The sequence below is a fragment of the Gossypium hirsutum genome, chromosome A09 (assembly GCF_007990345.1).
Source record: "Gossypium hirsutum isolate 1008001.06 chromosome A09, Gossypium_hirsutum_v2.1, whole genome shotgun sequence".
Classification (NCBI taxonomy): Eukaryota; Viridiplantae; Streptophyta; class Magnoliopsida; order Malvales; family Malvaceae; genus Gossypium; species Gossypium hirsutum.
This window is the reverse complement of record NC_053432.1, coordinates 60,097,874-60,153,177: the sequence shown is the minus strand read 5'-3', so window position 1 is coordinate 60,153,177 and position 55,304 is coordinate 60,097,874. Positions and strand designations below refer to the sequence as shown.

Genomic DNA, 55,304 nt, shown 5'->3' with positions numbered 1-55,304 from the left:
ATGTTCAAGTCGAGTCCATTAATAAGTATACCTAAAACTCATAAAATCACACAACCACCTAGGTTTTAATGGAGACTATAATTAGGTCTATCCGAGCTCAAGCAGTGGTAAGAAATTCAAGGTTGAACTTGGATTCGAAATTCGCAAGTTACATAACCATGGGTTTAAGGTAATTTCTCCCATGTTGCTCTATACAAAGTATCTTGAAACTTGAACATTATAATTTAATTTCAACACATAACCATGAAACTTTAAAGACTTTGGGGTCTATTAAAACCCGAAGTTATAATGATCATTAGGGATTAAGCATAAGGGCATATTAATCCATCTCTACAACTTTATTTCCTTAGTTTTTTCATTTTAAAGTTCTCTCATTAACTTAAGCATTGAAGAGTGTTTTAAAGCACAAATTCCAACGTCCTCACAAATTACTTTACACTGAAAAAACTAAAAAAAAATCCAAATCTATTTTCAAGTCGACTTATTACCGTCGTAAAAAAAATCATACAACCGTTTAGGTTTTAGTGGACCCCAAAGTCTTTAATGTGCAGCACTTTTGGTTCAAGGTTGTACCAAAAACAATTTCAAATGTGAAAACAAAGCAAAAATTCAAAACCCTACAGTGATGAATCAAAATCAAGAGTAAAACTTTATTTAGTTATTTGTAGAGGATTGAGGCAATGTGAGTGTTATTGGATGATCTCCTTCTGTTTTATTGTCTTTATCTTCAAAGTCATTTTGCATTCCTAGATTCTTAATAAAATTCCCTTTTGTCTCATTAACAACTCCACTCTTTAATTCAATGTGTTTTTTTCCTACACTTGGGAATTGCTGGTCCCCTGTCTCAGAACCCATCATTCTAAGCCGACACAGCAATCTTTGTCCCTAGTTTTGGCTCCTATCCGAGTTGATTGTATATGTTCCTATATGGATATGGAAATATAATATTTCGAGACTAAATTATACCTAACCTGAATCATTATTAAGATTATGTTTTGGTTATTAAATTTTAAAAAAAAAATATAAAATGGTCATTAAATTATTCGAAAAAAATTATTTAAATTATTAGGCTGTTAAGTTTTATTTTAAATAAAAATAAAAGCCTGATTAACAAGCTTCAAGTGATGATTCAACGATTTGTATAGTGGATCAATACCTATCATTGAGTAGAAAATATATCTTAGATCCAACTTGATCTAACAGTTAGTGCTAGTGATCAGAGAAGAAAACTATTTGAATTTTGATTCACAAATTCGTAAAGTTTAAAATTGTTTTATTAAAAAAAACTGAACAATAGAAGAGAAGGGGAAATGAGCTTTCGATTAGTGCAGATAGTTCGAATAAAGAAGGCCATATAATAACTATTTTAAAAATCTAGTGACTTAAATTATAACTTTCGAATAGTTCATTGACTATTTTGTAATTTTTTTAGGTTAAATGACCAAAACTTAAACTTACTAATAGTTTAGTAACATTGGGTGTAATTTATTCTTTTTTTAAAAAGAATTTACTCATATTTTAAATAATCTCTAAATTAATTCTGACCAATTAGTTCAAATTCTTAATTTGACTCTAAAAAGTCAATCACTCGAATATAAAATTAAGGAATCATCAAAAATTTAAAATAATTTAAACTCTTAATATCTCAAATAAACAAGAATATTGAAATAATCATAAACTCAAATTTTAAATTCAAATGAAAAACTTTAAATCACTTAACCTAATAAATATTATTGATAAATTTGAATCCAAAATAATCAAATTTGCTTAAGACTAAGGGCATGTTTAGTAGTGCTTAAAACAAGCACTTCTTGCTCCAAAATAAATTTGTTCATAGGTCCGGCCACCTGGTCCGCCTGAAATGTGTGAGGATTTGGGCAAAAATATATGCCCAAAAAATGGACTTGGATAAAAAAATAAGGCCCGTTTAAAAAAGGGCCGGGCCTCAGGTAAGGCATTGTTGGCTCGGGCCTGGCCAGGCCCGAATTCACTAAAGGATAAAAAAAATATGAGTTTTTTAATATTATTTTCTTATTGTTTTCTCCCTCCATTTTACTATTATGTTGCTACTATTTTGTTGTTGTTGTTTGGATATTGTATAAAACTTATTTTATTGTTAGTTTTGTTATTATTTTAAAGACATTTGTTAATTTTTTATTATTTTAGAGGCATTTGCTTGTTAAGTTGCATCTATCTTAGTTTTATTTAAGTATACATATTTTTTCAAAATTTATTTTCAATTTGTTGGAAAATATTTATTTTGATATTTTTAGTATTTTTTATGTATTATATAAATTAAAATTATATAAAAATTAAAATGGGTGGGCAAGATCAAACCCGGGTTTTAATATTTTTATCCGAGACAGGCTTGGACAAAAATTTAGGCCCATTTTTTGGGCTGGGCCAGGTCTGAGCCTAGAAAAAGGGCCTAAATTTTTAGTTAAGTTCGACCTGGCCCATGCACACATTTCAAAAGAACTTTTGGAAGAAAAGCTGTGTTAACAAGCTGCTTTTGGGTGAGATTTTTGGCTTTTCAAAAGTGCTTTTGAAAAAGAGAAGTTAAAATTTGTAGCTTTTCCTCTCTCCTCTCCCAAAAGCACTTTTGGTGCTTAATTACTTTTTCACCTTTATAATAACATAGTATTTTCCCCTATTTTTTTCTTGGTGCTTAATTACAAATGTGTTAAAATCATTAATTAAAAATAAAAAAATATTTTTTAAAATATTAATTACAAATATTTAATGGTGTATATTTAAATATTTAAAATATAGTTAATATATTCTAATTAAATTTTATAAATAATTAATATTTATTGCTTAAAAATATTTAAAATTTATATTTCATATATTAAAATATTAACCACAAGTTATAATATTTTTTTATATTCTTACTAAAATATAATAATATTAACTAATTTAAATATTATTTAAATACATATTTGTTCTTTGATAATAACATATCTAAAATGAATTTATCAAAAGTATTTTTTGACAACAATACTAAATACTTAAATTTTAAACTAAACTTTTCAAAAACAATTCTCTACAGTACTTTTAAAAATCACTTTTTAAAAACATAGTTAAACTAACCCTAAAATAAGTTCAAAAATTTAAAATCTGATTCAAATAAATCACAATCCAAATAACCTAAATCTCTCCCAATATAAATTGAATCTAACACATATCAATGATGAAAATAACAGCTATTCATTTCATTTCCTATTATGGGCTCAGGCTAGTTGTTGTGAAAGTTCTGAACGTGTCAGGTTCTGCTCTGCAACAAACTTTTGTACTAATTTTTAAGGCCTGTGGCTATTGCTACATATGAGCATCTCGACAGGTCGTTGAGCTCAATAATTAACGTTGAAAGCTACCATTTTCAAGTTGTTGGCAGCTTAGACAATTAGGAACCCCCTCATTGCATTGGCGTCATGGTGATGGAACACATACGTGATAGAAGCTTGGGAGAAATGGGATTTTCCTTTTTAGGATTCGGAGTCTTCTGTGTGTCTCCTTTCAAACCCTAAAACTTAAATAACCGATGAAATGATTTTAATGATAAGTAGTTATATAACATTGATTTTTTTTAAATATTTGTTGAGTAATTTTTTTCGTATTTTATTAATAAAAATATTTGGGTATTTATACGTATTGTTATTGTTCATGATTTGACCTCACTATTCCTAGAACTAATATTCTGAGCTGACTTCAGGTATGCTGAACACATATTTTACTCTGTGTTGCCTGCTAGACTACGCGGTCTCCCTTCTACGAGCTCTTTGAGTATATGCGAACTAAGACCACAACCTTCCCTTTGTTCGTGCGAACTTTCCTTGCGAGTTGGGTTTGCGAGTTCCCCTCGCTGTTCTCTCATGGTTTGCCTCATACTCAATCGTCCGGTGGGACCTATTTGGGTTATAGGTAGGCGACTCAGATTTTATTTGAGATTTGGGTTGATGATCACTGATGTATGGCAGTATTCATATTTGATGTATTTTTAAATAAAGATGTCAGGAAATATGTGTTAAACACTAATTTAGGTCCTTAGACATAGGTTTTAACGTGCATACATTGACGTCAAGTACAATAAGAACCAAGTTTATCTCATATATTCATGCAATCACGGTCAAGAGAAGATATCAAATAAATTTAGAGTTCAAATCCAAATTTTACAAGCTTAAAATACAAAATGATGCTTTTTGTAAATTTAAAATTTAGTCTTTGTATTTTTATTTTTAGGAATTTAGTCTTTCTATTTTTTAAAATTCATGTTCAAATATTAACATTATTAAAGCTTCTTCTTCTTTTTTTTGTTAAATTTATTGGTGTGACATTTTGAAATTATAAAAATACTCACTTGATAATTATGTAATTAAAAAAATAATGTTGTAATGAACATAGATTTAATAAAAGAATTTTAACTGTGTTATTAATTAGATTTAGATTTTTATATGAGAAAAGCATAAGGACTAAACCTTGAAATAAAAATATAAGGATTAAATTCCAAATATATATTAAGATTATAGGAGCTTAGAGCATATTTTAACCTTTTTACAATTAGTTCTCATTAGAGATTTTAGTGGTAGGGTTTGGGACTAACTTCTGTATTTCATGTTTGTTTAAGCCTGGCATAATTTAAAATATAAATCTTAACTTTTGACCAATCTCATTTATATTTATAAATGATTAATTCAAACTTTATTTAAGTTTACACCTATTTTATTAAAATCTTAATTAGGGTTGAGTAAGAAAAACCAAAGTATTGAAAACCAACCCGAACCAAGTTGTTTGGACGATTTATGAAATGTAAGTTTAAAAATTACGGTTACCCAAAATTGAATCAAATTTTATTTTTTATTTTTATATAAAAATTAATTATATATTAAAATAAAAAATACTAAAAATAATTTAGAAGTTCTTTAAAAAAAATATTGTTTTTAAGAAATATTTATGAAAAAAGACTTTGAAATTTTATCAAATAATATTTAAAAGCCAACAAAGCTCATTTTGTAAAAATAGGTCTAAAATTCCAAAACAAAAAAAAAAAGAAAAATCGAGAACCTAATCAAGCTGAACTAAATTAAATAATAACGATTCAAAAAACTCGACCAAACCAAACCGATATCACCCCTAGTCTTAATAACTTAACATATTTTTAATATTTACATTATAATATTATATATTTAATATAATATGTAAAATATAACATATTATAAAATTAAAACCAACTTGTCCAAATGACTCTTGACAAAACTAAAATTACTTATTTTGATTTGTGGCTAAGGATAGCAGAGCAGATGTTGCTACAGTCTATCACTGCTCCATAATTAGCACGCTCTGCTCTATCATCTGTCGCGTTTCATTATGGATGTATAATTTTGAAAAATTATTATTATCTCCATAGATGTTAGATGCATCCGTTCTCACTTGACTATGTTCTTTTTTTTTTTAAAGTCTAGTAAATATTTCAATATAATTGTTTAAAAAATTTAAACAAAAAATATATACTTTTTTTCTATAATGCATTTTACATTTTTACCCTCTTAATAATTATGTAAATAATAATAAAATAGTAATTTCATATAGTGGAATAAAGCTAGATACGATAACAAATATTAAAACTCCATTGTTGAAAAGAAAAAATCATCTGGCAGTTATATTCACTTTCAAAATAATCTACTTCATTCAAAATGAAGCGATTCAATGAATATTGAATGATTCGAATTTTTTGATTCCTATTTATCACAAGTGATGATGAATGCTAAGATGTGTTCCCATGAACAACAAAAAAAGGTAAGGACAAAGCCCAATCTTCTCACTACTCAAGTCCATATACAGATACAAAGTAGATGAGTTTACTCCTATAGTGTAATGTAAGATATACACTGGGAATAGAGGTGTTAATGGGTCTAGCTCAGCCCATATAAAGTATTTCAATTAATTTTTTAAATTTAATTTCGATTTAATTTAAAAAAGGATTTTTTTTGTTTAATCCTGATCCAATTTAGGAAAAGTAATCTTGAAGTCAACTCAGCCAGCTCATATTTTGATTTTTTAAGATTAATTTTTATTTAAAAATAAATTTCTTAAAAATATATAATGCACTAAAAAAAGCGAAAATAATTTTTTAACATATTAAACATTAAAAAATATTACCATAAATATAATAATAAATTATATTATATTATATTAAAAACACAAAAAAATATTTTATTGTATTAAATATAATTTTTGAAATTTTATATTTTGGGTTGGGTTATTTAATTAGGTAAGTTTTTTTTTTTTTTTTTAGATTTTGAATAATGAATTTAATTGTTATTGGGTTAGCGATTTAATATAAATATATATAATTAATTAATATTTTTATAAGATAATATATTTAGACTAGGTCAGGCCAAGCGCTCAAGCAAAAAAAATTTATCCAAGACTCAGCTTATATAGAAAATAAATTTTAAATTTTATTAAAACCCATTTTTTAGGCATCATATTTTGTTTAAATTTTTTCATTTTTTAGACAAGTCTTGAACCTTAAACAGAAGACCCGACTCATGAATAAGTTTACTGAGATCATGCAGCGGTGTAACAGGCATGAACCTATATATAAACAATTACAATCGTCAGTTACCCACATGAATAACAAGTAGGCAACCGCTAAGATTCCAAAATCTATGCACCAAATAAATAAAACTTTCTTTAAATGAGATTATTTGATAGGGTATAATTATACCATAAAATTTATTTGATTGTATAAATTAAATTACATAAATATATAATTTTAAATTCTAAAATATTATTAATTATTATAAAAATGATTGATAATACTTGAGAAAAAAATTATATAATCAAGCAATAAAATTCATATAATTTGTTAATCGAAGAAAGTATAAGATATTATGATTACTTATAAAATTAAAAAGAAAAATATTAATTATATACAATTTTATCTAATTATTCTAACATTTTATATTTGTTAGTTTATTCTTTCTCTAAAATTAAACATATACTCATTGTTATCTGTTGATCATTAGTCAAATATAAATAATCAAAAGGAATACTATGTAATCTAGTATAAATAATTTATAATAAGCACCATGTAATTTAACTAACCATTTAGTTTTAGTAGGAAAGCATCTTTCATCAATAAAATTTTGGGATTATTTTAAATGAGATTAATAAAATAATATATAAATATATTTTTAAAAAATAAAATAAAAATATTCATACTCAAATGAAAATAATATTATTATTGTACAAAAACAACACTTTGTACTTAAATCATATACGAGCATGTTTGTAAAACTACAGATTAATTGATTTGAATGTTTTTTTTTTTGTAACTTCTCTAATTTCCTCCTTCCTTTAAAAATTGAAAAGTGTAATTAGCATCTTCCAATTACATGTAATTTTGTTTGATCCAGTAATTATAGTACTTAATCAATCATGCCACATATGTGTAATTATAAAATAATTCCTACGTGGCTTTTTAAATACACCTAAAATTTTATAAAACCTTGATTCTTGGTATATAATTGCTGCTAACCATAGTCGTAAAATTTGGATTTGATTTTCTTTTTTCGATTGAACTAACATTTGATGATTCAACTTATTCGGTAATAGTGTCCAATAATTTCTTTTAATTGATAAAAGAAATCGAGGAAATGAATTGATCTAATTAGTTGAACTAATTGAACCGGATTTACGAAGTGAGTTTTGAAATTATATATATATATAAATAATTTTTAATTTTTTAGAATTAAATAAAAAAGTGAAATGAGTATATACAACCCGGTTCTGTTCCTAAAAGCATTTGAAGACAAGACTTTATTAAACACATAACAGAGGTAAATATTGCAATGTGTTTGAGAGAAAATTATGAGAAGCATGAATTTCAAAATGTAATAATTATTAATAATTACAAAAATGGAGTGTTATAAAAGTATCTACCAAATCTCTTTATAAATAACAATATCTATGCATTGGATTCCCTTCCATTATTTATAAAGCCTTCCAATGTTAGTATATGAAAATTTATTTTCTTACTCCTATGCCTATTTTATCAATTAAATTAATATATATATATATAATTTTTACTTTATATTTACACTTGAAACATTTTTCTTCTAAATCATCAATTTATTTTTGGTAAATTCTGTACTATGCATACGTTGTAGATATAATTTTTAGATTCTAATTCCGATCATATTTAATACGTGTAATTTGCTATTTAAGGATGTTAGGAATGTATAGAAAACTCTTTGATTTCATTTATTTATTATTTTTGAAAATGCTCTATTCAAACACAATGTCAATTTTTGTGTAACGAATTTACCTGTTGTAATAGCTATGTATAAAGTTTTGGTTACTTATCTTACATACTAAACATTCAGAAATCAAAATAATATTATAAATTAAATATTACAAAATACAATAAGTAAGAAAATTTTAAGCCATATTATAATGAAATGTTCAAAATTCAGACATTATTATAATGTAAATTTACTATTCAAACATAACATCATAAATTTAAAAAGCAACAACATTATAAACAAAGAGTGCAATAATTACTTACAAATTGATATAAAATAAATACTAATACTTTATAAATAAAAACTAACATATAAGACTTACTTAAATAATAGATATTAAAAAAAACCATTATAAAACTTAATTTGTAAATAAAAAAGTAACATGATAATAAATTATAAATAAAAGTATTACAAAAAAAACTAACATTCACGAAAATTTAAAAAAAAAACCAAAAAGATTTTACAAAAAATTCTAAAATCAAATTAAAAATTATAAAACTAATGTAAATGAAAAAAAAATCTTTAATTTGCACTTGAAGAATAATTTCGTTCTAACTGTTATTAGAACAAAATCAAACAAAAAGGTTAAATGCAAAGTAAAGAGAGAATTAACACACGATTGATAAGTGCTAAAAGCAACATGTTTTTAGCCTCATTCTTAATGAGTTTTTAGGTGATTATTCGATGTTAATGGTGAATTTTATATACTTAAAAGAGCATTTGAGAGCAAAAAGAGCAAAAATTGGAAAATCAGAGTGAGTTACAGAAGTCACACGGGCTGGACCCTTCTACACAGCCATATGGTAGGTCGTGTTGATTTTGTGATTTACACTCCAAACATAATAATAATAAACACACACAATTTTTAGGGTTTTTTCGGCATTCTAAGACCTATATATGACAAAAATAAGAAAATAGGAGTGAGCCGTCATAGAATACTCAAGAAAATAACTCGAAAAATACTATTGAAGTGGATTCTGAAGCAGATTTCCAACAAGATTGAAGACTCCCTTTTGATTTCTTTGGAGATTATTATGAGTTTCTTCGTTTCTTGTGATTATATTGTATTTTGGATGTTTTTATTTGCAATTATGAACTAATTTTCTAAATACCTAGGGAGATGAACCCTATGGATTCTGCTGTTTAATTTTTATTTTATGCAATAAATACTTAGATCTTATTCTCAATTACGTATGCTTAATTCTTGGTTTAACATTTCTAGACTATTAATCCATATTTGATGTGCTTAAATCAAAGGAGGAATAGACTCTGTTTAAGAGTATATCTAGCATAGTTGAGTGGAGTTGCATGCAATCCTCGAAATAGAACAGCATAAATCTATCAGATTAAAGTCAAATCTAATAGGGGAATCCATAGATCGAGTTAACGAGATAATAAGGGTTTTAATTAGAAAAAAATTCAATTAATCAACCTAGAGTCAATTGCTCTTATTCTTGAAGAGAGATATTAGCATAATTTAGGGATTTCTACAGATCAATATACTAAGTGAAGAAATTGCGTAATTTAGATTGATAGTAACAGATGAAATCTATGTGAATTCTTTCCTTGAGTATTGTTTTAGTTCTTGGTTGTTAATCATTTATTTTCCTAAATTGTTCTTTGTTGCTTTTGTAGTTAATTATAGTTTTAATCAATCACTCGAATTTATCGGTTAAATAATAGAAAGATAGTAATTACTAGTACTTTTAGTCTTCGTAGGAATGATATCTTTGCTCACCGTAGCTATACTATTAATTGGTAGGTGCACTTGCCTTGTCAGATTTTTAGCTGGTTTACGACTGTATCAATGATATTTGTTAATATAATTCGGATTCAGCAATCCTGCTTTGTGGAGTCTTGCTCAATAGATGATTTTATTTAACAATCATCTGGATCACTTATTGACTTAAGTCCAATCTACCTTACACAAAAAAGTAATTGCAACCCCAACACCAACCCCAATTATTACAAATCACTCACAAAGTACCTCACAATACAATCAATAAATCTCTCCAAATGATACTTGAAAGAATGTCGCAACTTTACCTAATAAAATAGCAAAATGAAAATGCTAAAGACACTCAAAAACTGCACACATAGTGATGCCACATTGTTGCCTATTTATAGGCCTCTACAAGTGATCATCCAATAGTGTTTTGATTAGTTTTAATGTAATGACCCGGTTCGAAAAGTCAATATTGGGATCGAATTTATTAAATCAAGCTGTTACGAAGCGAGTGTGAGGTTGAAAAATAAAAATATTAGTAATTAAATTAGAAATAAAATTATTTAGTAATTAATTATATAAAGTATTAATAATTGTACAAAAATTAAATTATTTAGTGATCAAACTAGTAGAATTTAATTTAGAAATTGAACAGAGCTTAAAGTAGCAATTTATGGCAAGGATTTATGTGAAAATAAACCACCCACCATTCATGTTAGTGGACTAACACGAATCTCACTATCAAAATCTACAAAGTCATTCAATATAAAATCTTACCCATTGATTTATAATGAAATAAATTAACTAAAATTTATTTGTGCTATAAGTATGAAAGAAAGAGAAATATAAGTGGCATTTGATCTTATTCTTCCACGGCAAACAAAAGAAAAAGAAAACGAAAGAAATGCATGGAATCTTCCTCCTTTAGCCATGAGCTTTGGATCTTGGTGAGAGACTTTTTTCCTTTCAATTTTTGTTGAAATATTAAATTAAGTTAGTAGTTAAAATTAGCCCATTTGTTAGAATTAGCAATTGGTAAGTTTTACCTAAGTTGCCATGGATATGCTCATAAAAGTATTGAAGCATGAAACCATGAAATTGATGAGAACTAGGGTTAATTTATGTTAAAATCATGCTGGAAATGAAGTAGACAAAGTTGAGTTAAATGGTTATTAAGGAATTTATTGTTGAGTCATTTGGGATTAGAGTGAAAAAAATGAAAGTTGGTGAAACTTAATGCTATGAATTGATAGTTTGAGGCCCCTAGAGAATAAATATGAAATCAAATTTTTGTCCAATAGAATAATTAACTGAGTTTCGAGCATTTTAAACATTAAGGTTACAAAAGGATTTAATTGTAAAAGACAATGTACATAAAATTGAATGAAGCGGAAAGAATAAAATTACAGTGTTAAGTTGTAATTGAGAATTGATATCTTGTTGAATTTATGTGTATATCCAAATTTGTGCTATTATAATTTGCTTGTGATATAGATTTTGAACATGAATTAAATCGAAAATGAAGACTAGTTTGAGTATTTGTGTTAAATATGATATTTGAGTTATATAAATATATTTGATTACTTGATATGATTGGGATATGTTTAAAAAATGAGTATATGTGATTATATAGTGATATTGCGATGTTTTATGTATTAATACATGTTTTATGTATACATACGTGCATATGTTGATATCACAATGTCATTTATGTTTTAATGTGATTGAATAGTGATTAAAAAGAACAAATCTCTATTAATAGTGTCGGATAAAGTTATGGGTACAGTTAACATAGAGTTATGGGTATAGTTAACATATCACAGGGTCCATTTCGATAGGTGGGAGATCTAGCACTAGGTGCATATCATATTGTGATAGTTCTCTAATACCATAATATCGCCTGCTCAAATATCTTGGGATTATGAACGTATTGTAGTGTTATAGTAGGATCGGTGCAGTTATGTCCAATCAACAGTTCAATGTGTATTTTAGTGTGTTGGTAGATTGATCTATGTATCAGTTCTCAAATCCAAGTTAGTTAATAAGGGTTGTACTAATAAACGAATGTGAATTATAATTGTTAATTGATTGTGTTAAAAAGTATTGAAATAAAGATCAATTCATGTTATATGAAACAAGATGCTAATACCTTGAAGGTGTGTCGATATTCTTGATATATGATTGTGTAAAACGAGTACCCTGAGAGTGATTTAATAGATGAATAATATGAAATGTTATGTGAATTACAATATTAAAATGGAACTTTTTAATATGTGATATAATGATTTCCAATTTTACTATTTAATTTATTTTCATATTATTTATATACTAGTTTCTAATTATGTTAGCATCACTGAGTATTCAATATTGTAACACCTCTAACCCGTAACCATCATCGGATTAGGGTTACGAGTATTACCAGATAGACAAAACATTTCAGACCAATTCAAAATCACAGATATCATAATATTAATACAAAGGCAATCATCAACAATTCATCTCTTATGAAGGTCTACGAGACCTAAAACATACTTTTAAGGACAGTCGAGACTAAATCGAACACATTCATAAATTTCAGAACTCAAAAAATTTTTCAATTCTGTTGAGGTCACACGTCCGTGTAACCAGGTCGTGTGCCTCACACAGGCACCAGACATGCCCATGTGAACCAGTCGTGCCAAAACAAGGCATTCATACTGACTTTCACCCACGGCCAACAAACACGCCCGTGTGCTATGGCCGTGTGATACATAGCTAGCTACTGATTTAAGCCCACGGTCATATGACATGCCCATGTGTCTTAACCGTGTGGTCTTAGGAGGTTACCGCTTTGCATACACGGTCACAAGGCCGTGTGGCACAATGCAGGCTTGGTTTAAGCCAATTTGTCACCCCTTTTTGGGTCATTCCTACAAGCAATATTAAACAACATTCATGCCACAATTTTTAGCCAATTCATGCTTAAAATGACCAAACCATATTAGATCATAAAACATTACAAGCATACACCATTTGGCATCACCAACCAAATACCACAACTATGCTCAAACATAACATTTGCTGGCCAACTCTCATGGCATAACATATATACATATCAAAGCTTAAATACATAAACATTCTTGGTTATACATGCCATACTTAAAAATTTATTCTTTCAAAAGTACCAAAATGAGTTCGATAGTGTGGTGACAATCCTCAACTATACCTGAGCCTTCAGTAGCTACGATAACTGTAAAACAGACAAAATTCACACAGAGTAAGCCACATAGAGCTTAGTAAGCCAAATACAGTTGGTTTAACTATAAAAGCATATAAAGTGAAAGTCAAAAGCATGAATTTATAGGCATTTCACAGAGTAATTCATGAGCCTAACCATGCTCATTTGCTTGTCTACATGTTATGCCTCATTTCCAAATTCCATACATACTTCACATTCATTATTTCACAGAAACAGAGTCTTTCATATTCAAAAATTTAGTACGATACACACGTACTTGTATAGATTATACATTTCATATATTCATTCCCATATCTCATACTTTATCATTAGATAGTTTGGAAATGATACAGATGCTCATAAAATGCCGACGTCCCGGACGTGGTCTTACATGTAATTCAATATCGATGCCTTTGTCCCAGACAGGGTCTTACACGAAATCAGATATGATGCCGATGTCCCAGACATGATCTTACATGTAAATCTCAAATCGAGGCCTGTGTCCTAGACACGGTCTTACACGATATCTCAGATCGATATTCACATTCCTTTAGATACATACAAAGCTTTTTAGATACTAGCTTATTATCAGAATTTAATCGAAATTCATTCATCAGGCTCTCAAGGCCTTCCAATACAGATTACAGTTTGTATGCGCAGAATTGAGTCAATTTAACACGTAATTGTAATTTGACTTACCTCGTACGGATTTTGGAGGGAACGAGTCGACTATTCAACTATTTTAGACTCCTCTCGATCTAAGTCCGATTTTCTTTGTTGTTGATCTATTACAATTCAAATTCAACCATTAAACCATTTATTTCATTCAAAATAATCCATGAACACATATTTAGGGCACTTTGCATTTTAGCCCTTACATTTTCACACTTTGACAATTTAGTCCATTTTTCACAAAATCACAAATATGCAACATTCACCAAGACTATAGCTTGGCCAAATATACATAGCTTGCATACAAGTCCAAATAACATATTTATTTCACAATTTAGTCCCTCAAAATCTCATTTTTACAAATTAGCCCAAATAGCTCAATTCTATCAAAAATTCAAGAACAAAACATGATAACCTCACGTATAATTTTTCATAATCCATATAAAAACATCAAAAAAATCATATAATCATCAATGGAACATTTCATAATCTTCAACAAAAATAGAAATTCAAACATGAGTTTTGAAAAACACGAAGTAACGATCACAGAAACATAGAAATTATCAAAAACGGACCAAAGTACATACCTTAATCAACCAAATCAATGACTGAACCCTAGGATGGTCTTCTTCTTTCTATTTTCTTGATATATTCGGCTATATGAAGCATAATGGTTTTATTTTATGCTTTGTTTTTATTAATATAACTTTAATAAACATTTTTCCATTTTGCCCTTGACTAATAAACATTAAAACTTACCAACTACATGTCCATATTTGTCCACCTTTAAAACAAATGGTAAATTTGACATGCAAGGACCCTCACTTAAATAAGACAAATCAAATAGGTACTTTTAACATCTAGCACACAGCTTTTACATTTTACGCGATTAAGTCCTTTTTTCATAATTAAGCACAGAAACAAACAAATTAAATCACAGAAACTTCGCAGATATAAATTCACATCACATACACAGAAAATAATATTAAAATACTTTTTAGAATCGATTACGTGGTCTCAAAACTACTATTCTGACTAGGGTCACAACCAGACTGTTACAAATATTCAGCGTACGATTGTGTTTGCTTCCATGCGTAGGTTTCAAACAAGTTTTTTTATAGATCGAAGTTGGAAATCATCCAAGGTCAATAATTCAACTTAGCTCGAGTCAAGTATATATTCTTTCAACTAAAAATAGTCAACCACATGTACCTAAGTTGTTTTCAGTGGTTATATATTGTTTTGATCAATTTGGTATGTCTTGGTTAGTTATGGAAACTATAATTTTATGAGACGAATTTTAACTCTAGATATCCACGCATGATTATATGTGTTTAATTATGCCATATAGGTTGTGGAGTAGTGATGAAATGAAAGCTATGTTGGGATGGTTTTTGATTGTGTTTTATATGTTAAATGGATGTGTTTGAGTTTGGAGAAAAGTTTAGATAAGTTTAGGCACTTTTTGATTTAGTATTGAAGGTATTGAAATGTGTATTTTAGATTATTTTACCGTAGAGTCTCGAGGCAATAAGAATATGTCTAAAATTTCAAGAATAAATTTTATCATTTGGCGCAACTTGTATATTGTATTTTTTTTTTAACTCTAGTTTAGTAAATGACATATGTCTAATTTAAATTTTTTTAATTTTTTAATATTCTACCAAAATGCATAGTAACATTTCACCTTGACTTGTAGAGTTTTTTAACTCAACCGACAATAAACATTATTATTATTATTATTATTATTATTATTATTATTATTATTGGGGATAGAAGTTTGTTCCCAATATACAGATATGCTAAAACATCATATTTCCAGAATTGCTTGTGATCATAAGATCAAATCAAGAGCAGATAATATATTTCCACAAAAACAGGCTAAGATCACAACAAGAACTTAAGATTTGGGGATCCACAAAAAATTACTTCTCATATGATCAACAAGCAGAAGCATAAATATTCAAAGAAGGAAAAGGGTGACCGAGATGATCAACAACCAGAAACATTATCATTACATAAACTATTAAAGCTAATTAGTAGATAAACCCCAAAGTTAAAGATGATCAATTTAACAGCTTTTAAGACATTGTTACAGCAGGCAAGGCTAAAACTTGACATGATCAATTTAACTGAAGCATTTTAGAATAATTACATAAAGATCCTTAAGCTTTAGTAAAAAGTAAAAAAAATATCATATTAATAATATGTTAGTAGATTAACATAATTTTTAACAGTAATGACCAATTTGAACAATTATTTTAATTAGAATACCTAAATTGATAAAAAAAATTAGAGTGAAAAAAAAACTGTTAATATTTAGAATGATCTTGGGTGTCATTTACCCTAAAAATAATAAAAGATAACCGAATTGATTTTGATATATTAACAATAGAATTTTTTAAATTATATTTAGAGGACCTAATTTTTTAAAAGAAAATTGAATTAAGTTTGTCCCTAATCATTTATAAGGTTAAATTTCAATATTTGTGTTTTGGAAAGGTGTAGACTAAGACAAAAGAAAGCATAATTAAAGTAGTTAATGAACCAACTGACAAGCTAAGCTAACAGCTTAATAAAGACAACCAACTTATCCATTCATGTTTTTGTCAATTATAAAATTAAAATGGATATATTACTGAGTAGCCCTTAAAACTTTCCACTTTTTTCTTGACAAACTCTTCTATTTTTATTACACTCAAATAATTAAGCAATTAGATTTTAATTTTTTACTTAAATAAATCCTTAATATACCTAAATAAACTTTTGACAAATCAAATTTCGTTCAAAAGAATGGTTAAATTAAGAGTAATAGCCAAAAAAGTTCCGGTTGACATTGGAGTTTAGGTTAATTTCACTAGACGTCTCCTTATAGAAAAGAGATAGGAGTTTATTTGAATATAATAAAATTATAAAAAGCTTATTTAACAAAAGTAAACTAATTTAAGGATTATTTTGAAATTTAGCCAATATAAATTAACATCTTTTTAAGGAATCCCCCGCGTTATTAATTGTTATTGCCGCTAACTTCTCTTCCTTTCTTAATCTTACTATTTTCTAATTCTTTAACACGTCATTTTCCAAATCTAAGAAATTTTATCAAATTAGAAAATTATTTTATTTTTATTGGGATTTTTTTTTCATTCAATTTGAAGTTAAAAAATGATAAACTTCATCTCCAACTTTAAAAATTTATAAAATGCTCACTCAATTATTCGAGAAATTTCATTTAAGTCACTGGTCTTTAAAATCGTTGTTGTATAACCTTTTCTATTTGCACTGCTTATACCAATTGAAAGCTCTACTTACCATTCTCTTCCACAGTTTAGTTCCTTTTTCCTAAATCAAATTTGAACGTTGTGAATTTGCGAACCAAAATCTAAATAATTTTCTTTTTCAATCTCTGACACTAACAGGCAAATCAACTTAGATCTAATGTATGTTCTTCTACACATAAATGAGTATTGATTTACCATATCGATTGTCAAATAGTCACTTCGTGCTTGCTAATTGGACTTAAAAAAAAAAACTTGACAGCTTAGTGACTTAAACAAAAACTTTTATATTCTTGGGTCTATTATCCAAAGACAACAAATAGCAAAATATTGAATATTCGATGTTAGTCGGTTCGCCTTTTTAAAAAAAAAATCCATTCGGATAATTTTAATTTGATATGGATTTTTGAATATTTATTATTGTATTTTATTTTTATGAAATTAAAACTATATTAATAATATTAATAAAATCAACTATTACAAACATTAAATTCAATTTAAATTAATTAATTAGAGTTAATTTAAAAAACAATTCACATATAAATTATATATGATGAGATTTAGACCTAAATACTCAAAATACAACAGAGTTGATTCTATTTATAATTAAGATAATGTCCTAAATTCAATTAATTTTATTTATAGGGTTAATTAATCAAAATATTTCATGTATAGTATGTACATATTTAATTCTTATTTCATTTTACATTTTTATATTTAAAAAATAATTTAATAAATTGGAAGGATTATATAATTGAAATTTAAATATTAAAAATCTTAATGACAGAGTTTTAGTTCAGTTGACATTATTACTATTGCAACAATTAGAAATATGTGAATTTGGTTGCACTTAAATGCGTATTATTCTTCATTTTATGGGTTTAAGGTACAGGTAGTACTAGGAATTATATGAAAAATATTAAAAATATTATAGATTTTTTAAAACATGTTTAGATGACCAAAAAAATATCTAAATTTAGAACTGTTTGGTGAAACTTAAATCGGAATAAATTTTTTTAAAAAAATCCATATATATTTTATATAAAGTGAGACTCGAATTTAAAATCTTAAAAATTTTAAATTTCAATTTTACTATTAAATTAACTCCGCATTGACAAAATTTTATGAATGTTCAATAGGTCATTCCTAAGGGAGAGCATAAGTTGGTTAAGATTGACTCATCTGATAAATTTGATTAAATTAATTTAGGGACTAGGGGTTTAAATCAATTGTAGTATCGATTTATTTAGTTATGTTGATCAATTATTAACCATTAAATTTTATAATTAAACTGAACTATTTAATCGTCTTAATATTTAATATATATTTTTATTATTTTAATGTATTTATATTTTATAATATATTTATTATCGTTTTTTAAATATAAAATCATTGTATTTAAGTTGATATATTAATTGATTGCATTAATATTGTTCATAAGGATGAGTTAAATAAATTAAAATAAAAAATGGTTAAAATATTATGTTAGTCCTTATATTTAAAAGTTAAAAAATTAATTTTATTTTTATTTTTTTTTAATTTTAAAATTCTAGTCTAATCATTATCATTATTGGTAGGTTTTCTAAAAAAAATTCCATTTATAGCAGCTATTTTCTACCAATCATATGCCATGTCATATGAGGATAGTCTAATCAAAATATCAAGTTGATAAATTTTGATAAAAAACACATTTTAAATAAAAAAGAGTATTAACTTTTTAAATAGAAGGGCTAAATATCAAATTTTGTCAGATTACAGGGACTGACAACATATTTTAACCTAAAAAAATTGATCAACCTTATCGAATTAAACCGTTAATAGTGGGGCAAGAGTAAAGAAGACAATGGCAATTAAGTAAATTTGGGAATTCCGACAGCAAAAGACAAAAAATGGTATTTTAGTATGAATAATAAACAGAGGATCAATCATAGTCGACGAAATTCTGAATTTAATAGTTTATTTATACTTTATTGTCTTTCGTCCTCATATTCCAAAAAGGAAAAAGAAAAAGAAAAGCAAGCATTTTTTTATTTCTATTTTATATTCAATTTCTCACCAGAATTTTGATTTCTAGATTTTCTTGGTATTGCATTCTAAGAAAAGTAATTTCTTTTTCCAAGTTTTCGAATTTTTTAATTAAAGTTTACCCTTTAGGAACAACTTCTAGTGAAGTGAAGTTAATTATAATTCCAGATTCGTTCCCGATCTCGTTTCTGGATTTTGTTTCGTTGAAAAATGGCGAAGCGTGGATATAAGCTGCGTATCCTTTACCTTAAATTCTTGTGTGTGTGTTTTTAATTTTTCGTCATTATTATTGAAATGCTGTAAAGAAATTAGAGGAAAATGAAAAAAAAAATAAAAATCACCAGTGTTAGTTGAGCTCAAGTAATCTCAAGTTGAAGAAAAAAAATTCCTTTTCTTTTTTAATTTAATGTAAATATGAAAACTTAAAGGCATTTGCATTTGGTTTATTACTTTAGTTGCTTCCTTGATGAAATGAATATAGAGGAAATTGTGGCTCATACAGCAAACGTGAATTGTTTAAGTATAGGAAAAAAGACATTTAAACTTCTTATTACAGGTGGAGATGATCATAAAGTATATGTTTGGGCAATTGGGAAAACCACCTCTTTAATGGTAAAGTTTTAATTTAATTTTTGGATAAATAGATGCTTATAAGAATAAGTGTTAAATATATGTATATATATTGGAGCTTGAATAAGTGTATTGATGCGCAGAGTCTTTGTGGTCATTCTAGTCCGGTTGAATCGTTAGTTTTCGATTCCGGGGAAGTTTCGGTGCTTGCTGGAGCATCTGCGGGTGCGATAAAGCTTTGGGATCTCGAAGAAACTAAGAGTAAGTCATTGATTTCTGCCTGGAAATCATGTCATGGGCTGTGCATTGAACCTGTATGCTATAGTGTTTCTTAGGTGTAGACAAAAAGAATAATTCTGGATAAGATACCTCCTGTTTATATCTAATTGAAGTAAATTATAAAATGCTTGATGTTCTTGAAGTGTAGTGGTTCGCGGATTTACTGGACACAGATCTAATTGCACTGCCATGGATTTCCATCCATTTGGTGAGTTCTTTGCTTCTGGTTCCATGGACAAAAGTCTAAAGATATGGGATATTAGAAAGAAGGGGTGCATTCATACATACAAGAGCCATACTCGAGGCATTAGCTCGATTAGATTCTCTCCTGATGGCCGCTGGGTAGTTTCGGGTGGATTCGATAATGTTGTAAAGGTAACATGAGATCATAATCTGCATTGAATCAATCATCAGTTTGTTTAGTATAATCATATCCATCTTTTCACTGCTGAATAGGTGTGGGATCTTACTGCCGGGAAACTCTTGAATGAGTTCAAGTTTCACGAAGGACATATTCGTTCCATCAACTTCCATCCTCTTGAGTTTCTCCTTGCCACAGGTGAGCCTGATTCAGTAGGACTCCTTAAGTGCCTCATGCATTGTACTTTGTTCCTTTTGGCATTTTGTATGTGGAGCATATGAATCCAATATTTGTGCATTGTTTTAGTCCTCTTTATGCCTCTAGAGACCAGCACTTTCTTGGGAACAACCTAACTGATATGTGACCAAAATTTTCAGGTTCAGCAGATAGAACAGTGAAATTCTGGGATTTAGAGACCTTTGAACTGATTGGATCTTCCAAACCTGAGGTATACATAAGACCCCCATAGTTGATGTAATTAGCCTTTTCATCATGCTTCAATGAAATGTTTATGTTTCAGGCTAAAGGGGCTCGGTCAGTTACCTTTCACCCTGATGGGAAAACCCTTTTCTGTGGATCAGATGATGGCTTTAAGGTTTTATCCTCCATTGTAAAACCGGTTAGATTCTATCTGAAATCAAATAGCAAACATCTCAATTTTCTTTTTCATAATTGTAGGTTTACTCATGGGAGCCAATAGTTTGTCATAATTCTGCTGATATGGGATGGTCGACACTCGGTGACCTCTGCATAAATAAAGGCAAACTTTTGGGTTGTTCGTATTATCGAAATTCGGTCGGAGTTTGGATAGCAGATATAGCGGTATTTGTATTGGTTTCTTAACTCATATTCCTTTTATGTTGGTTCAATGTTGAATTGTTGATCAAGTATAAGCCTTGTTTGTGCATGTCTCAGCATATTGTGCCATTTGGACAAAAAGATCATATGGAGAAAGCAGGGAATTTCATGAGGTCAACTTTGGGATCACGGCCCTTATCGCCTGATTACGAGACAAAGGAAATTAAGAACATATATGTTGACAGTAAGTTCTCTTTTCTGTTGCTTTGGTTTTGTCCTTTTGAACTGGTTCGTCTAAATATTGCTCCACTGATGACAAATAAATGTGAAGAAGATAATTTAGTTTCCAAATATATAGTTTATGTGAAAGCCTTTAGCTATAATTTTTCTGACGTGATGTTGTCATTTCTGCCATAAGCTGCTGGTGGTTACTCCGTTGTTATGCAAAAAGCTGTCTTTTTGAAATCTCCGAAACCGGTACTGCCATTGGATGCCAATGAAAAAGATCAGGCAGCAGAGAACCAGAGTCCTGGAGCAGGACTTAATATTAAATCCAATGGACAATCGGGTGACAAGTCTGTTACCAAGCCGAGTGTTGTTCTGAAGGATGTCGATAAAGACTATACGAATACCGGAGAAGAATCTATTACCTTTTCAGGGACAAAATCAGGCATGTTGCTCAAACCAGGTCATGTTAGAAGACTATCTTTCAACAATTTAGAGGTTGAAAAGCTGTCAGCTGCAGTTGAACCCGGAACTCCTAGTGATATGAAAACCGGGTTAGATAGTGCAATGGATCTGGATTCTGAAACTAGGACATCCCCTAATCAAGATATTTGTAAGTTTTGATTTATACCATGTTGTCATTTGCTTCTATGGTTACATATTTCCTTATATAATTATATACTGATATTGTTCTTTCATTCAAGACAAGTCTTATCAGATATAAACTAGATGATGTAGTGATACTAGAAATTTCTTCTTTGGCAGTGGCGGTTGTCCGAGGGCGAACACGCAGTTTGGTTGAGAGGTTTGAACGACAAGAAAAATTAAATAGCGGTCGTGATCTTGCAAGTGATAATGGGAACTGTGCCGGAAATCGAAGTTCTAGAATGGAATCAACTTGTAGCTCTAAGGGTAGCATTACTGGAGATCAAATTTCTAGCCATGCATCTAGTGGCATCGTTACTACCATTTCTATAAAGGAATCAACATATGCTTCGGATGGGATCATTTCAAATCAATTTTCTCAAAGGGAAGCAACCTCTGCTACAATCACTGAAAATCACATTCCTTTGAGAGGATTGAATTCTTCTAATGATGAGAATTTCAGTATTATTGAAAGCCAAGTTCCAAAGGGTGAACCGAGCTCTGCTACCGATGGCAGCATAACTGATAACGTGATGCAAACACACGACATATTCGTAAGCACTCTCCGGTCACGCTTGACAAAGTTACAGGTAAACTTTGGCTGTATATAGTGTTGCTTTTGTAAAAAGAAACTGGGAAATGAAACCTCCATCATTCATATTTTTGTCATTCTTTTGTTGGATTTCTTGATTGATTTACAGTTAGCATGTAGGTCGTGCGGCTTTTTTGGGAAAAGAATGATATCAAAGGTGCAATCGATGCCTTACGGAAGCTGCCAGACCATTCTGTGGGTATTTATGGGAAGATTTCATGTGTGTTGCTTTATGCTGTTATTGTTGATGGTTTGCAAGTACTACCTAGAGGCTTTTCTTGCATGTTGTCTCTAGATAAGTCTCAAATTATTTGTGGTGCAGGTGCAAGTAGATTCGGTCAGTGTTTTCATGCAAAAAATGGAGATTCTCACCTTAGATCTGTTCTCCAGCCTACTTCCGGTGCTTACCGGCTTATTAGATAGCAAAATCGAAAGGTAATCTCAGAGCAAACCTGTAGTTCTTGTTGTAATTGTTCTTGTAATGCTTGAGATATGAAAATGCAGGCACGTAATTGTCTCGTTGGAGATGCTACTGAAGCTTGTAGCAGTTTTTGGTCCTGTGATACGCTTAACTGCTTTGGCTCCACGCAGTGTCAGTGTTGATCTTCACGGCGAGCAAAGGTGCTATTGATTAATACTGATTTACAAATACCTGCATTTATGGTTTCTCATCTATTGTGATTGAAAAAGCCGCAATGAACCGAATATTTTTCTTCTGAGCGCAGGCGAGAATGCTGCAACCAATGTTCCATGCAACTGGAGAAGATTCACAAACTTCTCCCACTGCTCCAAAGGTAAGATGCTAATACATTTTCTAATCGAATCCAACGTTATAATGATTACTCGATATCCTCAATGGTAGTTTGCATACGATGATATTTAAATAATATCAACATATCCCCCATGAAAAATAGGTATTTCCTTTGTGTTACTACAGGAGAGGTGGTACCATAGCTCGATGTGCACACGAACTGAATCTAGTTCTTCAAGAATGACAAAGGAAGTTCCCGACCAGGCACCATCTAAACAGTTTGCAGCTGAAGCATGAAAAATTGACTCGAGTGCTAGTGTTTGCTGGTTGTGACTTTACTATATTTTGCGCTGCCTGCTTTTGGTGGTAGCCGACTGCTAGCTCGGTAAGCATCAGCACTCGAGCCGGTTACAACTTGAAGATGGAAATTGCCTTGTCATTCTTTGATGCTATATATTGTTGTTTGTAAGCTCTTCGTTAAAAAAAATGTATGAATGCAACTCTGTAAGCAAGTGCCAATGCAAATATTCTCTTCTGTTAATATTCTGTGACATACATACATACATACATATTGTCTTAATCTTCATTTGATGGTGCCAAATGTAGGCTTTATTTGGAAGTAGGTTTTTTATTTCTTTGAAGCTGGTAAAAGTAGCACTCATCTGTCTTTGTTGGTCAACATCGTACTAGAGAATGATCATTAAGGTTTCTGAATTTCTTACAAATGCATTGTATTAATGTTTCAATTTCATGAAAGACAAAAGATAGGGTGGTTTTTTTGGTGTCTTTAAAAAAATTGGATGTCCTTGTCACTCCATATTACAACAAGCGAATGATGCCCAAAATAATGGTCCATTCTCCTTGAGTTTGACTTGCTTTGCATATTTGTTTATTTCACGATAGTTTGGAGTTGACCTACCGGCGGATTTTGGATTAACTCTTGGAGGGTTTAATTAAAAATTTTAGTAGAGAGTTTAATAAAAGAAATTCTAAAAAATTTGGTGTCTAACTAAAATTTACAAAAAATTTAAAAGAAATTTTTTTAAAAAATTTTGAGAGTTTAATTAAAATTTCAAAAAATAAAAATAAAAGATTTAATTACAATTTCATAAATTTTTTGAGGCCAAATCCTCCCACACTCCTATAGAGATCCACCTCTTATTCAATAATATCTAAATTGAATTAGATTGACCGGTCAAATCAATTGAACTAAAAAATTATCGAGGTATCAATTAAGTCGAGAATTAGAATAAACTGGTTCAAATGAGTTAAAAAATTCAATTGAATTGATAATTAAATGGAATTTTCAATAATATTTTATTTTTATTAATTTTTAATAATTTATTTAATAAAACTATCCGAACTAATTATATCGATCCATAGATAATTTCACCCTCAATTCGATTTTAAAAAACTTGCTCTCCATACACTTGTTCATCGATAAATTCACGGAATTCATAATAAATCTATACATTATTACTACCATCAATCGTTACCATCGTCACAACAAACTAAAATAAATTAATGAGATTTAACTTCACATTATTTAAGCATAGTAGGATTTTGATCACAAATTACTCACAATCTTAACTTTATGATTAAAAATAAAAATCGAGAATCCTCACATGTTATTTACACATAGTTGTTAATTTTATAATGATAAATTTAATTTTTAATTGTTTACATCTTTTTTCAGTTTATTTTTTTTTGTTTAGTTAAATTTTATCTTCAACCTTTTAAAAAGAGTTGATTTTGATCATCAACATTTAAAAAAATATCGAATTAATTCTTTTAATAAAAATATTAACTAAAATGTTAAACTTTTTAAACATAGCAACTCACACGATGATTTAGGTGAACTTCATGCCGCTTTTTTTTTTTAGATATTTACTTACTATACAGATTGACATATCAATATTGTTTAAAAAACAATATTTTAATCAGCATTCTATTAAAAAAAGTGATTTGACTCTTTTTTAAAGATTAATACTTAAATTTAGCTAAAATAATAATAATAATAATAATAATAATAATAATCAAATTGATGAAAAAAAAGGTAAATGTTAAAGAACTTAATTTGGAATTATTCCACAAAATCAAAACCCAAATTTTAGTTAATAGACCTTATAGGTAAATCCTATTCGCTCTCCAACATATACAATGAAACAAGCTATAAAGCAACAAATCAATTTCTTCGATCAATCCGTTTGTTTCAACAAAATGCCAAGAAATAAATATAATATCATCTGCTATTTTCTTGCCGTCGACCTTCTCGTTTCTAAATTTCGTTTTTCTCTTTAACCTCAAAGCAAATACACCCTTTTTTTTTAATGATGATGAAGACAAGTGTTCCTTCATTTCTCTGTATATATATATTTATATATATAACAGCATTTGCCATCCCATTTTGAGCAAACCCAAAGTTGCTTCTTATACAATAATATAACTTTTCATTTCCATTAGTCTTTATAGAAAATACTTTCAAACCCTGTTAATGGCTGCTCACCACGATAAGAACCCTTTTCACAACGAAGAAGATGATCAAGTCAATCCTTTTTCAGTGAGTTCCCTCTCTCTCTCTCAACCCTTTCCATATATATATAATATACATGTACAGTAACTTGAAATCTTATTTTTATTTTCCATTTTGAGTTTTTACCAACAAAACAAAATAGGTCTAATTTTTATTTTAGTCCCTCTACTATGCTGAAAATTTGGATTGATCCTTTTACTTTTATAATGTTGTGGTTAAAATATGATGCATTGATATGTTCAAATTTTATACAAGTACAGAGATTAACAGCCTAACATGTAAAAAATTATGTCAAACTAAACTAAAGGTATTAAATCTCAATTTCAATATAATAGAGGGACTAAAATATAATTAGACAAATATTTACAGTAAAATGATTGTATAATTGTTTAAAAATAAAAAATTTTCTTGCAGAACCCTTCACATTATTCACACTCAAGGCTTTCGGCATTACCTCATGAACCAGCCAACTTTGATTATGGTCATCGGCATCCAGCCATTGACGTTGCTCTTGATAAAGAAATGGTAATTGAAATGTTAAAATATGTCATAGGTGTTTATAGCAAAAAAATTTGGAATTTATTTTTTATATTTTTATTTTTAAGAATCTAATCTCTCTACTTTTTAGATTTTAAAATTTAGGTCCAATTGTCAATACTATTAATTTTTTTGCTAAATTGGTTAGTGTACGTCATATGAGGGTAGTCTAATCAACATGTCAAGGTAACAAATTTTGATAAAAAATACTAATAATATTAATGATTGGATTGAGATTTTTAAATTAAAGAAATAAGAAAACTTGATTTTTTTAACTTTGTAAGTACATGGATTAAATTTCAAATTCTGGATAAATACAGGGACTAACAACATATTTCAACCTTACTTTCTAACTATTTTTGATTTTTGTCTGATTTGAAATGTAGAATTTACAGCATAAAGAGAGAGAACTTAAAACCAAGGAAGCTGAAATCAGAAAGAGAGAGGAGGTAAATACCTGAACAAATTCGAGTAACACCGTACTTAAATAACACTGGTGGATTCTGTCTAGATTTATTCTGATTTATGTCTTAAAATATTTCGATTTTCAATCTTTTTACATTCTAATTATAGTTATTCTAGTGTGTTTGTGCTAGTCTTTATAACTAACAAGATGCTTACTCATATTTGGGGGGAATGCAGGAAGTTAAAAAGAAAGAAGAAGCTCTTGCTAGAGGTAACATTTTTGTATTTTCTATTTGATTAATCTTTTCTCTTTTTGAAAATTTTTCGAGTTAAAATTATCTAAAATCTCCATAAACGATTAAGTTTAGTTATGACCCTGAAAAAATTGAGCATATCCGTATTGGAACATACCTGTATACATCACTCGCTCGAGTCCAGCTAACATGGTCTTGGCAATTAGCACTGATGACATCCACACTAAACAGTTGTTTTGAAATGCAGCTGGAGTTTTTCTGGATATCAAAAATTGGCCACCATTTTTCCCAATCATACACCATGATATTGCAAATGAAATACCAGATTATCTACACCGTATGCAATATGTAGCTTTCGCCACTTTATTAGGTATGTAATGTAAACCCTTCATGTCAGATGCAAAGCTTAGATTATAGCTTATTGCATATATTTCACTTGGTCCTAAAGAACTATTAATAGTACTGGAATGATGTGGTGAATTTCTGCAGGATTGATCCTTTGCCTTGTCTGGAATGTCATATCTGTTTCTGCTGCAAGCCTCAAAGGGAGAGGTAGGATTTACATATCTTCTTTAACATTTGCAATAATCTGTTGTTTAGATTCTGAGTGTTGAATCTTAAAAAACATCTGCTTTTTAGGAATTGTAATCTGGTTCCTTGCCATCATCTACTTATTAGTTGGGGTACCAGGAGCCTATTTTTTGTGGTACCGTCCACTATATCGCGCTTGCAGGTACTCAAACTTGTATGATCATATAGCTTTCAAACTTTGAATAATGTTCCTATTTTTAATTTCATGATCATCTTGCAGGAAAGACAGTGCATTTAGATTTGGATGGTTTTTCATATTTTATATGGTAAAATTGCATTTTATTTATCCGGTAATCACCCCCAAGCTTTGGCATGGCAGCTATTATAAACTGTTCCTTTGGTTTCAGGTACATATATGCTTCTGCATCTTTGCTGCTGTTGCTCCGCCTATATTCCGTCAAGGGTTTTCGTTACCGTAAGTTCCTTTTTAACTTTCCGGCTACGTTGTTTCAACTCTAAGATTTTCTTAAAGTATCCTACATTTAGACTCGAGTTTGAGTAATATAGCTTGCCGGACCTGTATGACATGATGCAGGGGAATACTGAGTGCATTAGATGCTATGAGCCAAAGTGCTATTCTTGGGGTAAAGATAGCTACGCCTTCAAAATCTCATTTCTTCATTTTTGAAAGCTTATATAACTTAAGCCATGACCCATGTTTGCTTTACACAGATCTTGTACTTTATCGGGTTCGGATTATTCAGTGCCGAGGCGCTGTTAAGCATCTGGGTCTTTCAGGTCTTTTTTAACTATTGGTCAACTACGTTATTTGATATTTGCTATTCTAACAATCGTTGGTTAACCATGTTTTCGGCTTGTGCAGAGAGTGTACAGGTTTTTCCGGGGAACCGGTAAGGCTGCAGAGGCAAAGAGCCGAGCTGCAAGAGGGAGAGCAATGGCTGCAGCAAGTTAATGAAGCAAAATAAAATAAAATAGCTGAGCAAGCTCTCATGTTGATCATCATCTAGCCCTTGCCATGGCAAGGTCACATTATTATTCTGGAAAAAGAACAATGATGCTGTATTTTTTTTTCTTTTTTTTTTGGGGGGGGGGGTGGGGTGGTTTGACGATGTAAAATCATTCAATTTCAATGTTTTCTAAGTATAGAAATTTACATTCAATACATTTGTTTATGTTGGAACCAGTTAATTATGTATTTTTTTTGGTACAGATAATGTAATTCAATTTATACGGTTTGCAATAAGAATCTTATTTATAAAAAATGGTAAAAAGTATTTAATCAATAAAACAAAATAAATTGAAAAGAGGATTTTGAAATTAAAAGAAAACTAAAAGAGATTAAAAATAAAAATTGAGATTAATATAATGAAAATCTTGATTTTAATTTTGATTCATGAAGTTTATCATTGATACAAAATAAAGATAATTTAATTTGATGTCCTTAATAACAAATAATCTTAAAATAAAACGCTAAGAATTTAATTTAATTTAATAATAACACAAAATACTAAAGAGATCCAATTGTAACTACCAAACACATGCAAGTGATATTTAGACTAGATTACATAATCACATAACAATGAATTGTATATTTCGAAATACATAACCATACTATTTGATATAAATATTAAAATAATTTAACAATTACGGAATTTTAATTCACAAGACAAATATTTCAAGATATTGAATATGAGTCCTATATTCAACAAATAAAAATATTTTAATGACACTTTCTAACTTTATAAGAAAAAAATCATTTTAATTTTTCGTCTCTTTTAATTATTAAATTTACAATATTTATCAAATCGCCCTTAAATAAAAAAAATAATATTTGTTAATTTTATTAATATTTATTTTCTATCCTTAAATTTCTCCCAAATTTGTAACTACAATAAAACAAATTATTGAAACATTTATACAGCAATGGTATGTTTGATGTTGCCAAATGTAGGCTTTCTTTGGATGTATTTATTTGTTTTTAAAGCTCATTCATTTGTCTTCTCCACATATAGAAGACAAAAGATATGATTTTCCTTTTTTATTCGGTTGTCATTGTCACTCCAAGTTAAACCGTATATTCCAAATAAAACTTAACGATTTTTTATTTTTTTAAACAAAAATAATTAAAAATTAATTAAACTCTCTATGTCAGTATTTTTCTATTCTGTCTTCCTAATATTTATTAGTGCTTTGACAAAAATCTATATTTTAATGTTTCAATTAATTGTTCGCTTTCAATTAAGTACACAATTGATAAGTTGTAATTTTCAATTAAGGACTTAACTGATATCTTAATTATTTGGGTAAATTACACTCAATATCACTAAACTATAGGTAAGTTTATATTTTGGTCACTCAACTTCAAAAAGTTACAAAATAGTCATTAAACTATTTGAAAATTTTCATTTAAGTTATTTAACTGTTAAGATAGTTGTTGAATAGCCTTTTTTGTTCGCACCACCTACATCAATCGAAAATTCTCATTCCCCTTCTCTTCTATAGTTCAACTTTTTTTTATGAAATAGATTTAATGTTATAAATCTGCAAACTAAAATTCAAACAGTTTTCTTCTATAATTTCTGACACTCACTATCAATTTGACTTAAAACTAAGGTATGTTTTTTTTGTACTCGTCGATGGGTATTGATCAATTGTACCACTCGTTGAATCGTCGCTTGGAGCTCATTAACCTAAATTTAAATTCAAGAGTTGAAATCACTTCAAATTACGACATTGTATATATCAAAAATAAAACCTAGACTTCAATTTAATTAAGAAATGACATAATGATTTATTTAAACCTCCAACTTTACAAAAAAAATTATTTTAACCTTTCATTTTTTTTAACTCTTAAACATTGTATTGTTTATCAAACCACCTCAAAATGGATAAAAAAAGTTAACATCTATTAACTTTGATGATGTGGCAGCTCACGTGTAGACTACGTTAGCAATTAATTTTTTAAAATAAAAAATCTTAAAAAATATATTTTTTTATAATTTTAATAATTTTTAAATTTTAAATAATTTTTTATAACTTTTTTGAATCTTAAAAATTAATTAATTGCTTATGTGACACCCACGTGGAAATCCACATGTATGTCACGTTAATAAAGTTAACAGACGTTAACTTTTCAATCCATTTTGGGTAATTTGACAATCCGTGTAATTTCTTTTTGTAAAATTGGAGAGCCAAATAAGTCATTATGTCTTAAGAAATCAATCAACAGTGGCGGAGCTAGAAAAAAAAATTGGGACAGAATTAAGTTATATATTTTTAAGATAGTAAAAATACAATTTTACTATTTTAATAATCTATATCTTTATGATTTTTAAAGAATTAAATCAAAATTATATTATTTTTTAGAAGTCAAAGTACAATTTTATTATTACTAATTTAAAATTTTATAAATTATAAAAAATTTAAATAAAAAATATTTCATTTAGGAGATCGGGACACTGCTAGCAGCCGTGGCTCCGCCACTTTCAATGAGGATAAACACCCTATGTTAATGTTTCTCTGAGAACACCGAAACATATATAATCCATAAACAATGAAGCAAGCATATAACAACAAATTTCAAAATTGGGTTCCCTCTTTAATTTCAAAGCAATGTTACATATTATTAATGAAGACAAAGTTCCTTCAATTCGCTGGTGTATATATAATGAACATTTTCCCCTCCCTTTTGAGCAATCCCAATTTGCCGATCATACATTAATATATTACTTTGCATTGCATTTCCATTGGTCTCTATAGAAATACTTCAAACCCTATTAATGGCTGCCCAGCACGATAAGAACCCTTTTGACTGCGAAGAAAATGATCAAGTCAATCCTTTTTCAGTGAGTTTCCTCTCTCTCTCTCAACCTTTTTCATATACATAGTGTATATGAGATATAGGTTAAATTCTGTTATTAATTCATGTAATATGTGCAAGTGGTGGATTTAATTTTGGAACTTTAATTTGATCATTTTCGATTTTTATACCTTTCAAATTTTAGTTTTAGCTAAATTTCAAAATTTGATGCAGCAAACATATTATAACATGTGTAATGCTATGTCAATTTACTTTTTTCACATAGGACTAAAAATAGCCAATTAATAGATTTAATGACTAAAGTTTGTGTTAAAACTGAAATTTCAAAATTAAAAAAATATATATAAATACTAAGAATGATCTAGTTGTATAAGTAAACTAAAATTGATCAAATTAAAATATAAAAGGACTAAATTCATAATTTACACAAAGTAGAGGGTCTAATAGCATATTTGACTTATGTATATATGATCGGAAATTTCAACAGTATAGTTTGGTGTAAACTTGCAGAATTCTTCACATTACTCACACGAACCTGTCAACCATGATCCAAACAAATCCAGCCATTGGCATCACTCTTGATAAAGCAGCGGTAATTAAAGCACCCAAATTCCTAAGTTTACAATGACCTGAAACTGAAATATCATCCATTTTTTTTCATGAACATTACCCTGTTTGAAATGCAGTATTTAAAGCGTAAAGAGAGAGAACTTGAAGCCAAGGAAGCTGAAATCAGAAAAAGAGAGGAGGTAAATACCTTCACTTGTGTGGTAAAAACATTGAATCAATTACAGGTTATGAAACTATCATTGATCTTTTTTAAGTAACAAAATATGGGTTCTAGACAATGGCATTAAAGCATTAGTTTGTTCTGAAATTCTCACTCATTTTTTGAGGGAATGCAGGAAGTTAAAAAGAAAGAAGAAGCTCTTGCTAGAGGTAACACTTTTGTATTTGCTATTCAGTCATCACACTTTGATTAATCTTTTCTTAAAAGTAGACACTGAGTTAAGTTATGACCCTCCAAATATACCTGTATGCGTCACTCACTCGAGTCCAGCTAACATAGTCTCGGCAATTAGCACTGATAATCGACAGCATTGAGCTTGTTTTGAAATGCAGCTGGAGTTTTTCTGTATATAAAAAATTGGCCACCATTTTTACCAATCATACACCTTGATATTGCAAATGAAATACAAGATTATCTACACCGTATGCAATATGTAGCTTTCGCCACTTTCTTAGGTATGCAACGTAAACCCATCATGTCAGATGCAAAGCTTAGATTATAGCTTATTGCATATATTTCACTTGGTCCTAAAGAACTAATAATAGTAATGAAATGATGCCTATTTGATGAGTGGTAAATTTCTGCAGGAGTGATCCTTTGCCTTCTCTGGAATGTCATATCTGTTTCTGCTGCAAGCCTCAAAGGGAGAGGTAGGATTTACAAATCTGCTTTAACATTGGCAGTAATCTGTTGTTTAGATTCTGAGTGTTGAATCTTAAAAAACATCTGCTTTTTAGGAATTGAAATCTGGTTCCTTGCCATGATCTACTTAGTAGTAGGGGTACCAGGAGCCTGTTTTTTGTGGTACCGCCCACTATATCGCGCTTGCAGGTATTCAAACCTGTATGATCATATAGTTTTTATCTTTTTGAATAATTTTTCTTATCAGTCTTTTTTAACTTATCATTTCATGATCATCTTGCAGGAAAGACAGTGCATTTCGGTTTGGATGGTTTTTCATATTTTATATGGTAAAAATGCACTTACATGGCAGCTTCGTCAGCATCTATTTTATACAATTTCTTCATTTTCCTTTTCTTGTTTCAGTTACATATATGCTTCTGCATCTTTGCTGCTGTTGCTCCTCCTATATTTTATCAAGGGTTATCGTTACCGTAAGCACCAGAAACTTGATGTAACTTGTTACGATGAAATGACCCTTCAAATATATGAACAGTATCGGATATATACGGTATCCTTTATCGATTGTTATGACTTGTTGCAGGGGAATACTGAGTGCGTTATATGTTTGGAGCCACAATACTCTGGTTGGGGTAAAGATAGCTAAGCTCTCAAATCTCATTTCTCCATTTTTGAAGTTTTGGTTGAAAGCTTATATCTTAAGCCATGATTGATGTTTGCTTTGTACAGATCTTTTACTTCGTCGGGTTCGGATTTTTCTGTGCCGAGGCGCTGTTAAGCATCTGGGTCATTCAGGTCTCTTTTCGATGTTTAAACCACTTATTATTTGATTTTTCTTAGTCCATTCTAGCAATTAGTGTTTAACCATGTTTTCATCTTTTGCAGAGAGTATATAGGTTTTTCCGAGGTACTGGTAAGGCCGCAGAGGCGAAGAGCCGAGCTGCAAGAGGAATAGCAATGGCTGCAGAAAGTTAATCAAAGCATGCCATTGCAATTGAAAAGGGACATTACTATTCTGCAAGTTAATCATTCAATTTCAATGTTGAATTTAAAAAATTTACATTCAATACATTGTTTTGTATGAGCAATGAACATATATTGCAATGTTGCTTACAGCATTTAAACATGCTTCTCTGATTTTTTTTATCACAATGATTGTCCGATTTTCACTTCGAAATTAAATAGCTGGTTGAGCACAGCGGCAAGACGAATCCCGCCTTGAGCGAGCCTCTTCTCCACGACAGGCAACCGAGAGAGGAAATAATCATCTATGGTACAAAATTATGAAGAATGTGTTAAAAGGTGGTGATCATGTAAGTATATCGCATTATCTCAGCCTTTGCCAACCATGACGGCTTACGTAAAATGCTGTATCGAGTTAGCTATTTCCAGATAAAAAAAGAATACCTTTTAAGATGCTTCCTGGTTTAGCATTCTTATACGCAAAGTTACATGCTAACCTAACACTTTCAGCAGCATACCTGTATATCGAAACGCATGTCAAACATGTAATCCAAATTTGAGTAACACAGATCCATAATACGTTGTGATATATATATATGTACTTACTGGTTAGGACAAACTCTTTTGTGATGTCTACAATAGTTCCATGATGATATATCACTGGACCAAGCATCCTATAGATGAATTATGACATTTAACATAGTTTCCATAGGTGTATTTGAAACATATATACAATTCTAAACCCAAAGAGGTAAAAAGAAAAACCAGAAAACCAGAATATTGAGTGCCTTGCTCGTCTTACTGTGATATTCCTTTGGATAGCTCGAACCATCGTTGAAAGATCTGAGCCATAGAATGTCTTCACTGCAGTATCAATAATCAATGTATCCCAAACCTGCAACAATGAGAAAGTACAGCATAAAAATTGCATATGGATACAGTAAATATACCCCAAACACACATGTCGGATACAAGTATCCATAATCAATAAACTCGGGACTCGTATGACTGCTGGATAAAAGTCCTCACATGGTGTAGATTTGTCTTCTTACGATACCAACGAACTTTAAGAATACTCCCACCTAAATCTCCTGTGAAGCCAACATGTAATGGCTGTAACAAAAAAAGATAAGATGATTTAAGTAACAAATTTTCTCGCTAAATCCAAAGTTACTCAGACTCGAATATAAGTATCAGATATGAGTAACAAACCTGATGAACATCGGCCATATAATGAGCTAAGAAAATGAGTGCCTCTGTCAAATTGTCTGTCACAAACAGATGAAGAGTATATGATAAACCAGTACATATATATATATATATGAACAAGACTTACATTTCAAATTGGGATTATATCCTTGATAAGCTGAAAATAGTTGTTTTGTATAGTTGAAAATTGCTCCAGTTACACAATTATTTCTGCGTCCAGAAGAATCATAGCAGTCTCCTATAAGGAAGGTTAATTATTGTCGGCAGAAAATGTGGAGCTCGTGCTATGACTTTTTCGTTTTTCTTGAACTATTTATATCTAATACCCGTAACATGGGAACTTACGGCCGTAGTTGTAGTTACACTTGAAACTTGGAGTGTCAACATAGTGTAAGGGACTGGTCCAGTACCAGCGGTAATACCACTTGATATCATCAGGCCATGAACATACAGATGCAAGCTCACCATTAGCATAATCAGGGAGCAGTTCTTTCACTGTAGCCGTGGCATCTTTTGTAAGATATCCCTTGAAGGATCAAGAAACATTTGAGAATATTACGAAAATTAAATCATATGATGTTATTGATGGACAAATTACAGTTCATAAATACTAGGAAAATCATTAAAGAGAGATTTGATTTAAGGAATGTAAAATTGTATTTGATAATATAATTATCTAAATGGATTGACATTTATATAGAAATACATTTCACTAAATTTTCCTTTTTATAAAATTTATATATTAAGAAGTAAATATATAATTATAATAATTCATTAAAAGTAATCGTATTATAATTATAATAATAATAATTAATATACTAATAAATAAATTATTAGAATAAATATAATAATAAAATTATCGAAATGTTGAAAATTTAAATAATAATCTTATCGTAATATAAGATCTGGCCAATTAAACGCATTAAAAGAGAGAGATGAAGACTGACCTCAGCTATCTTGCAAACAGCATAATGACCATGTTTTCCCCAACTAAATACCACATGAACTAATTGCATAAGAAAAAATAGCCTTACAATCCATAGTAGATCATGGCAACCCATTCTTCTAAAACCCATTTCCTGGATCCTGCAATGTTTCAAAAGGCTGCTTTTTTGTTCAAAGAAAGTTTTGTTTTTCTTGTTGGTTCTTTTGTTTGGTTGATAAGAAAGGAAAAGAATAGAAAAATCTGAGTCCAAAAGTTTTATTTTCCTTGTGTATAAAGAAAAGTGAGAAGAAGAATAACTCTTTCGAAATAGTTTCCCAGAAAAAACGAAGTTGAAGAATAACTTAATTATTTTATTATTAATAATAAGTACAGCAAAGTATCTTTGTCTTTTGAAAATTTTGGGCTTATAGGCCTGTATGGCCCACACGGCCTCACACATGCCTATGTGGTCCACACAGCTCAAATAGTCCAGACCATGTGTTATACATGGCTTGTCACATAACCATGTGCAACACATGGCCTACCATACAATCATGTGGCTTCGACTAGGCAGATTTTCAGATTTTGCCGTTCACTATTTTTCGTGTTTCTCGTTACACACTTGGGTATTTTCTGACGCCGATTCAAGCACGAGTAATCCAAAACCTAAATACGATATTTAACATGATCAATTTCATTATCAAGGCACTAAATTAATCGTGAATCAAACACATTGAACTCAATCAACACCTCCACAAACATATTCATATGCTCACCTTAAAACAAACAAAGGCCTCAAAATTCCTCAATTGATGGAGGGACGCCAAATGTATCATGATTCTCCCCTAAATGCAACAAATTAACCAACATCAATAATCACTACCATAACAACCAAAATAAAAACCCCAACTTACTCAACAATTATCGGGATTAACATCTCTACCTACCCGAGTACATACCGAATTAACACAATAAGAATGGATTGTAAAGCAACAAGCTCCGAGCAGAATAGAATTGATGAAGGGAATAAAAACAATCAAGATGTAACTGTTAGACAAAACACGTTAACAAACAAAAATAATTAACTATAAATAAACACACATAAAATAAAATATGAACAGAATTATTCATAGTTAATTTATCAAATATGAAAATCAAATAAAACCATAATAAACAATTGAAATAAAGGAGAATTGAGATTTTACAAAACGTTGAGACCCGTGAAACACGGTTCCCTATGATACTTGGAGTAACGTTGGTCGAAAGTTTCCTAGGATACGGCAAAAGCAGTGGTCAAAGTAGTAGCACCTCTACCACGACCAATGCCTTTTTTCTGTGACAGGAATATTTAGAAAACACGAAATATGAAAAAAGAGATTTTTTAGAACAACAAAATTTCGTATTTGAGAAATTCGTTTTAAGCTAAAATATCCATAGGCCCTATATGGGCCCGACTAGTTCAAACATTTCGCGTCACCCACGTTGTGCGGATGCGCCCTACCCCCCGTCAAGGTTGGGTGGACCTGCACCCTATTGCACGAAAAGTAATGTTAGAAGTTTAGTCATTCAATTGCCTTTTAAGAGAGTTCACTTATATAAACACATCCCACACTTTGGTATTTAACCAATGTGGGATCTAAGCCTTTTATTTTTCCTCAACAATATTTTCAAATAGCTTTCTTTGAGTATCAATTTCTCATTCATCACTCAACCATTTTGAGCATATGATATACCGTTGTAAAGGTCTTATGAGTAGAATATGAACCATAACATTATGATTCAACTCTCCACATTCACCTATTGAGAATATGCCTCAAAGTTACCAAAAAATGTAATTTTTCCAACAGTAACATGAATTATCTTAGAAAGAAGAAAAACAATATAGTAGAATGGAGCCGCAAGAACCGAAACAAAAGAAAGAAAAGAAAAAAGAAAATAAAGAAAGTGGGAAAACACAAAGAAACGTGCAAAATGGGAGCACATTTTTTTTCCTACTTAACCTCTTTAATTTCAATTAAAATTTAATAAAAATAAAATAAAATAAAACCAAAACCTCCATATCCCAACTAACCCACTAATCCAATAACTATACTTTATCAGATTCGAACCAAAAATGTATCCCATTACCCACACAAAGATTCGAATCAAAGACCCCTATCACAATATCAAGGCCCTTAACCATTGAAGCAAACACTTAGCAATTACAAAAATGGATAAAAAAATATTTAATATTTTCGGGACATTACACAACTATACAATCCGTTCTATTTTGATCATCGAATTACTAATTTTTTCGAATTAGTTATTTAACTTTTGAAATTAAATATTTTAGCCACTCTTAATTTTTATTAGCTTAGAGATAGAAAGCTATTGTGAGTTTTTTTTATTAGCCTAATAATAAATTTAACCTTTCAATGTTTACACATTTTATAAATTTGATTTTAAATTCAAAAAATTAAATAAATTTTTATTGGACCTTCTCTCACTCTCAGCATTACACACCCCTAACCTTCTAGTCAACCATCATCTTAAACTCACTCTCGCCATCATCATTTCCTATTCTCTCCGCAACCAACAAACATTGAAGCTTCCATCATCTAACCACCCTTCCTTCAACCTAAAACTAATAACCAAATCTAATTGAAACAATCACAAACTCACTATCTCACCCTTTTGCCCGACACTATTATCATCACCATTTTTCCCTCAACTCCTACACACCATTCTGACCAACCATCTACCTCGAGACCCATAGTGCACCAAGCCTCACCTATTTCTCACCATTTATTTATTTTTTGTAATAACCCGAATTTTATAGTTATCGGAAAAGTGTATTTTTGAGTCTTCGTTACTAAAAAACATATTCGTAAATATTTATCAAAAATATTTAAAAATTTAATTGAGTGGTTAATTAGAGTTTAATTAAGTGAATTTAGCTTAATTAAAGATAATTGGATAAAAGGATTAAATTGAATAAAGTGTGAAAGTTTAATTTTAGATTAAAAGAAAATAAAAAAGACCAAAATGGCAATTATGCCATTTAGCATGAGGTGGCATATAAAGTAAAAATCTAAGATTTTTACTTAGACTTTAATTATAAAATATATATATTTATTAGTAATAAATGATATTAAATTAATTTATTATAATTATATTATAAGATATTTATATGATAAATAAATTAAATTGTGATAAGTGTGTGATAAAAATAAAATATATGTGTAATAAATATTATACATACATTTGTAATATATGTAAGTATTTACTTATTATTTAAGTAAATATTGATGTTATTGTTATTATTAAATTGATATTATATTATGAAATAAATCAAATAAAGATAAGTGTATAAAAATGATTTGGTACAAGTGTAATAATATATATATGCATATAAGTATTAAATAAATATTTGTTATTAAATAGATTTTTAATATAGATATTTTATTGTTATTATATATATAGTAAATAAAGAAAGAAAAAGAAATGAAACAAAGAAAACAAACAGAATAGGCAAACGAAAAGCATGGAAGGAAAGAAAGAAAGGAGAAAGAAAAGAAAAAGGGAGAATTCCGGTTTGAAGGTTTGAAAGTTTAATAGGTAAGTCAATTTAGCCCTTTTTACTTAATTTTGATGTTTTAGAAGTTTTGGAATAAGGTTTTGATGAAATTAAATTGATATTTTGAAAATTCATAGGTTTTCAAATATGGTTCATGTTGAATAAAATGATTGAATTAGGGATTAAATTGATAGAATTTTAAGTTAGAAGTGAAATAAGGATTGAATTGTAAAGTAATTCATAAGTTTTATGCTTTAGGGACTAAATTGAAGAAAATTCGAAATTATGGTTTTATGGTGAAATTAGAGAGTTGAAATTTGATTTTAAGTGATAGTTGAGAGAAAAACAGAGAATAAATTGTAAAGAAAACAAGTTAGTTTGAATTAGGATTAAATTAGAAGTTATGTAAATATTGAGTTGAAATTGGAATAAATAAAATGAAATTGTATATTGATGAATTTTTAATTGTTTTAATTTCCGTAGCTAACATTGTGCCGAAAATCTCGGCTAAGCAAGAAAAAGGCGAAGTTGACCAATGTTAGCTCGAAAATTACGGTTTGTATTTCTATAATCTGAACTTAATATTTAATTATTGAACTTATTACTTAATATGTATAGAAAGTGCTTTGAGATGTGTATTTGAATTAGAATAGATATCGGTTAGAATTGAAAAGTGAAATTATTTATTAATTGTTGAATTTTGATTGAATATTATGATAGTAATTGAGGTGAGAAATATTGTGTTTTATAATTGAAATGGATTGATTAGGTATGTGTTAAATTTATTGAATTTATACGGATATATGTGATTATTGTGAAAATTGAATATTTGTTATTGAAAAAGTGAAATGAATTATATTGAATTATGAATATATATGATTGTTGAGATGTGTAATGATTGGAAATTGGAAAATGAATTAGAAACCCTATTAGCAATATCGGGTTAAGTCGGATATAGTTGGCATGCTATGGGATTGGAAGTATTCAGGGATATTCCGACTTTGTGTCGATGAGACACTATAAGTGTCGCCTTACTGTTACTGTTCCGGATTCGTTTCGAAGAGGTACTCCGTACCTTACTGTTACTATTACTGTTCCGGATTTGTTCCGATGAGTTACTCTGTATTTCGCTACTGTTACTGTAGAAGCCCAAATTGCCCGGGCCCGATTACATCAAAACCCAACCAAACCTCTAAACCCACTAAAACCCTTAACCCATGACCCATTTACATCTACCCAAACCCATTACAAAACCCAAATATTAAACCCAATTCAAAAGCCCATTAAGCCCCCCCAAAAAAACCTAACCCCAAAAAAAAAACCTAACCCCCAAAAAAAACCAAGAAACCCTAGCCACCTAGCCACTTTCCCACTTGCCCCATTTTTCCTCCCATTTTTTATATCCATTGTCTACCACCATCACCTACAAAATAGAAAAAGAAATAATAGAAAATCATATAAAAGATGGCTATAAAAGTTCATTCAAAAATCATGTAAAGGGGGGGATTTTACAAAGATTGAAAAAGGAGACAAACACAAAAATCTCTTCAAATTTTGAACACAAAAGAAACATCAATAAAAAGGTTGCATTTTTTTCTTTTTTTCCTCTTCTTTCAAATCTTTTTTCTTTCTTTTTTTGTGTTGTTTTTTTCTTTCTTTATATATACATATATTGTTTTAAAAAAAAATTTACCTTTTCCGCCCACCGTGGGCGGTGGCCGGCAACGGGCGGCGGCCGACGATCGGCCGGTGACCGGCCCCCCTTGGCCGAATTTCCTTTCCCCCCTCCCTTCTCTTTTTTTTCTCCCTTCTTTTTTTTCTTTTTTTTTCTTTCTCTCTTCAAAATGATTTTTTTGTCAAAAATTAGCCTTAAAGTATGTAGCGCTTTGCGATTTAGTCCCTCTTGCTATATTATTATTTTGAGGGGAGGATTAATTGTGTTTTTGGTCCCCCACAGTTTTATGCGCGTTCTAATAGGTCCTTTCTCCTTTATATTTTTTAAAAAAATTAGCCCCAAAGTTTTGATTTTAATCAAATTTTGGTCCTTTTTCATTTATTTTTCGTATTTACCTTGGATTTCATATTATTTTGCTATTTAATTCAGCTTTAAATATTAATCATGTTATATATGTAATATTGTTATCACTATTATTTTTGTATATTGTTATTATTATATTATATTTAGCTATATATATATTCTTTATGTTTCATTTCTTACTATTATATGCATATATATCTATTATTATATTTATTATTAATATTGTTAGCATTAGTACTTTTACTTAATGTGTATATAGATATACATGTACATATTAATAGTTTTTTTTATCATATGTGTATACTGTATATATTATATTTATATTATGTATATATTTTTTATGTACGTTTCCTAATATTTTTTTATTATAGATATTATTATTTTATATTATTATTACCAAATATATCATTTTTCCTATTTTATTATTAGTACATGATTTGTTTTTATTTTTATTTTTTGTAAATATCATTATTATTGTTATTCTAATATTCTAGTAGTCCATGTTAATATTTTTCATTAATGATATCATTTTTTGCGTCCTTTATCTATTTTTAATTTCTCACTTTAGGAATATTTTTTTTCTCATGTTCTAATTAATTTCAATAAATAAGGCAGCGTATCGATTTAACATAAGGTCATTGATTTCATCGCTATGTTGGGTGAATATCATTGGCTCGTGTTAAAAATGGGACGTCCTTTTAAAAAAATCAAAAATTTTAAAAATTCTCGTGTTTTGAAATAGGATATTTATTTTTGTGATTATTGGTAAGTGATCAAATTTTATTTTTAAAATGCAGATGAGGATAGGTAATTTGTCAAAATTCTAGTGTTGTAAACTTTTCGTGTTTCCAAAATTTTTTGTGTTTTTCTAAAAAAAAAAATTCAGGTTTCAAAAATTTTCGTGTTTTCAAAATTTTCGTGTTTTAAAAATTCTCATTTTTCAATTGGATCATGATTAAATATTAAATTGAATTCGTTCTTTGGAATTAAAGACAACGCGTGTTTAATAAGATACCAATTTTGGGCTTCGCGAGGGTGCTAATACCTTCCTCGCGCGTAACCGACTCCCGAACCCAACGTTACTCTGGCTTTTGACGTAGACCTAAATTCGGCCTTCATTTTTGTGCAAGAATAAGTTTTCTTTTCTAAAAAAGGATGATTTATTAGGTGTCCGGTCACACCTAGAAAAAAGATCGGTGGCGACTCCCTTTTTTAATAAAATCAAAAGTCGGTTTAAATTTTCAAATAATCGCCTTAATTAGCGACCGAAAGCAGAAATTTTTACGTCGCTACAGTTACTATTACTGTTACCGTTACGGTGTATTCCGGCTCTGGCCGGTGAAACACTGTATGCTATCTCGGTGTGTGAGTGGGATCCGTGTATCCGTCCAAGTCCGAGTCATGTTAATAGGGGTAAATAAAGGTACTGAATAACTGACTGCTATTGAATAACTGACTGTTACTGGATAACTAACTGCTACTGAATAATTGACTGTTACTGAATAATTTATCGTTACTGAATAACTGACTGTTAAAGAGTGACTGAATATTATTGAACGACTAATTGTTATTGAATGATTGAATGTTACTGAATGAAACTGATAAATTGATCGATACTGAAAATTATTTACTGATATTGAATAGTGAACAGAAGTATAAGTGAGACATACGAATGGAAAATATTATTATTTAAATGATTGTGAATTTATTTGAAAATCTAATTGGGTTAATAGATGATAAAGATTGAATGAGTTGTAAAGAATTTATCCATGAAATGAATAAATGAATATTTATGATCATTAAATGATATTAAGTGTAAGTTTTACTATTTAATGTTTGGATTACAAAAATACCACTGAGTTCATACTCAGCGTACGGTTTGTTTCCGTGCGCAGGTTAAATTAAAGCTAGAACATTGAATCAGCATCCCAGGCCGATCCCGAATTCAATAAGGTAAAACGTGTTAATAGTTGGTAATGGCATGTGCCTAGGATGTTTTACGTGTGTGTCGTTTTGGATTGTTAATGTATTAATGAAATAAGTAGAATTAAGCTTGGTAATGGTATATGGTAGAATTAGGGTAATAAGTATGAATCTGAACTATTTGATCATATATGATAAGTGAATAGAATTGAGTATTGGATAATATATAAAATGTCTAAATTTGACAAGTTTTGAGTATATTTAAATGTGTTTAGATTGGTTAAATATAGGTATTTTATGCTATGTTTGGTAATTATGTGTATATTAATTGTAAATTGTTCGATAGGTCCGATAATGCTCCATAACCCTGTTCCGACGACGGTTTAGAGTTAGGGGGTGTTACATTTTTAAAATATCACATTATGGATTTTAAAATATTTGCTTCTTTCATTATTTTTAATTTAAAACATCATATTATGGTTATTGTAATAGGCCGAATTTGCCTGGCCCATTATAAACCAAAAATAATAAATATAAAAACCAAAATTAAAAAAAAAAATAAACGGCCCAAAATTAATCAAAGTTCAAAAGTCCATTTACAATTCGTTTAACCCAAAAAAAATAAAAATAAAACCCAACCTAACCATTAAACCCAAACTACCCAGCCCAGTTATTAAGACTAGCCTAATTAACAAACAACCCAAATCCCAGCCCAAAACCTAGACCAAACCCGAGACCCAAAATGACCTAAAGAAGCCCAGTAGCTTGAGAGCATCAGAAACCCTAGAAGTTTCTAGAATACGCTAGAGCAGCGCTAGAGGGTCGGGCTTCCACGAGTGGTTTCCCACACACGACTCCCACGTCCCTAAGGCCCCCTCCTCCGTACAGTCACACCTGCAATGGAACATACGAGAAGAAGCAGCTAACAGAATACACAGCCAAATGACAAAAGGAAAATATAATTTTTATTTTTTTATTTATTCTGTAAATCCGACTATAAAAAGCGATCGCCTGTACTTTGTAAATCTTATGCATACTGAAATACAAAGAAAAGGCTACCAATATTTAAAGGTGATTCTTAAATTCGAAATTTCTTATGCTCGTTGCAATTTCTTGCTTTTGGTTTTTTTGTTTTTTCGCATTTGAAAGTCAAAAAGAAAAAAGAAATGAAGATTTACCTTTGTAAATATGCCATGAGATCCTTTCTGCTTCGCCAAAGTCGAAGTATAAAGAGGATCTTAAGGCCGAAAGAGAACCTCAAGCATGATGATCGCCGGATGCGGTGGTGAATCAATGTTTGAAAGGGGGTTAGGGTTCGGCTGAAGGGGATGAAATGGGGAGGCTAGGGTTGCATTGTTGGTTTGGCTAAATGAAGGCAGTATTTAGCCTTTATAAAGAAGCAGAAACGACGTTGTTTAAACGAATTTCAATGGTTTAAAAACGACGTCGTCTGGAAGCTATGCCCGATGACTCGATCCAGTGCCCTCAGGATCCACGCGTTTGCTGCAGTAAAGGGCAATTTGTGCGTTTAGTCCCTTCCTTTCGCGCTAACGGTTAATTAAGCTTATTCCAGATTTCTTTGTTTTTAATTATCCCTAGAATTTGCGTATTAATTCAATTTAACCAGCGCCTCAACGCAGCGTTTTAGGATCTGGAATATTTCCAGATTTGGTCCCTAAACATTCGCATGCGTGGCGCGCTGGTCCTTTTTTAATTTCAATGGCCTATTTTATTTATAAATTATCCCTTCCATTTTAATTTTATTTTAATTGACCTTTTTTTTATAATTCATTTTTTTAAAAGAAAAAAGATTCATCCAACATTCATGTTTTAATTCTTGTTTACTTATTTTTACATTTTTGAGCTACTTCGATGATATTATTTTGTTTTTTTAATCACCATTATAAGCTTTTATATCATATTGTTTTATATTTTGTATAATATTTTATATAAATGTTCTTATACATTATTATATATATAATATTCATGACAAAGTTAATTTTATTCTATGTATATTATTAATTTTATGCTATTTTATACATATAATTTCTTTTAAATCTATTCACATATTTTATTATACATCTTTGTTATTTAAAGGAAAATCCTACGTATCTTATGTATTATTTAAATTATTATTATACATATACATATATATTGGTATATATGTTTGATTTATTTACATCATTAAACCCATGTTATTTTATACATATAGTTTTTTCTTTGTATACATAATTATGTTTTTAAAATCTATTACATATATAATTTATGATAAAATTAATTTAATCTTATATGCATTATTAATATCATGCTATTTTTACAAATAATTGCTTCTAAATCTATTTATGTATATATATGTTTTGTAAATCTATTATGTGTATTTCCTAAGATTATATTTTATTATGTATTTTTGCTATCCTTTCATATGTTATATATTATTTAAATTCTCCTTTATTGTATGTATATTGTCAATTTTAACAAATGTTTTTTAACACTTTGCATATTATTTGACTTAAATATCTTCATTCTATAACACTTATTTTAATGATTATATATATATCACTAGTTTTTTTTTACAAATTATTTCAAATTCATCAATTCAACAGTTCATATATTATATATATTATGGGTTCATTAGTTCATCATTATTTTAAAATTGTCATATACCACATTGGTTTCTAATTTCTATTTTGTTTTGTATATTTTGTATTGATTGTGTTATATTAGGCTATATATATTATTGTTGTATATTATTTTTTTCGTTTTTTGTATTGTTATATCAATTGTTCTCCATCCATGCTTGGAAAGTTGGTTACAATTTTTCTTAGATTAGTTATATTTAATTGTTTGTTTTGTTAGTTGGTTAAATAAGGTTATATTATCTTCATTCACCAAGTATTGTATTTTATGCATGCATATTATCCCATGTTTATTATTGTTTTCTTTTGGTTTATAAATGTTGCGTTATAATTTTCAACTCTTTAAAATCAATTATTCCATCTTATTTTAAGTCAAATAAATATGTTTTGAGCTAGTTTACAATTTTTTTTTAAATCCTAAAATAAGGCAATGTTCAATATTTAGAAATTCGAGAAATCGTGCCCTACCGTGCTGGGTTTCGATTTTTTGTTGGACTAAATAATTGGATATCCTTTTGTAATTTTCAACGTATAAGCTTTTGGAAGTCAAAAATCAATCGTGTTTTCAAAGGTATAAAGGGTCATGTCCTATCGTCTTGGATGTGATGCTGTATACCTTTGAAACGAGAGAATTTTGACGACCAACTTGAACCACTCAAATGTTTTAAAAGGAACCATATTTCAATTTTTTTTCTAAAATCTTAAGACATAAGGACAACACTTAATCAATCTGGTACCAATTTTTGGGCGTAGTGAGGGTGCTAACCCTTCCTCATACGTAATCAGCTCCCGAATCCATTTTTTTTCAAATTTACGTTGGCTAAAATTGATTTGAATGGAATAAAATATTTTATTAGGTGGTCCAATCACACCTGAACAAAAAGATTGGTGGCGACTCCACACTTTGTTTTAAAAGTTGATCCCCGTTTTTTTTCAAATATAAAAAAATGGTTTCAACAGTTATTAAAATAATTGTTTCTTTTATTACTTTTCATTTGAAAAGAGAAAGTAGAGAAAAGATCGCTGGTGGTGCTAGTGGATAGTGAATGTGAGTTAAATATGGTGATTAGTTGTGTATGGTGGTTGACGAGAGGGCCAGGGGTGCATATTGTTGAGAGTGAAAGAGGGTTTAGTTGTTTCTTGATAGAATTTATTGAATTTGTTAGATTTAGGGTCAAATTGATAGGTTATGTAAACATTAGAGGGCTAAATTTGTTATTAGACTAATAAAAAGCCCATATCAGCTTTCTGTCCCTTAGCTAACGACAATTAACAGGAGAGCGACTAAAATATTTAATTTCAAAAAGTTGAGTGACTAAATTAAACGAATTAATAGTTAGATGACCAAAATAGAATGAAGTGTATAGTTGGATTACTGTTCTAGTACTTCACCCAAACTCTTTCTTTAATAAGATTTTTTTAGGTTTAATGCATATTTTAATCCCTATAATATATTATTTTTCTCACTTTGATCTCTAATATTATTTGATATAGGTAGGCAAACTTTTTCAATGTTTTTTCATGTATTCGGAGGATGAGATTCCCATATCCATGTCTAAACATGTATTAAACATGAATACTTCAAAGAAAATGAATATTTGGAATAACACAAGTTCAAGTAATATTTGGAATAACACAAGTTCAAGTTGTCAACTAAATGCTAGTAGAACATGGTTGTCAATTTCAATTTTAATTTTTTTTCTTTGCCTATGTCATTATTAAATTTGGTGTAAATCTTTTTTTTCTTTATCATTGATGTTAAAAACATATAGGTTAACATCTTTGTTGATTGATTTAATTAGGAATGGTTATGTGGCTGATAGCAACCTTTCGGAGCTACAATTGATATATGCTTTACATAAGCAAGATTACCAACTCAAGTTTTGTCATGTCCCACAAGACCATAATAAACTGACAAATTGTACGACCAAAGTTGCTTCTAATGATCTTAATAGGTTGTCAATGTTTGAAGATCTACATGCTCATGCTTGATCTATGTTTGAAGATGATACCTACCGAACATTAGAAGTTATAGGCCTTCATCAGGCTAACTGTAATTAGTTCTTTGAACTTATCTTTCTTTATTTACCAAAAAAAAAAGCATCATGCTTGTCATTGCTCAAGAAACTTGTTGTAATGGAGTTGTCAAGTAAAATGATATATCCTTTACTCCCAATTAATAATTTAGTTAGTTAAAGTTATGTTGCAATTTTTATTGATTGCAATAAGCACAAGAAAAAGAGTAAAAATTCCTATTTATCATATTGAAAGTTTGTTTGCTACTTTTAAACTTAAGAATAATATTATCTTCTTTCCAAACACATTTGATTTGAAAATTGATATCATCAAAAGAAAATAGTTGAATTTAAGAGATTAAAACATATATTTTCACAGATGTTTGTTTTGAACTTTCTACAATTGAAAGATTTACATTTTTCATGGATCAAACTTTATTTTCATAACCAAAGGGAGATCTTCGACCTATAAGCTTTCCTAAACTGGTGAAATTATAGATCAACAACTGCAACAAATTAAAATATGTCTTCTATTAATGTTACTTATTACCTTTTCAGAACATGAAGAGCTCAAAATAAAAAATGAGTATCGACACTACAAAAACATTAAATTTTCGAGACATAAAAACAAGACGATTATAAAAGTCATCCCTCTATCAATAATATATGAATATAGAGGACGTTTTTTTATTTTTGTCCTGATATACCATAATTTATACATATTTTTATCCCATGCTTAGCACATTTATGGATGGATTCTCCTTAGAATTGGTGAATTCGATGCTCTTAATCCTTTAATTTCATGTTTTATACTTAGGTGAGCATAGAAGAGTAAAAAGAGCGAGAAATGGGCAGAAAACGGAGAAAATGGACCCACGTGGGAAATCAACACAGCCTGGACTTTCTCACACGGGCATGTCACACGGTCATGTCTCTTTGGCAGGATTGAAGCACGACTTACACGAGTAGATCACACGCCCGTGCCCATTTAACAGCCTTGACCACGGCCTTAAGTAATCGCACACGGGCATGTTCCTGCCGAGCCCAAGTTTAGTCCAATTCAGAAAAGGCCAATTTTGAGGGCTCTTAGGCATTCCAAAGCCTATTTAAACACCGGAGGAGGCACTTAGAATGGGGACGCAGAGTAGGAAGCAAAGAATCACTCAAGAAAAGCCGATTGATCCATCTCAGAAGCCGAATTCATCATCCATACTGAAGATCTCCCTTCAAGTTCCTTCAGGAGTTTTGGATTTTCTTATGTTTTGTTATCTTTATGCTTTTGAGATGTTTTCTTTCATAAGTATGAACTAAACCCCCTAAATACCTAAGGGGAATGAAACCTAAGACAGATCTTGTTATTATTATCTGAATTGTATGATAAATATTTGACTTATTCTTAATTATGTGTTCTTAATTCTTGTTTTGATATTCCAAGATATTGATTCAAGTTAAACTCTTATTCAAAGGAGAAATAGACCCTGTCTAAGAGTAAAATTGTCATAATTAAACGGATTTGATTGCGCGCCTAGAGATAGGGTGACAAGATTTTGCCAGATTAGGGTGAAACCTAATAAGGGAATCCATAGATCGAGATAATGCAATTCTAGGGTGTTAATTAGAAAGAGATTTCAATTATTCAACCTAGGTTTAGACGTTATTAGTCTCGAGAGAGATAATAATATAACTTAGGGATTTCTACGGATCAAGTCAAATGAATAAATCGTCTGATTCAGAGTCAAATAAGAAGTAAAGTCTAGGTGGATTTTTCCTTAAGTATTGTCTCAATCAATCGAATTTTCCCAAAAGTATTTTCCCAAGTTTTCTTTCTGTGCATTCTTAGTTAGTAATTAGTTTAGATAACCAAACCTATTAATTTTTAGGCTAGATAATAAAAAAGAAGTAAATACTAGTACTCGTAGTTCCTTTGGGTTCAACAATCCGGTCTTGCTGAACTATATTATTGTTCGATAGGTACACTTGGCTTAATCGTAATAATAAGTTAGTCTTAAGAACGATTCATTTATAAATCTTTAAAACCTGTTATGAATATCACGCAATCATGTCCCTAATTCCTCTATTAAATAGTTTTGGGGACAATTATCTTATATCTCCTTAGTTTCAACCATACCCTCATCTTATTGGTTCATCTTATCGAACTCGACCATTGTCTTACACATACCATGATGGATAACACTAGCTCTGATACCTTTTTTTATGTGACCGACATTTGAACTTTTCCAATGTGCAGTGTAGCATCCCTTACCCGACCTAACTTTCAGGTCAAGGTACCAGGATGTCACATTTATTGCCGAAGCTTCTATGATAATATCATATCAACAAAACATTCATAATGCATTAAGAACAGGATTTTCTAGCTTAATTGAGCTTAAAACGAACTTTCGAAAGCTTCCTAAGTAGCCAAAACTCAATTCTAGACAAAAGGATAAAGGCTTAAGCCATTGGAAGCTCATCGCAATGTCACTAGGCTCCACATCGTGACGTGACAAATTGTCAAAGCTCGTCGCGACGTCAATTCTGCAACTTCAAAACCTACACATTTTGCTCCCTAACCACATTAAACTACTTTTATAGGCTATATCCCTTCTAAACAACCAGTAACCATTGCAAATATACATTTATCAACCCTAAACATTACTCAAATCATCATGAAACTACTTCAAACATATCCAAAATACAAAGTTTACAATGAAGGTCAATATCCAACAATTTCATCCTTAAGACAATAAATTTAACATTGTCTATAAATTCCTATGTACATGCCATATCTATGCCCAAAAGTTTAAAATCATATTTCCTTCAAGGCTTGAGATGTGATGAGATGAGTTGGAGACAATATTCATTTCTTACTTCACAAGATCTTCACCTACGTATTAAGCTCACGAGAGTTTAGTAAGTATATCATATGTATAAACATAATTATATAAAATTAATTCCATACACATACAAAGTTACATACTTATGTATAAACATAATTATATAATACTATCATTAATCTTTATCATCATGCCCAAATTTAATTCAATAAAATCTATAATAAAATACCAATTCAATAATACACAGACCACTTACCATTGCCACTTAATGTTTAATTACCTTTTTTTATTAATTTTTCAAATTATAGACTTAATAGAACACAACAGGATATATGGAAATGTTGTTAAGATTCACTGAAGTGTCACTATTCTTTACGCAAATGTGCAAATGTCACTTTACACTGAAGTGTCGCTAACACTTGCACACTTAGTCACTTTTCTAATAGCATGTCATTTATATCCTAGTAGCTCTTATTTTGTCTACAAAGGCATTTAAACTATACCATTTGTTTACATTTTCTCAACAAATAGAACAAAGTCAAAATTTTTATTTTTACAGTTTAGCCCTTATCTAAATTAAGTCAATAATCACTAAAATTTCACTTGGCATCTGAACTTTTTGTTTATAAACTTCATATCAATATTTATTTCACCTATCTAACTTTTACACTTTTTTTAATTTAGTCTTTTTCATCAAATTCACTACACATACACTTTCAAATTCATAATAAAAATGCAATTTCATATTCAAATAATTCCATAGAATTAAATCATCATTTTCCTATGTAAATAAATTTCAAATAAAATACTAAACTAATTTATCAAATTTCTACTTAGGGTTTGATTAAATAAGTAAAACTCTTGATATACTTACAACAAAATGCTTGAATGAACCCCTTCCTTCTTCCTTCACTCCTTTGCTATATCTTTGCCTTTATCACCCATTTGATGTTCACCTTTCTTATCTCTCTTCGTTATCACAAGACATATACAACATTTAATATCAAAACAAAAATTGCACGCTATTTCCATGCATTATGATGAAATAAATATAAATTCCTAAAAGAAACTTCACCATCCTTACATTATTTACTTAAAAGCCCTAACTTTTCTTCACATTTCTTTCTTCTCCAACAATGTTATTAGTTAGCTTTGCAAGAAAATAAGCTCACTATATAGTTGTCCTCTTATAATATCCAATCATATTTTCTACTAATATTATTAATTTTATTTTTGTCATTTCCGAAATTTTGGAATACGTGTCAACCTAAATTGACGTTTTCCACTTCTTGAAAAATATCAAGGATGTTACTTGCTGCCTTAGACAAGAGTCTTATGCTAACATTACCTAAATTAACCTTTAATCTTTCTTGAAGAGGCACTAGCTAGTTTCTAGGATCTAATAAGCACACTAAGAAAGCACTCTAAAGCACGCTAAGGGCCAATTTGACATTTCTACTGCAATTGATAAGTGCTTTTGAAAAGCTTAGTTTGAAAAATATAATTTTAGAAAGTGCGTCGGGAAAAATGTTATGAAAAAGTGTGGTTTGTTAATTTAAGGTGTTTGACATTGTTTTCAAAAACTACGATGGGAAGTTAAAATGTCTAATTTACACATGATGTTAGAAATTAAAAAATAAATTAAATTAGATAATATTTAAATAATTTAATATAATTATACATAAAATGTATTTTTTAAATATTGTTTAATAATTAATAAATTATTTGTAAATTTAATTATACATGAAAAATTTTAAACTTTTAAATATAATAATTAATAATATTTAAATAAATTAACATAATTATATTTGTAAATAATATTCATATAATTTAATAAATGATACATAAAATATAAATTAATCCAAAATTTTAAATACATTTTAAATGGTTAATACAAATAATGGTATTTTGATAATTTGTACTTTAAAATGCAAAAGTCAAAAGCTAAAAATAGCTAAACCCCAGCTTTTGCATTTGGGTAAAAAACACTCTTTCACTGCACTTTCCACCCCAAAGCTAGGTGTTTGAGATTGTTTTTGGAGTGAAGCTTTTTTGCCTCCAACAACTAATAAGTGCTAAAAGTAACATGTTTAAACTCATTCTTAATACGTTTTTTTGGTGATTATCAGATGTTAATTGTGAATATTATACTCCTAATCCTTTAAGTTCATGTTTTAATGCTTAATAGAGCACTTGGGAGTAAAAGGAACAAAAAATGAGTGAAAATCGAAGCATCGAAGCAAGCTGTATGAGCCGGCCAAACCACACGGTCGTGTGACCCACACAGACGTGTGGTAGGTTATGCCGATTTCACGAAATTGCACACCAAACTACAAAAATCACTATTTTTAGGTTTTTCAAGCATTCTAATACATATATGTGACAAAAATAAGAAGACAGAAGTAAATCGTCATAGAATATTCAAGAAAATAACTCGAAAAATACCATTAAAGCTGACTTTGAAGCAGATTTCTGTCAAGATTGAAAGTTCCCAATTGATTTATTAGGGGATTATCATGAGTTTCTTTATTTATTTTGGTTATACTATATCTTGGATGTTTCTATTTTCAAGAATGAACTAGTTTTCTAAATATTTAGGTAGATGAACCCTATTATGGATTCTTTCGTTTGATTTTTATTTTACACAATAAATACTTAGTTTCTTGTTCTCAATTATGTGTTCTTAATTCTTTGTTTAATATTTTTAGAGTATTGATTCATATTTAATGTGCTTAATTTGGTGGTTGAATAGACACTGTTTAAGATTAGATCTTACATAATTGAGTGGAGTTGCATACAATCCTAGAAATAGGTTAACATAAATCTACCCGATTAAAGCCAAATCTAATAGGGGAATCCATAGCACGAGTTAATGCGCTAATAGAGGTTTTTAATTGGAAAGAAATTTCAATTAATCTACCTAGAGTCAGTTGCTCTTATACATGAAAGAGATATTAGCATAATTTAGGGATTTCTATAAATCATGGTACTAAGTAAAGAAATTTCGTAATTTAGATTTATGGTGATAGATGAAATCTAGGTTAATTCTTTCTTAGGTATTGTTTCGCTTCTTGGTTGTTAATCGATTATTTTCGTGTTTTGTTTTTTTTCATGTTCGTTAGTTAATAAAATTAGTTAATTTTAGTTTTTAATCAATCTCTCAATTATTCGATTAAATAATAGAAAGACAATAATTACTAGTACTTTTAGTATTCGTGAGAATGATATATTTGCTCACCATAGTTATACTATTAATTGATAAGTGCACCTGCCTTAGTCAAATTTTTAATTAGTTTCACGACACATCAACAACAAATCCTGAACACACTTTAAGACTAAAGCGTTGGGAGAATGTTAAAAGTCTTATTTACTTAAATCCCAAGTTACATACAAATGAGGAAGGGGTGCCTCTTATATATAAGTTAAGCCCATTTGATACTACAATTATGAATAATTGATCCATAACGTATCTTTAAAATATTCTACGTTAGCTTAGGCTACATTGTTTTAGAACTTTTAGGACAATTTACCTTATTTTAGGTTTTGGTCCTTTAGCTACCATTTGAACTCTTCTATGTTTCTAGAATCTTTTTGTATATCCTAGTGTCTTGGGATTATAATTTTAGTCTCGCAGTTTATATAGTGAATTCTTGATAGAAATTCTTTAAGGTATCGAAAAATAAAACAAAAGCAACTCAAAACAAAAGAGTAATGAAAGAACAGAAAATGCCACAAGAAAGAAACACACACATAATATTTGAATAAATGTTCTCAAAGTATCTCTATTACTTTGAAGGATTATAACTAAATAAAAACAAATAGTGAAATGCCTCTATTTATAATTAAACTCCTCCTAATCTAACGGTACATATTAGAGTCTATCTATAATTGAGATTCTTAAGGTATTGACTCAATTCTTTAATATTACAAAATCAAATCTTATTAGATTACATATATATTAACTTTCCTATTTACCATGGTAGCCCTGAATTTCTTTAAAGTGTTTTACTTAACTATAAAAATATTCTACAAATCATGTCAATTCAAATAGATTGAATAAATCCCATTTCATCAATTCACCTCTATTAAATATTCTTTATATGTTTGTTATGTACTTCAACTCGCAATATGTATACTAGAACTTTTGATACGCTTCAAAACTTTTTAGAATCCATATTCTCTAGACCATTTCAAACTTACTGCGCGTCAAGGGCCTCTTTAGACCCTTGG

At 29.5% G+C, this 55,304-nt stretch overlaps 4 protein-coding genes across 11 annotated transcripts; 3 read left to right on the top strand and 1 right to left on the bottom strand.

Annotated features, from left to right (window-relative positions):
* Positions 1-19,166: 19,166 nt before the first annotated feature.
* Positions 19,167-23,983, top strand: LOC107888995 (katanin p80 WD40 repeat-containing subunit B1 homolog KTN80.1). Of its 7 annotated transcripts, none has more exons than XM_016813277.2 (16): positions 19,170-19,456; positions 19,703-19,833; positions 19,935-20,052; positions 20,219-20,445; positions 20,527-20,629; positions 20,809-20,879; positions 20,952-21,026; positions 21,110-21,253; positions 21,347-21,473; positions 21,648-22,067; positions 22,220-22,689; positions 22,801-22,890; positions 23,014-23,126; positions 23,196-23,312; positions 23,417-23,485; positions 23,629-23,983. In XM_016813277.2, the coding sequence occupies exons 1-16, from the start codon at positions 19,432-19,434 to the stop codon at positions 23,684-23,686; spliced, it is 2,358 nt and encodes a 785-aa protein (XP_016668766.2). In that variant the 5' UTR covers positions 19,170-19,431; the 3' UTR covers positions 23,687-23,983. The 7 variants fall into 7 exon arrangements, 4 of the variants coding, with proteins under 4 accessions (XP_016668766.2, XP_016668765.2, XP_016668767.2 ...); XM_016813276.2 differs by having other exon boundaries at positions 22,801-22,911; XM_016813278.2 differs by having other exon boundaries at positions 19,172-19,456; positions 22,812-22,886.
* A 2,434-nt stretch (positions 23,984-26,417) lies between these two features.
* LOC107890022 (secretory carrier-associated membrane protein) lies at positions 26,418-28,774 on the top strand. Its single transcript, XM_041076265.1, has 11 exons — positions 26,418-26,500; positions 26,899-26,961; positions 27,155-27,188; positions 27,419-27,541; positions 27,661-27,723; positions 27,811-27,904; positions 27,983-28,028; positions 28,110-28,177; positions 28,298-28,346; positions 28,435-28,483; positions 28,590-28,774. The coding sequence occupies exons 1-11, from the start codon at positions 26,498-26,500 to the stop codon at positions 28,673-28,675; spliced, it is 678 nt and encodes a 225-aa protein (XP_040932199.1). The 5' UTR covers positions 26,418-26,497; the 3' UTR covers positions 28,676-28,774.
* A 3,428-nt stretch (positions 28,775-32,202) lies between these two features.
* Positions 32,203-33,971, top strand: LOC107890021 (secretory carrier-associated membrane protein). The gene is made up of 10 exons (XM_016814545.2): positions 32,203-32,292; positions 32,449-32,482; positions 32,666-32,788; positions 32,921-32,983; positions 33,071-33,164; positions 33,259-33,304; positions 33,381-33,448; positions 33,559-33,607; positions 33,705-33,770; positions 33,861-33,971. The coding sequence occupies exons 1-10, from the start codon at positions 32,203-32,205 to the stop codon at positions 33,948-33,950; spliced, it is 723 nt and encodes a 240-aa protein (XP_016670034.1). The 3' UTR covers positions 33,951-33,971.
* Positions 33,972-34,000: 29 nt separating this feature from the next.
* Positions 34,001-36,418, bottom strand: LOC107890256 (endonuclease 4). Of its 2 annotated transcripts, XM_016814734.2 has the most exons (9): positions 36,095-36,418; positions 35,493-35,673; positions 35,275-35,385; positions 35,151-35,206; positions 34,968-35,051; positions 34,741-34,833; positions 34,545-34,612; positions 34,383-34,456; positions 34,001-34,243 (listed from the first exon to the last, which is right to left on the bottom strand). In XM_016814734.2, the coding sequence occupies exons 1-9, from the start codon at positions 36,221-36,223 to the stop codon at positions 34,122-34,124; spliced, it is 918 nt and encodes a 305-aa protein (XP_016670223.1). In that variant the 5' UTR covers positions 36,224-36,418; the 3' UTR covers positions 34,001-34,121. The 2 variants fall into 2 exon arrangements, with proteins under 2 accessions (XP_016670223.1, XP_016670224.1); XM_016814735.2 differs by lacking the exon at positions 35,275-35,385 and having other exon boundaries at positions 36,095-36,412.
* Positions 36,419-55,304: the final 18,886 nt, after the last annotated feature.

Bases quoted from the DNA above. Each gene is read 5' to 3' on its own strand.
- LOC107888995 (XM_016813276.2), top strand. From the start codon at position 19,432: ATGGCGAAGCGTGGATATAAGCTGC. The intron at 19,457-19,702 runs GTATCCTTTACC...AAATGAATATAG, and splicing joins GAAGCGTGGATATAAGCTGC to AGGAAATTGTGGCTCATACA. The intron at 20,446-20,526 runs GTAACATGAGAT...ACTGCTGAATAG, and splicing joins GATTCGATAATGTTGTAAAG to GTGTGGGATCTTACTGCCGG.
- LOC107890022 (XM_041076265.1), top strand. The intron at 27,189-27,418 runs GTAACATTTTTG...TTTGAAATGCAG, and splicing joins AGAAGAAGCTCTTGCTAGAG to CTGGAGTTTTTCTGGATATC. The intron at 28,029-28,109 runs GTAAAATTGCAT...CTTTGGTTTCAG, and splicing joins GGTTTTTCATATTTTATATG to GTACATATATGCTTCTGCAT.
- LOC107890021 (XM_016814545.2), top strand. From the start codon at position 32,203: ATGAACATTACCCTGTTTGAAATGCAGTATTTAAAGCGTAAAGAGAGA. The intron at 32,789-32,920 runs GTATGCAACGTA...AAATTTCTGCAG, and splicing joins AGCTTTCGCCACTTTCTTAG to GAGTGATCCTTTGCCTTCTC. The intron at 33,771-33,860 runs GTCTCTTTTCGA...CATCTTTTGCAG, and splicing joins TAAGCATCTGGGTCATTCAG to AGAGTATATAGGTTTTTCCG.
- LOC107890256 (XM_016814734.2), bottom strand. From the start codon at position 36,223: ATGGGTTTTAGAAGAATGGGTTGCCATGATCTACTATGGATTGTAAGG. The intron at 35,674-36,094 runs GTCAGTCTTCAT...TGATCCTTCAAG, and splicing joins CTGTTTGCAAGATAGCTGAG to GGATATCTTACAAAAGATGC. The intron at 35,207-35,274 runs GTAAGTCTTGTT...TGTTTGTGACAG, and splicing joins ATATAATCCCAATTTGAAAT to ACAATTTGACAGAGGCACTC.